General features: G+C 45.5%; 7 protein-coding genes, 3 long non-coding RNA genes and 1 pseudogene across 65 annotated transcripts in view; 7 read left to right on the forward strand and 4 right to left on the reverse strand.

The window, feature by feature from the left end:
* Window positions 1-2564: 2564 nt before the first annotated feature.
* LOC120702981 lies at window positions 2565-3821 on the reverse strand. Its single transcript, XR_005686642.1, has 2 exons — window positions 3164-3821; window positions 2565-2925 (listed from the first exon to the last, which is right to left on the reverse strand). It is a non-coding gene; the product is annotated as an uncharacterized LOC120702981 (long non-coding RNA).
* A 3820-nt stretch (window positions 3822-7641) lies between these two features.
* Window positions 7642-10413, forward strand: LOC120702982. The gene is made up of 2 exons (XR_005686643.1): window positions 7642-8211; window positions 10186-10413. It is a non-coding gene; the product is annotated as an uncharacterized LOC120702982 (long non-coding RNA).
* A 111-nt stretch (window positions 10414-10524) lies between these two features.
* On the forward strand, window positions 10525-12708 carry LOC120705034. Its single transcript, XM_039989574.1, has 6 exons — window positions 10525-10587; window positions 10665-10727; window positions 10817-10879; window positions 10974-11625; window positions 11715-11888; window positions 12284-12708. The coding sequence occupies exons 1-5, from the start codon at window positions 10525-10527 to the stop codon at window positions 11750-11752; spliced, it is 879 nt and encodes a 292-aa protein (XP_039845508.1). The 3' UTR covers window positions 11753-11888; window positions 12284-12708.
* Window positions 12709-14009: 1301 nt separating this feature from the next.
* On the forward strand, window positions 14010-15090 carry LOC120701862 (putative ubiquitin-like-specific protease 1B). Its single transcript, XM_039985671.1, has 5 exons — window positions 14010-14093; window positions 14171-14302; window positions 14394-14494; window positions 14592-14769; window positions 14861-15090. Exons 1-5 carry the CDS (start codon window positions 14010-14012, stop codon window positions 14864-14866), a joined length of 501 nt encoding a protein of 166 aa, XP_039841605.1. The 3' UTR covers window positions 14867-15090.
* On the reverse strand, window positions 14918-22713 carry LOC120702983 (protein FAR1-RELATED SEQUENCE 5-like). 4 transcript variants are annotated; one of them, XM_039986973.1, is made up of 8 exons: window positions 20730-22713; window positions 19006-19067; window positions 18583-18689; window positions 18430-18493; window positions 18052-18239; window positions 17827-17973; window positions 17651-17731; window positions 14918-17544 (listed from the first exon to the last, which is right to left on the reverse strand). In XM_039986973.1, the coding sequence occupies exons 4-8, from the start codon at window positions 18446-18448 to the stop codon at window positions 16294-16296; spliced, it is 1686 nt and encodes a 561-aa protein (XP_039842907.1). In that variant the 5' UTR covers window positions 18449-18493; window positions 18583-18689; window positions 19006-19067; window positions 20730-22713; the 3' UTR covers window positions 14918-16293. The 4 variants fall into 4 exon arrangements, with proteins under 4 accessions (XP_039842907.1, XP_039842909.1, XP_039842908.1 ...); XM_039986975.1 differs by lacking the exon at window positions 18583-18689; XM_039986974.1 differs by having other exon boundaries at window positions 18430-18689.
* LOC120702985 lies at window positions 16838-19005 on the forward strand. The gene is made up of 3 exons (XR_005686644.1): window positions 16838-16893; window positions 17678-17746; window positions 18915-19005. It is a non-coding gene; the product is annotated as an uncharacterized LOC120702985 (long non-coding RNA).
* Window positions 22714-25636: 2923 nt separating the features above from the next.
* On the reverse strand, window positions 25637-27360 carry LOC120702986 (U-box domain-containing protein 21-like). The gene has a single exon (XM_039986976.1). The coding sequence runs from the start codon at window positions 27188-27190 to the stop codon at window positions 25829-25831; it is 1362 nt and encodes a 453-aa protein (XP_039842910.1). The 5' UTR covers window positions 27191-27360; the 3' UTR covers window positions 25637-25828.
* Window positions 27361-31557: 4197 nt separating this feature from the next.
* LOC120701863 (serine/arginine repetitive matrix protein 1-like) lies at window positions 31558-32816 on the reverse strand. The gene is made up of 2 exons (XM_039985672.1): window positions 32540-32816; window positions 31558-31967 (listed from the first exon to the last, which is right to left on the reverse strand). The coding sequence occupies exons 1-2, from the start codon at window positions 32814-32816 to the stop codon at window positions 31558-31560; spliced, it is 687 nt and encodes a 228-aa protein (XP_039841606.1).
* An 11103-nt stretch (window positions 32817-43919) lies between these two features.
* Window positions 43920-48423, forward strand: LOC120701864 (annotated as a pseudogene).
* An 11418-nt stretch (window positions 48424-59841) lies between these two features.
* On the forward strand, window positions 59842-65346 carry LOC120702987 (vegetative cell wall protein gp1-like). 11 transcript variants are annotated; one of them, XM_039986980.1, is made up of 6 exons: window positions 59844-60610; window positions 61883-61932; window positions 62172-62306; window positions 63354-63451; window positions 64844-64986; window positions 65156-65346. In XM_039986980.1, the coding sequence occupies exons 1-6, from the start codon at window positions 59874-59876 to the stop codon at window positions 65241-65243; spliced, it is 1251 nt and encodes a 416-aa protein (XP_039842914.1). In that variant the 5' UTR covers window positions 59844-59873; the 3' UTR covers window positions 65244-65346. The 11 variants fall into 11 exon arrangements, 8 of the variants coding, with proteins under 8 accessions (XP_039842919.1, XP_039842914.1, XP_039842913.1 ...); XR_005686645.1 differs by adding an exon at window positions 63091-63233 and having other exon boundaries at window positions 59845-60610; window positions 62127-62306; window positions 64844-65346; XR_005686646.1 differs by adding an exon at window positions 63091-63233 and having other exon boundaries at window positions 59845-60610; window positions 62127-62306; window positions 63366-63451; window positions 64844-65346.
* A 602-nt stretch (window positions 65347-65948) lies between these two features.
* The window catches only part of LOC120702989, a 10258-nt gene continuing 7674 nt past the window's right edge, over window positions 65949-68532 (forward strand). For 22 of the 43 annotated variants that reach the window (XR_005686669.1, XR_005686674.1, XR_005686690.1 and 19 more), the window contains exons 1-2: window positions 65949-68376; window positions 68458-68532. The exon at window positions 68458-68532 is cut by the window's right edge and continues 12 nt beyond it. The gene's annotated coding sequence lies outside the window, so the exon portion shown is untranslated. The remainder of the gene's footprint in view (window positions 68377-68457) is intronic. The other 21 variants (XR_005686682.1, XR_005686659.1, XR_005686665.1 and 18 more) reach the window with 21 other exon arrangements.

Raw genomic sequence — 68532 nt, forward strand, 5'->3', positions numbered from 1 at the left:
GTTATTTCTTATAATTACTACTAAAATTAATTATAAAATATGTGCTAATATTGAGATGGCATATGGCATGAGACTAAAAACGTGTGCATAGTGGGAACCAAGTAGTGTCCAATTAATGCTTTATATTCCTGAGAATCTCAAGGAAACATTTTGATATAATGCGACCCGGTGAATTTTGAAATTGTTGTTTGTAGTTCGATGGGCTTTTCATATATATATATATAACCGGCCCGGACCATTACCCGCACCGACCCCAGCAAGCCCACCTTCATTCGCGCGAGCAGGAGACGCGAGAGGCGCGGAGCGCCGCGAGCGGCGACTGCGAGACGGGCCGTTTTCGGGCGCGGAGGCTGTGTACACGCAGATCCACGGCCGGGCGGAGGCCACGCGCGCAGATCCGCGGGGCAGCAGTGCGGGCGTGGAGGTCGATGACGCGCTGGGTCAGCAGGGCAGCGGCGCGTCGGTGCGTGGGGCCGGCGAGGGCAGTGGGCGGGACAAGCGGGGCGGCGGTGAGTCGGCCTTCCTGGGAGCGGCGGCGCAGCCTCACTGGGAGCAGCAGCAGGTGGCCGCGCAGAGCGACAGCATTGTGGAGCGACCGCATGAGTATGCAGTAGGTAGGCGACAGCGCAGCCTGCTTGGGAAGCGAACAACTTGCGGCATCGGGACATTCTAACAGCAAAGGCGACGTGGGCCGCCACCGGCGAGCCGAGAGCAGCGGCGTCCAGCCGCACGGGAGCAGCAATCGCGGTGTCATCTGAACTTCTCACTCCGTAATGGCGTAATTAACTTAATTGATACGGCAGATTGAACTTGTCACACAGAAATTGAGGTAATTCCACCACCTAATCTAATTTTTCTCTCCATGATTTGCTCCGATTTCATAGGAGTACACAGAAATACTGATTTACACAGTAATTGCTGGAGCTATCATGCTAGGAATCAGGCCTCTGCTCCACCCATGTCTCTGATTTTGCTGCGATTTGTAGGATGTCTCTCTACCCCCAACTGATTTTGTTGTATTTTGATCGATCTCGTGGATGACAGGAGTTTAGGGGCTTTCTCCGTGGCAAGCAGATTTGGGGATCCAAATTACTGAAATCTTTCAATGGAATTTGGGAAGAATTTGGAAAAAAAATACTGAAGGACGCGACATCTTCGATCAGTAGTTCAGTAATACTACTGTGCTTGAAATACCAAATTACTGAACTAAAAAAATCAACAGACGACTAGATTAACTATTCGATTTAGATTATCAATCTCAGTAATAGAAAAAAATTGCACAAGCTCGGCAGTTTTAGTTTTAGTAATTTTAGTTACCGAGCTCTATTCAATAGTATGTAGTTCGTTCTTTGATCCAGTAGTTCAGCAGTGTACAGTAATTAGCCTTTTCAAACTATGCTTAGCTCAGCTCAGCTGGATTACTGGATTGCTAACTATTTATTACCGCATCTCTTGATTACTGAATCCAAAGCATACTGATGCTTTATGTTGTTTTTCGCTCCATGTTGTTTTTTTTTTTGCACCAAAAATGTATTACTGATGCTCTCTTGTAATATTGGCACCACAAATTGTCAGAAAATGCATTTGTTCAATAGTTCATGAGGCCAAATTTGATTTACTGGATGCAAATACATTGAAGCATGATGGGTGCAAAAAGCAATGGTTTGTGCTAGAACAGCGAGGGATGGACGGCCTAACTTTTTATGTGGATTGTGCTTCAGCATAACCACAAGCTCGTCCCTGCAACGCGCATGGCGAAATGTATACGGGCGCACAAGGCGAAAGACCCAGCAAAGTTAGAGCGGAGCTGTGAAGACGCGAATGCTAGGGGATTGCCACTGATTTTGCTGTGATTGGGCTCTCGTACCGAAAAATTTCACAGCCCCCTTCATTTTGATAAGTAATTTTGACCAATCTCAAGGAGCTCAGAAGTTCAGGGCGCTGTTTTTTAATTCGTGTGTGTTTCAAGTGATCAAGTTCAGTAATCTGCCCTGCTCTAAAATCTCAGATGCCTTGTGTTATTCCAATAATACATGGTTCTTTGGTAGTTGCATTTCTGAAAATAAAGAATGCCGATAATTACTGAGCATGTATAGATGTGTGCTTGAGATGTGCGCAGTGTTGCTATACATCTGCTTTGGTACTTGCAACTGAAAAAACTGGATCCAAGTAATTGCAAAAGCATGTATGCCAATAATTTTACTGGAATACTTAAATTACTGATGTACCATGGCTAGTTGTTTGGATGAAATAAAAAAGTACATTGCTCATGATCTCTTGTAATACTGGATTACTGGTTACATTGGTCATAACATGTTCCTAAAATTACTAGTTGGATTACTGGATTTCTAAAATGAACCACCCAAAACCTAAAAAATACAGGAAGAAAATGCAAGTAATGCTAATAATTTTGAATCCATCCAATGCACAGAAAAGTTCTAAATAACTGGATCTCAGAATTACTGAATCCATCAAATGAAGAAAAAACTATAGGTGAGAAGTCCCAAGTCACCAAAAAAATTGAGGGAAAAAAATACTAGATGTACATAAAAGAAAGTATTGAATAACTGGATCTCCCAATTATTGAATGTCAGCACGTACATGGCGTGTTACTAGAAAAACCTGAGAAATTACTGGAAAAAGTACATAATGCCGAATAGTACATGTACATAATTACTGGATTACTGAATCCAAGGATATACATATAGTTGGGCGGTGACTATGCATATGTACACATATTAGTTATGATTAACTATCTCATGCAACCTCCAAAAATAAAAAAAGCCTTAAAAAACACATAAAGTATCTTTCTCTTCACTTGGAACCCCTCTCCTTTGTGAAATTCAGTACTATCGCTGTCGTATGCATAAGACGATGAGTCGGAAAGGGGTGTTATTGCCACATAAACCTACCACCGGTAAAACTCTGAAAAAGATCATTGAGAAAAATAGAGTGAGACCAGCAAGATACTGAATTACTGGGTTACTGCTTTACTGAGAATAACTTAAATGCTACTACATAGTACTACTCTACTAGGTTACAGAGAATTACTAGAAAAATATGCAAGTATCGCTGGGGTATTGAGGGATCAAAATATACAGTAATCGCAGAGAAAAATGGGCATGTGATTTTGGATATTGAACATTACTCCTGCAGTTCTCACCTCAATTTGTCAGCGCCGTTGCTTGTTTAATGACTAGCTTGACGGGTTTAGCGTGTCTCCATTTCCAATATACCCCGAAAAAACCTAGAACATATATATAGGTAAAAAAATGTGCAGATGATTCAGTAATTAGCATATTCAAACTATGTTGAGTATCTGGCTCTAGATGATTTAGGAATTAGCCTATTCAAACTATGTTGAGTTACTGAATATAAAATTGCACGAGCTTAGTAGTTTTTTTAGTTTCAGTAGTTTTAGTTACTGAGCTCTATTTCAATCTCATGCAGCTCAATAGTCTAGTATTTCATTACTAAACTACTAGACTACCTACTCGGTTCATATCATCAGTGCTCAAAAGAGTCGAAAAAAATACTGGTCTAACTACTAAACTAACAAATTACTGATACTACATGCCTAACTACTCAATACTGAGGTACGTAGTAGCAGGGGTTTTAGTAATAGAGAATTACTGAAAATACTACAAAATAGGATGGAGGAAATACTAAGATGGAATTACTCTGTTACTGAGGTGTGTAGTAGCAGGGGATTTTACTAATATAGAATTACTGAAATACTAACAAAGATGACATACTGAATGTGCGGGATTTAGTTCATTCTCATCGACCATCAAACAATGGCCAAGGAACTTGCAAAAAGAAAAAGATCGACCATCAAACAATGGCCAAGGAACTTGCAAAAAGAAAAAGAGCCATGAAGGAAATAGATTACTTGGAAAAAGAACTAAATCTGAATGCAACAGATTGGCTACTGAATTATATAAACAATATTACTGAATATGATTACTGAACAATGTTAATTACTGAAATGAATAGAATTTAAATTTAGCTAGACTACCACCACGTTATGCGTGAAAGCACATATAGGATCCTATGAGAAAATACGTAAAATCCATTTTCTACATGCCCCCATATTACTGAAACTAAATATGTTCAAATAAATTACTGAACTAAGTTGTTCAAGCAAATCTATGAACCGCATGCTGACGACATCACAAAACGCATAGAAAAAAATTTGGAGGATTAGTAAAAAGACGCAGAGAGGTTGTGGAGGTGTGAGAGCCGCACCTTCATTTTCCCAGCGGCGCTCCTTCATCTGGACCAGCACAACTATGTGATACTAAATCCTAAAAAAAAAGAACTAGCCTAGCTAGCCAAAATATTCAGTAATCACCGATAAACATGGACATGTGATTTTGGATATTAAACATTACTCCTGTTGTTCTCACCTCAATTTGTTTGCGCTGTTGCTTGCTTATTGACTAGCTTGGTGGAATCAACATGTATCCATTTTCAATATATATATATATATATATATATATATATATATATATATATATATATATATATCGGGTCAAAAGGGCACACGATTCAGTAATTAGACTATTCAACTATGTTGCGCATCTAGCTGATTCATGAGATGATTGAGCTCAGTAATTTTTTTAGTTTCAGTAGTGTTAGTTACTAAGCTCTATTTCAATCTCATGTAGTTCGATAGTCTAGTATTTCATTACTGAACTACTAAACTACCTACTGGGTTTAAACTAAGCGACAAAAAAGAATAATTGTGCTTGCAATAACAAATTACTGAAACTGAAATAAAAATACTTACAAAACTACTATACTAACTACTCAGTTTAGTCATCAGCGCTCAGTAATCGAAAGAATATACTCGACTAACTACTCAATTTAGAGCATCAATATTCAGTAATTGCCAAAAAAAAATGTTCGTTCAATTTTGGATATTAAGCATGGCTCCCAGTATTCTCACATCAATTTATCGATATCGTTGCTTATTTAAAGATCAGCTCGTTGCTTGTAGAAAGACCAGCTCGATGGGATCGGCTTATCTCCATTTCCAGCATACCAACCGTAGAACACACATATCAATCAAAAACTTGCAGATACATGAACACAAAAAATCTGGATCATCGAGGGGATTGCAAAAAGGAAATTATGCTCACTGGGAGTATCACGCGTAGGCTCAGAATGCATCTTCCATATACTGCTCGTTGGAGTCACACAGGAAAGGGAGGCTAGGCACGTAGGGAAGCTAGGGAGCCTATAGCTATGCATCAGCCCGTAGCCCCGTACCTGCAGTCTGCAGCTCGAAGTCGCAGCAGCGGCCACTGCTCAAGGGCTCGATGTGGGGATGGGGGAGGACGGCGGGCGTCAAGCAGCCTCTGGACGCCGCCGCTCGCGGCCGCTGGGGGCACAACGCAAGGCCCCAGCAGGGTGTGCGCGGGGACCTCGCACATCACGAGTCTCCAAGTTAGTTGTACTAGTTACGTGTAGAATTGTGTGGCAAGCAGTCCAAGTGGAAGGAATTTATTAGATAATTTTGAGAGGGGAGACGCAGTCCAAGTCGTCCACGAAGACGAAGCCAATATAATGTAGGCCATCCGGCCTACGACCGCAATCTTTGTACTTTGTACTACAAATTGACATGAGGGCATATATAACCAGCAAAAGTCAATAAGTCATCAACTATGCTTCTTATTAGGGGAAAAATGCTACTAGTAGTGTACTACTCCCTCCGTTCCAAATTATAAGACATTCCAACAATTTTGGAGAGTCAAAGTATTTATGTTTGACCAAATTTATATAATAGAATAATAATATTTATTATATAAACTAAGTACTATTAGATTTTTTATTATTTATATTTCCATAGTACATTAATTTGATATCATAAATTTTTATATTTCTCTTTGTAATTTTGGTCAAACTTGAGATTGCTTTGACTCTCCAAGATGTCTTATAATTTGTCGCCATTGTAGTTTATTCTCCCTCTAGAAACGGTGCTAGCTCTTAATTACGTCCGCCTCTTCATTGATAGAGTATCTAAAACAGATTATTTCTTGACACCGACGACACATTCGTACGTTATGGGAAAATAATAGTGTGTTCGGAAGTGATGTTTCGCCTGCTTCCTTGGCTATTTCCATCCGTTTTCTTGGGCAACTTTCTGCATGCAACATTTTTCACGGCAAGAGACCGGCCTGCCGGCAACAATTTTCATGTACAATACGTAGACCACGACTACTAGCGTATACGCAGGACTAGGGGTGGTAATGGGCCATGGCCCTAGTAGTTTCTTCATAGCCCAATATAGCTCTTAAATTTTTTAGCTCAAAATTATATAAGAATAAAGCCCAACCTTTTTAGAACCTGACCTTTATATTCTCTAGCCCAAAATCTATGGCCCTACGCAGGATTTTTACTAACCGATCCTACAGTTGATTTGGACCAACTAGTGCATTATATTCCCGGCCTCTGCGACTTGAAGCTATTTATTTGATGGACCCATATGCATCAGGCTTACTAGTTAGTACATTACAGCTTGAAAACCGCGTGGACGACGACGATCGCGGAGAGTCGACGAGGGCATGCAACTCTTTTGCCATGACTGGTCGCACACGTAAGAAGAACTCGATCGATCTTGTGTATGCTTGCATGCGCGTGGAAGTTTCCAAATTAGGAGTAAACTTCTTGCTTCAGTCCACCATGAGCTTAACAAGCCAAAGATCAAACAACGAGACGTAACTCGATCGATATCGATAGCCTATATATAGCTCCTGCATTGCCAGGGATAGCATGCCACACAAGCCAAAGTTTAATTCACAAGCTGCTAGATACAGCTTCAGCTACTTAGCTAGTGATATAACGGCCAAATACTAACTGTGTGAACCAGTCTAGAGAGAGAGAGAGAGAGTCCATGACGAGATCGTCACAGGTTGCCGTCCCATTGCTCCTGCTGCTCGTGGTTGCCTGTCATCCGGCCGCCGCCGCGAGGCCGCTGCTGGCCGACGGCGGCGGCCGCTGGGTCGAGCAGCAGGCCGCCCCGGCCAGCGCCTCCGGCTCGGTCATCGCGCTGCCGCCCGCCGTCTGGAGGCTGTGGCACAAGCTGCCGCCACTGCAGATGAAGCCGGCGGGAGCCTCGTGTAGCGGTAGTACGTGGGACCCAAACAACGGCTGCACTCCACCAACGAAGCCATGAATAAGGTGGCCACCCGTCGCGAGGGGAAAATGCGCGCGCTGCGTGTGGAGGAATGAATAAGGTGGCCACCCGTCGCGAGGGGAAAATGCGCGCGCTGCGTGTGGAGGAATGTTTAAGTTCAGCAAGAAGGAGATGATGCCGTTATTATAGTAGAACCTAGAAAGATAGCTACACGTACTTAACTTGATATTCAATTATTTTTATTATATTTCTTTTTGTAAAACTGTATTTATTTTCTCTTTTTTTGCGAGGGTATTTCTTTTCTCTTGATATAGGTACAGTCGTTTGTTCTTTAATTTCCTTATTGTAGTCAAAGCACGCGTATGTTCCCTTAGTTGTAATAGGATCTGATTGTTCGCAAATGCATTTAATTGTAGAAACATGTAAGTTACATTGTATTATGTAATTTAATAAGGAAGCTGACGTGAAGACAATAGCTTTATCTTTAAATTTTGATTTTTGCTAAATATCTGTCGACAGATATTTTTGGAAAAATCTGTCGAATTCTCGTGCGTGTGATTTGTGCTTTGAGATATGTGCTCTCTCTGTCTCGTTTGTCAGTCGTCAATGGTTTTGTGGTGTTAACGGGTTCGTCGCGCCTCACCCGAAACCCGTGAGCCATGGAAATTTTTGGAAATCGCGCCCTTTTTTTTCTCGCCGCACCACCGACTGCTCAGCTTCTCTGGTTCACTTATTTTATCCTCTTTTCTCGAATCTGCAGAGATTAGCCTCTCACTCCCCTCTATCTCTCCCCCTCACGAAGTTGAAGCAGACGAGGCGAATCTGCGGAGAGGAGGAGGCTGACCGGCACACGCGCCATGCCGGATGCGGCGCCAGCCCGTTGTCCTCCTCACCGGCGAATCGACAGAGGGGAGGAGGCTGACCGGCGGCGACGCGCCTTGCGAGATGCGGCACCGGCCCGTCGTCCTCCTCACCCATACTTCCCCACCCCGCGGCTCTCATCACCACCGCCGGCGCCGCTCCAGCACAGCTCCCCCACTCCGTGCGCCCCTTCCTCCGTCAGATCTGAGGTGGGCTTGTATTGGAGTTTTGTGTGCTTTGTGTTCTTCGTGAATGAATTGGGTGTGATTTGGTTGGCTTGTCTTGTGTGCTAGAAGTCTCATATTGTCATCTCATGCGGTAGGTCGTCAGAAATTTTTTGGTGCTATGTCGTCATGCTTTTGGGGTGGAGATGTGCCTGCTCTATTTTGGATCCTACCTACTTGTTCGTCATGCTTTGCTTGTTAGTTGATCCATATTATTATCGATGTTGCAGTTATATCAGTTAGTGGATCCTGGCTTCATTATTTGTCGTGATTTGGTAGAAGTGGCGGATTACTTTCTCCAGTGGTTTCTGGCTTAGATGTGGAGTTGATTGACTTGTCCATTAACTTGAGATTTATTAGCTATGTGACATGATTCGATCTGTGGATAATATACATACTGTGGATGTCAAATGGAGGAGAGAGGGTGTTTGCCCCTGTAATTTGGGTGCATTCTTTTCCTTTTTCACAGGTTTTGTCCATGTATGTGTCACGTTTCCCAGCAGTTAATGAATCATCTAGTCTCTATTTCCCTTTGGTACAGTTTGCGTGCTAATACAAATGAATCTTCTAGTACTTATTGAATAGATTTGACAACTGCTGGGAAACTGATCAGAGGTTCCCATGAGTGACTGTACTTTAGCTAGTTGGATAGAGAATCCATCAATTAGCTTATATTCTTTTGTTACGACTTTACTAGGGAACATGCAGACAATGTAATTTGCTAACTATATGTATTCTGTCAATTATAGACATGCTTCTCAGTTTCGTATATTTTATAGTTTATATTCTTGCTCCTTTTCATGACTTGATTTTTGGATTATAAGTTGCATGGGCGTCTCTCCAGTTTCTTTTGATGCATGTCTAGCATGCAGAATTTGCTAATTCACTACATATATGTATATGTGTTTTGATCTTTGTCAAGTATCCAGTTCTGATGTTTACATCTGGTTTTAGTTGGTTGTTCCTTGTTTTACGGTTCTGGTATGAGATATCAGATAACTGTTTCCAAATCTGATTCAGTGTTTGTGCGGGGGGTTTGGTGACTTTCAACTCGGTTCACAGGCTGATCCGTCGCTTTAATCTCTCATCTCTGTAAATTCCAACCTAGATACCGTCGGTTCAGTACCTATCTTTGCAGTTGTTAACTTGTGCACCTCTGATGTTAACTTGTGATAGGCTAGTAGGCTCAAATTTTGTACGTGTGCTCGGTTATTTGAGACCGGTTTTTGCTATTTCTCTGAGGTTTTTAGAACAGATAACCAGTGATTTGTATTTTAGACTTTCTACTAGAGTGTAGACACTTTGTTTCGTTTGGTTTTTATCTATGAAAGATGGTGTCTGGTTCTCTAGTACTAGTAGCCTAAATCCCTGCATAAACTATATTGTTATCGCTTGATAGTTCAGTAACTGTATTGGTTTGGATCTTTATAAACTGTATTTCAGTAGCTTTTTTCTAGGCTATGTGTGACATGATGTTGGTCCATCGGCTCATCTATCTGTCATACCACTGTCGAATTCAGCCTTTTGGTTAATAAGAATACTTTCTTTTGTTTCATGACCCACTCAGTTATCCACCGCTGCATTATCAATTATATGATTTTCTACAAACAATGCTATTATATAACACTTTTTGGTTTTTTGCAATGCTTTTTGGTTAATATTTATTGTTTATCCCAATTTGCTCTGGAATCAGCATTTTTTTCAGTCATCTTTATGTCTTAAAAATCACATGCATGTGCTCTCAATGCTTCTTCATAAGTTTGCCTTTTGACACTTCTTTTTTTGTTCGATGGCTGCTTGTGTCACTAAATGTTCTTTTTTTCCTTCATATTAGCTCATTTTAACCATGCACTCAATGCTCTCAGTTTTGTAATTATTTTGTCTGTATTGACAAAGCTAGAAAACTTGCACAAGTTTTTTTGTGTTACAGGTTTTATTGTGTTACACCTTTGCACACAGGTGCTTCTAGACAATTTAAACTTCAAGATTACCACGAAGAAACATGAAGTCACCTTCAAGCTGTTCAAGACCAAGTAGTTTTGTGTAGTAGGAGTTGTGCTGCTATGTAATTAATTTGTTTTTTGTAAATACATTTATATTTTGTATCTTTGAATTGGTCGCCTTTTATGTAATAATGAACATATTGGGTATTTTGGTTGAGCTCTAATATATTAGCTTGTTATAATTGGTCTCCTTTTATATTTTGTATGTATATCTAATTTATTTATATTCTATATCCTAATTATTTTTTTGATTGTATGTATAACTAATATTTCTTGTTGCTTTAATTTGTTTTAGATGCCTACAATGATGGGCAGTGAGAACAGCCATTTTGTTGATTATTGTTATGATGAAATGATTGTAAGTTACAAAAATGTTTCCCTTTTTAATTAATGCAATTTAATATCTTGCTTTGATGTGGCTTCTTTTATAATTAGGGTCATGGAAATATTGAGGATTGTGAGCTTGATGAAGCTGTCTTTGAGTTCTACAAGAAAGAGGTATTTTTGTTTGTGGTAGTTTTATGTATATGCCTATACTTGACATATCTACATTTGTGGAATTTTTTTGTTTTGCTTTATTATTGCAGAAAATCAAGCAACTAAAGAGCAAGCTTACACCAGCTGAGTTGAATGTTATTGTGAATGATAAGGTGTGTATATATATATATATTACTTTTAATTTTTAGCACCATTACTTACTGTTTTATATCTATATGTAATATATATATTTTAAATTTATTGCAGAAAAGTCTTGGTATAAACAAGCATGAAGTAAAACATGGTTTCAGTCGTGTATCAGCAAAGTATTTCAGTGAAGTCATTGAGGCATTAACCCCTGATCAGAGAAAGGTGATATCTAATTATGGCTTTGGTAGTTTACTCATGTATGAGAAATGTGTGATTCCAACAAAATTTATCAACTGGCTCGCTCATCAAATTGATGTCCGCACATCTGAGATAGTTATGAATGGTAAATTCATACATTTCAACAAGGTGTCAGTCCACAAAGTGCTTGGCGCTTCTATTGGTGGTGATCTTTTGATTGTTGATTGTGAGGCTGGCGAAGCTTTTGTTTTATCCAAGTTCAATCTGACCAAGCTACCACCTGTCAGTTTTTTTGGTGACAAGATAAAGAATAATGAATCATTGCCTGATGATGATATGTTTATTTGTTTCATGATGGTTGCCTTATCATGCTTCCTCTGCCCTGATCCTAGCGTGTATCCAAGCACCAAATATATGATTGCATTCAAGGATTTAAGTCGTTTCCAAAATATTGATTGGTCGTTATACATATATGAATGGTTGATTGGAGCAGTTCGAAAATTCTGCTTTGGTTGTTGGGAAGTCTTTGAGATCTATCCATACTTTTGGTGGTTGCTCATATGTCCTTGCTGTAGTATTACCATGTATTTTATTTGTCTCTTATTTTTAATATTTATTAATTCATATAGTATTTTTACTTGCTTATTCTTTCTTTTCAAGGTCTTATATCTAGACTGCCTCAATTTTGGTACTTTTGATGTCACTCGAATGACTCCAAGAATCTTGGTATGGAAAGGTTCAATGATCAAGCATTATTCTGATTTAGATGAGTTAAATGCGTACCAATATGGCAAAAGATGTTTTCGGGATATTATTGATACTTTGTATTGTGAGGTAAGTATTATCCTGTATTTGTTTGTATGTTAGAGATATACGGTTTTAGGCTTATGTAGAAATAATCATTTTCATGCCCTGGATCTATGTCTTGCATAATCTGATGCAATTCTGGATCTATGTTTTCGGGATATTATTGATTTTTGCGCATTCATACTGTTGTCTATTCTTATATACAAGATCAAACATCATATTAATGCAATTAGTGGCTGAAAATGCTTTATGTGCAAACTAGGAACTAAGTTTTAGTTTTAGCTATCCCCCTTTGTAATTTTGCCTGTGAAAAATAGGGGACCGAAATCAGAATTGGATTTGTTCTGGTAGATTAATACTTGTAAGCACAAGAAATCTTTATTTATGTTTTTAATTATTATTTTTTTCTCCTCTTTTTGTAGACAAATGATGTTGATTATAATGCTTCCGAGCACACTTCGTACACCCCATCGGCTTCTGGTTTCAGATCAAGACTTGAGTGTTTGTTTGGTAGAATGTTGAATACAAAGGTATTGAATTTTTTTCATTTTTTATAATGAATATCACCACCACCTCCTGAGATTATAATTAATATTTTTTACAAGTTTGTATGTCTTTTTAATAGCAAATTGATGGAATTTGCGGTATATTTGATGCTGATTGTACTAAGATCCCAAGGAAGCAACAGAAACATTCGGAAAAGTTGATATTTCAGATGCTTAATTTGTTTGCTGAGTTCATTCAAAATCCAAGTAACAAAGCTAATGATAACACTAAAGAAAAGTTTGCCACCACAAGTGTTGTTAATCCTTTACAATGTAAGCATGTTCAAAATCCAATTGTTGTTAATCCATTTTTTAACACGGTAATATTTTTAATGATGTTTTCTTTTTGTAAAGGTGCAAACATTAAGACTCGTTGTAATGCCAATGATACTTCTGCATCAAAGCCTGCTGCTATTGATGCAATTTTTGGTGTTTTGAATTGTCCTACACCAGGTAAGCTATAGTTTTTGTTAGGTTTTTTATTATTCAATTTCTCAGCACATGCTGTATTTGTTAAAAATATTGCACCTGTTTTCTGTTGCGTCATGTATAGGTTTTGTTTTATCCACACCTGGACTTATTACGAAGTGGAATTTGGACATGAATGATGTTTCATCTGCTCATGGTATGAATTTTGTTATGCCCTCTTTTCCAAGTTTTTATATTCATGCTACTCCTCATCTGGTGTTTTTGTTTTTCAGATTGCCATATCTTGGAAAAGCTTAAACCATTGCCCCACCCAAAGAAGATGGCCGGTAAATCTCTTCTCTTTGACCTTGACCCATGTGGAAACGACGTGGACACAGCTGTTCATGTTAACAAATGTCGCAAAGAGGTTTGTATTCCTGCTGCTATTTGATTTATATGAGTTGCGCTATAAACTGTCAAATGTATTGATTCTGTATGACGGTGTCTTATTTTTTCTTCAGAAAGTACCAGATATAGTTATTCTTAAAGAGAATAATTTTCAAGATAAGATTAGGAAAATGTGCACTATAAATGATGAACTATATAACAAGGAATTCACCTCTTCTAAAGGGACAATCCCACGCGCAAGTAAATGCAATGCAGCAGACAAAACTAATATTGACAACAAGGGCTCTTCTATGTCTTTTGTGGATGACAATGATATTTGTCCAATTGATGTTGATGCATCTGTTGCTGGTGATGGAATGACTAACAAAAGTGTAAGATTTCCTATAACTGCACAAGAAAGGAAGAATTACATAGTTATTTGTAAGCTTGCATCAAGTTCCCAATATGCAAAGTAAGTTCTTCTATATCTTTACATTTTTATTTATATTCTTTGTTGTAAGCTGAATTTTGTTTTATTTGTGTTCAAGGTGTGTTATTGTTGATATTGGGGGCTGCAACTTAAAATTTTTCTCTCTTGGTGACTCCATGGCCCTGGATCATAAAGTATGCACCTTTTGTGGTGAACTGCATTTGCCGGAAATTCTTTTTGGATGAATGTCCTACTATTTCTTTGAAGCACTATTTCTTTTCCTGTGTCTCTGTAAGTATTTTGATACTGCTATTTTTTTGGAAGCTTAACAATTGAAGTATATTATTCATTATTTTTTTGTGCCACCAGATTGTATTCATGAGCGACTCTGATGACTATTCATACATAGAATGGTGCTTCAATGGAGCTGCTGCTGTGCTCCCTTTGCCTCTGTGTGAACTGGTAATTTGTATCTCCTTAAATAATGTTCCTATAGCACACCCATGAATATTTATGCCAATTTTTTTTTCTGTTTGCAGCTCTTCTTTCCAGTGTTATATTGTGAGCATTGGTTCTTATTTGTTGTTGATTTGAAGCAAAAAATGTTTCTATTTCTTGATTCTTATTTCTCCAAGGATGATGATTATTCAGTTCTCACAAGAAGGAAACTTGTAAGTTTATGACTATGTATTTGATTTGAATTTCGAGCTGATGTAATAAACTTGTTATTATATTTGATGTTGTATGATATTGTTTGTTTAGATACCCAGGTTTTGTCATGCATGGGATATGTTTGTTGGTTCTAATGTTGATTTTCAACATTTCAAGATTGCGTACCCTGGTGTTCCCAAACAGAGCAATACGTATGTTTATGTTCTTATGTTTTTTATCTTCATTGATTTCTATGACATTTTTCAAAATCTTGTAGTTTGAAATTTGCTCGTGATGTACTATTTGTAGAGTTGATTGTGGAGTGTTTGTTATCAAATTTATGGAGATATGGCATTTTGGAGCTGATCTACGCAAGGACTTCTCAGCTGAAGATATACCCAATATCCGGATTCAAATTGTCAACGATCTTCTAATGAGTGAGCACAACAAGGCTGATATAGTGGTTGTTACTAATTTTCATGGTCAGGTAAGTATTTTTGTCATTTTTTATTTGCTTTTGGTTAGTCAGTTAGATAGAAATGTATTTGATGTGTTTCTTATCTTTGACTTTTTTGTAGGTTTGACTCTCCACACATCAGGAAGCAGCCCACAAAGCTGTCGGCTAGCATTTCTTACACAAATAACACATTGTATTTTTGTGACCAAAAAATACCGCTGTCTTGTTATTAGTTGATATAGTGTCCTAGACAAAAAAACTTACGAACTTTGGGCTCGAAACCATTGTAAAAGCTTACATATTACATACATAGCAATCTAGTACAATCTATGAGAAATTCATCGATAACTATGAATTTATCAGCTCCGCCATATTTTTTTGTAGCTTCATCCTGTTTCTTCTGCAACTGTATTTGCCTTGTTTGTGTTGCTTTTTTTTATTTTGCTGTTGCTGCACCTGCTTTACCTTTGGCTTGAGTTATTGTTGTACATGTTGTTGTATTGTGCCCTAAACCGTTGCATTTTTGGCAGTTATATTTCTTCTTTCCACTCCTCATTTGCTCTGATATTGGCTTTTTTCTTTTGTTTGATTTTGATGGTCTCCCTTTTGTTGCAGCAATATCTGGATCTTTCAATATTATGATTGAGTTTGTCTGTGGGTTGTTGATATTTGTTGAACCATTTGATTGTTCCTTTGCCTCTGGTTGTTTTTCTGAATCCATATTCTTTAATTCCTTTATGATTATGTCTATCTCTTTGCTGAGGTAGCTGTATCTTTCTTCTGTTTTTGATCCCTCTGAGTTCATTTCCGCTGCCATGAGTGAAAGATTATTGTATCTGAGAGCAGTAGCCTCTATAGGTAAGTTTATTGGTCTGTTGCAGAACATCTTTTGCTCCTTCTTTCTCCATCTATCTATAATATACTTCTCTGGTATCTTGCTGATGTCATTATTTACCATTACTTTCAGGATGTGGCAACATAACATACCATCTTTTTGGAACTTTGCACAGATACAAGAGAAGTCTTGATTTTGTTGATCCGCAGCCACTATGTATGTTCTACTTCTGAACTCTTTGAATGGATGATCTGGTGTTGTGTAAACTTTGTAGAGCTTGCCTTTCTCCAACTCATCTGCTTGTAGTTTAGTCGCACACCTAAGTTGCCATTGGAATTTCTTGAATATTTTCAAGTTATAAGCTTCCTGTGCTTGTTGTTCTATGCAATAGTTTGACCACAACTTAGATTTTTTCTTGATGTTTGTCTCATGATCAGCTTGTCTCTCATTGTCATATATTGTCTCTTGAATTCTTTCATACTCTTTTAGGAAGCTTGTAATGCTGTATTGAGGACCGACATTTCTCTTGTATCTTGCATTTGTACCTTCACTTCTTGATGTTGTATTTATGAATGGATAGAATTCCTGCTTGAACCATACCGGTGCCCATGTCTCTCTAGTGTTGTATATATCCTGGAAATACTTTATGTGTTGTATCTCATGCTTTTGTATCATTTGTTGCCATAGTGTCTCAAATTCTTCTTTTGTCAATGAGTTGTCTATAATGTCTTTGAATTCCTCTCTAAGATTTTCTTTATATGGCGCCTACCACATTTCAATTCAGCCTTGTACTTGATGTGAAACACACAACTTCTGTGACTGGCGTTCGGAAAAATCTGTGCTATTGCTGACCTCATTGCCCCATCTTGATCTGTCATGATTGAGATGGGTTCTTTGCCACCAACTGCTTCCAGGAATGTTTGGAAAAGCCATTTGAATGTGTTAGTGGTCTCATCAGAAATTAGTGCACAACCAAAGATACAAGTGAGTCCATGGCCCGTGATACCAGCAAAGGGCGCAAACGGCATGCGATATTTGTTTGTCAGGTATGTGGTGTCAAAACTCACACAATCCCCAAAATTTTGATAGTATCTGATTGATCTTGGGTCTGTCCAAAATATGCACTTAACCTTGTGGGTTGAATCCACTAAAAACCTGAAATAGAAACTTGGATCTTCCTCTTTTTTCTTTGTCAAGTACATGAGCGCTTGCATCATGTCATTCTGATTTGTCTCTCTACTAATTTTACCTCTGTAATTTGTGATGTCTTTGTCTCTGTAGGGTGTTGCCCCAAGACTGCCACGAAGAAATGATAAAAGGTACATCATTTTTTTGGTTGGTATATTGCATTCATGTAGTGTCCTTATCATCTTCTTTTCCTGGTCTGTCATATTTTTATGTGCTCTAAAATACTTTGCCCCTGGACTCATTGGATGATTGTGCTCTAGCTGCAGCCTTGTAACTCTCCATATGCCTTTTCTTTCTGATATTACCATACAACACTTGCAGTTTGTCTTCACTAGCACATTTGTATCTCTTTCTGCAATTATCTCTTCCTCTTGTGTGTTGCCCTCTTTTGATGTGTCTTGCATTCCTTGTCTGTTGCATTTGTAGGTGATTCTTATGATCTCTTTGTTTCTTTTCCTGCTTTGTGTCCGTGCATGATGAGCTATCACTACTGCAAATCCAGCCAAATAACCATAGTAATTGAAGAATTTATGACCTTCACTTGATGGACTAAATTCCATCCCCTCATGCGGAACATATTGACTATCTATTTCTGAAACTTTCTCCTGACTTGATGCTATTCTTTCATTTTCCAAGAAGTTTTCAACATCTTCCTCTTCAAGCTGTTCTGTTTGCTGATCTTGAGAAGTATTTTTGTTTGTATTGTTCACAACATCTTCTTGTTCTTGTTCTTGTTCATCTTCTTCTTCTCTTTCTCCATGTATTTGCTGCCGCATGCCTTCCTGTAAGTTGATTGTAATATTTATATCATCTTTTTGTATTCTAGTATGGACTAAATTGAATAAGTCAACAGTTCTGTCATTTGATTCAAAATACATAAGACCATACCTCACTATGTTCTATACGCTTGAATAGGTCGATGTACCAGTGTTCCTCAAGTTCTTCCTCGGTAGGATCCAAATTTTCAATCTGCACAAAGTTCAGGTTATTATCCCCCATCTATTTTTAAGCTCTTTCTCTATGTTTTAAAGTTTCTCACAACAGCAGAAAGTAGTTTTCGTTACCTCACTGTTGCAGTTCAATGTGCTTGCCTCTTTGTTGCTTGTGTTGTCACACTCGTTTGATGGCACATTCGATTTGGCAAATGTGTTGCCATATGTATAATCAGTTGTTTCTTCACCTATCCTACTTGCTGTAATCACCATGTTGTTCTGCCCAACAGTACTCCCACTTAGTGTGCTGTCAAACTGTGAACATAAGTACTAATTTAAGAAATGATAATAATTTACCTCAAAATAATATGGCTCTGTTAGCATTCTTGTAAAGCTGTCTATAGGTGCATCCATGAGATATGTTGATTGTTCATCATTTATACTAGACATGTTTTGTGTTGTCATCATTTGACGAAGCATTTGACTACAACTCATTTGAGAACTATCAAAAGTTGAATCAGCCACCTGCATGAAATTACTTTCACCTACAAATAAATTACAATCTTTAGTACAACGGAATATAACAAGGTTTTTCAACTATGTAACAAATTCACAAGACTATTGAAATTAATTCAGACGACAAAGCTATATATCCATAACTGTTAGCATATCAAACCAAATTTATAGAAACAAGAATTCATCTTTGTTGAGGTCCCAAAATCTATTTTTTTGTACCTGCATCATAATTTTGCATTTGAGTACAGTTTGTCTCCAGACCTGCATATGTTGCTTCAGTTTCCTATAACCAATGGTTTTTATGTCAGTTCCAGGTATTTCAAATGTGTCGCAAAATCCCAAAGATACTAATGCAGCAGTAGTTTAAAGTACCTGTTGAATCTGTCTTCCTTCAGTAGATATGTTTTCCTGATCATAATCTGTTTCTCTTTGGATTATGTTTTCCTGTAATTTGTCATGTCTATCCTTTTTTGTAGGTTCTGTCATGAAGCATATATGTAATGCACTTGCATGTATATTATGAGATTCCAATAAAACTAGATATACACATGCAGCATCAAAATCAAAATCTTTTTCATTTACTAGCTCTTATTATAGTGTTTTTGTTCTTTTACTTTTACTGCAATTAATCCCTGTTCCAAGTTTATTTATGTAATATAAAACAACCTATGCAATTTTTCACAAAGTTCAATGTGTTCATGCAGGGAACCCTAGATTAGTAAATTTTTGGGGAACTTGAGACTGATCAGAGGTTGCAAAGGAGAATTACAAAGGAGGTAGGGAGGGATTTTGTACCTTATCTGCAATCTTCTTTCTGGATTTGCTTGCTTGCCTTCTCTGCCTCCATTGTTGTGCCCCTGCGTGGAGTTTTTGCGTTGAAGGGGTTAGCCCCGTGCTCTGTTTGTTTTCTTTCTTCTGATGCAAGAAAACTTCCTTTATAAGCTTTGTTGGGTTGTTGTTGGGCTGTTCTAGGCTTTTTATATATTTCTTTTGCTGAAATATTTCTGATTGTGATCTTTAACAGTCAATATGGGCTGTTGTGGGCTTTTTGTGTGCTTTTTTATGAAAACATTCTGATTGGGCTTTTTCTTTATTTTATTTTTTATTTGATTCTTCTTGTACCATATTATTTTCACGAAGAAAATGAGAGACTATAGTTTATTTGATGATTTGATTCTTCTTGTACAATCCTTACCGGGTTATGGGTTGTTTGTGCAATCCGTTAGTTTGTGTTGTCTGTTAAGAAAATCTGAAAGATTTTTTTGTCTAAATCTGTCAGTTTTTATCTGCCTACGTGTCAGTATATGATAGGTTGAAAATTTGACAGATTTTGACCGACAAAATCTGTCGCCAGATAACTAAACAGACCCTTAAATTTTTTCCTGACAATAGTTATCAATGTGAAAAATGTCTCTCTCCACCTCCACATATCACAAGGAGAGGGATTCTCGTATAGATCAATGAATCTAATTAACGCATCAGACTAATTATCTTTGTTAATGTGATTTCACAATAATTCATTACTAATTTAAGGTCTTTTTAGCATATACACTAATCCACATAATAAACTCCAAAAACAAGACATACTAGAAATTACGATAAAAGATAAGGCAAAACACCGATGAGCATAAACTTTGTAAGGCAACAACTGTAGCCATCAGATCAAATTTGCTTCTGAATTACCAAATTCTATAATCTAAAATAAAATAACCTCCTAATTATCTATTACTTACCTTTGCTATTATGAAAAATAATATAATATTAATCCCTTAATCTCAACGAAATTATCCGTTTATTTTTTAAAAAACAGTCTAAAGGAACCCCTAAGTTAGCATCTAGTTTATCCACCTCAATCATTATGAGAGGAAAAAATCAAAACAACCCCGTACAAGCTTATACCTAAACTAATAACTGCTTCTGCCATTATTAACATGTGAAAAGACCAATTGAAAGTATACATGCATGATGCTTGCCTCCATTCAGACCACCTATACATACATACTCCCTCTGTCCTGAAATGTATGTCATTCAAGAGTTTTTAAAACAGATTATAATTGTGTAGAAAAGACTCTCCTGCCCCTAATTATTAAGTATTGAAAATGTGCTAATTAAACTAGCATATCTTTTCTCATGCACCTCCCTCACATGTACCTCTCCCTACATGGTTGCATGCACATCTTTCTATTAGGAAAGACCCAAAAACGATGCACAATTAAGATGGTTGGGTTCACTCTCAACCTAGAATGACATACATTTGAGGACAAATTTTAAACTTTAGAATGACATACATTTCAGGACGGAGGGAGTATATATCTATCAACAATTTACATGTTTTTAGCAAACATGAAAACGTTTTCATAATGATTCATGTACCAATAATCACAATAACAGTTTATGTTAAAAATAGGATTACTATGCGAAAAATAATTATATAAGATGTTGATTTGGATATATTTGTTATACGTTGACTTAAGCTGTACGAGACGTATCTACATGGTTTTTTTAGAAAGAATATTTACCATACTCATACACCACATCATTGGTAGATATTCAACCTCGGAATTTGAAATTGGCATTCACGAGCTCCGAACGCATGTTGCTTGGAACTCATACACCCCATCCCCACCATGCCTTCTCTCCGCCCCTGGCCACATGCCTGACTCCATCCTTGCAGTCCATAGCATAGCATGGGTAGAAATATAATCTTCCTCGCGGCCGGGATAAAGTATTGTTCAACCTGGGATAAATACTAAAAAGTATTATGTCAGAATATGAATGAATAAAAAGAAGAGAGTAAAGATAAGGATGCATGGGATGCAAAGTGGACAATGGCAGATGTTGAAGTGCTTCGGCGTCAAGTCGCCTGTTGGGTCGTTGATTAGAGATAGTCTCCGAACAGATGCGTACTACTCCAGCTGGAGATCCGGTCCCATTGAAGCAGCCAAAGGATGAAGACGACTCTCCATATACTCATCAATGACAGCTAGTACGAGAGTCAGCCAAAGTATTCTGGTAGTACGAGAGTCAGCAATGGCCAGTGGGACGATCAGCTCGTGTTTGCGCACTGAAGGGGGCCACCACAGGCGACAGCATCTGATTCCAAAATGTATTCGAGTTTGCATGCATCGATCCTTGCAGTGGTTTTAATTGGTTCCTAATGGCGGCTCTTAGTTTGGTCCATTAATTACTTCTTAATAATCAGTTCCCATGCATGGTGTGCTCGCTAAAGAAAATTCGATGAGACAACAGGATATACTACTGCCGCTAGTTATGAAGTTATATATACTACGTCTTTATTGATTCTACTTTACCGCTGGAGCTTCCGCGAAATAACCATTCAGGCCTTTCCACTTGAGAGTATGGCCTCTATGTCTAGGACTCTAGGTGCTACTTTATCTCACATTTTTAAACCAATAATTTATTTATAGGTAATGACTTTATTAACGCCGGTCGTACGTTTGCTCTACTGCACAGCAGCTTAAATTGGCGCACTCCGACTCACGGAAAGTACACGTGCAAACGATTTTGAAACTTAAAAAATTGTAGTTTCTAAACTATACATCAAATTCAAATTCCGATTGCACAATTATATCTCTTTCGATGAGACCTTCAAAACAAGACCCCACTTCAATATGTTTTGACAATATTTTCGAAGACACATAAATTGCTTTATGTACAATGAAAAAATGACAAAATAAATTAGTTAAAATGCTAAACCAATTTGCTAAAGTTGCCTAGTATTGATCCATGCAATCAACATTCACCTACCTAACAAAGTTGTTTACCCTTATCCACTAATAACACCAAACAATCTATCTTTACAACATTATAACATTAATACCCACTTAACTGAACTCAAGCATGCGAAGCAATATTATGTAAATCCATAAGCAATTTTTGCAAACATCATAAGCAAATTAGAATACGTGAAAAGGTATTTTTTCTCAAAAAAGAATATATCATTAAAACATAGTGGTGTGAGATCTTTTTTTGAAGCTTTTATTAAAACAAACACAACTGTGCAATCAGATTTTGATTTTCGATGCTCGATTTTGAAACTATAATATTTTTATCTTCAAAATTATGTGCATACATGTACTTTTTTCTTCTCTCCTTGTCTCTCACATGCATGCGTACACCCATTATCGGGGCGGCCGTACGGCTGGTCTACTTTACGGCCGGCTGTAAATTAGCAGTGTCCTTATTTATATGATAAAGATCTTACTATTACTAATTAGAAACTCATTTCAAGCCTCTATGTGAAGCCACCTAGGATCCTAAGTGAACACTCTAAAAAAAAGAAAAATTCTAGAAATTTCTCACAAAAATTATAAACATTCAGCCATCGATCCAGCAACTCTCTAATCTAATTATAATAGTCATTGGATCTATTATATTTTCTACTAAATTACCCAGCTCTGCCATTATAAAAACAGACTAAAGTAACCCCTTAAATATGTATCTAAATTACCCACCTCTGCCATTATCAAAAAAATCTAAAGTGATAATCTTCGTGTAAATTACCTACCTATGCCATTATAAAAAATAATGAAAATAACCCCCTAAATTTCATATAAATTATCCAATTGTGTTATTTTTAAAAGTTAAAGTAACCCCTAAATCTAATAGTTATAATAAAATATTAAAGTTCACCATTATAAAATTATAAATTATTTTTTTATCATTATTAATATATTATTTATGTTGTTGTTTATATAAAATACTACCACGATAGGTGTTATCATATATTCATGTACGATGGAAGAGATAGAAATATCAATTCACAAATAAATGGTTCAATTAAATATATATCAAACATAAATAGAGGTGTGATGCAAGATAAAATTTATTGCAACTAGATAATAATAATAATAATAATAAATATATTTTAGAGCATGTGTTAGAATATTTAGTAGATAAATGAGGCCGTGAGATAGATTTATTATTATTAGCTATAAACCTTATGTTAGTTCTAATTAGCCCGTGTGGAAGCAAGGTTGATAGGCTAGTGCACTACTAATTGGAGGCTTCTTTTGAGTCTCGATATTAATCTTCACGAGGATGTGTGCTAATAAAAACAAACAAAAATTGAAAAGTTAACACATGAAAGGAAAACAACTGCATTATGTAGACCCAATCATTGTTGACAAAAGAAAAATGAAATTGATCTAACTTGCTTCTAAATGAAGTTTGGAATCTAAAAATGCACTCAGAGAGTTCGGGAACTTAGATGAGCGGTTCGCTCATGCATCTTACTCCTAGCTGACATGTGCATTCAGCCAAAATTGTTAGAAGTACACGCATGCCGCATGCCCTGCACACACCCAGTGTTAGCGACGACAAATAATGAAGAACAGAGAGGCATCTGCTGGAGAAAGCATGTACCTGAGCTCCAGGAAGCCTCAAGTTCCCATGAATCATACATATATAAGATGGAAGGGTATGCCAAGTTTCAAGATCCGCGTTGAGACATGAGATGGACGTGCACGAGAGTGTGATGTGCACGTCCTTGTCGTGTCTGCATGTCGTCCATGGCCGTGCTCCATCATCCGGCGGAGATGGAGATGGCTAGCTGAACCAGTCAGCACACTGAGCACTAGCTAGCTAACTCGCAAAAGCTCCAAACAGACCTGCATCTTGGCTCTTGCATTGCTTGCCGGTCTAGACGTCGTCCAAACTAATTAATACGTAACCATCTCTGAATCAACCATCAACTAGCTTAGTCAAGTCTTGAGCGCCAACCTATTATCTTCCACCGTTTTACACGGCACAAATCTTCCCATCGGAGTGAGAAAACGAAGACATGACCAAAACGGTTCGTCTCTAATTCATCAAGATTTTCACACGAAGCGTGACGATCTGTAAATAAAAAAAAATGCTAGAGTTTCATGCGATGGCGACCCCAAAATCTCCCCGGGCCGGTTCCAAATGGTATCAGCTGGCCGCCGGTGATCGTGCCGCCACCCAGCAAGCACTACTGACGGCAACCGGTGGTAAAAGATAAGTGGCGTCGCTCGTGATCCGATGGCGAGAGGTCAGCGTTGCCGGTCCATTGTGTTTGCATTGGTTGCCAGAAAGGTATGCGCTCTGGCTCTGCTACCGGTCTACCGATGGTATCATACTGTCGGTGTCGTGACGGACCGGGTCTCTGGCCTCACCTCCGTACCCATCCATCTGGCTAATCTTCGGAGTTGAACGTCGTCGCGTTCAAGTGTTCAACAAAAATTTGGACGGAATTGAATGAGTTAACTTCGGATGGGCGGAGATTGAACGCTCTTGCCGTCGACGACGGACGACGGCGACTCGAGAGCGGCGGATCCGTGACGACGGACTGCACGGATCATCGACGGCGACGACTCGTCGACCATCTCCATTTTCGTCCTTACCTTTTGCTTGTTCCTTCAACCTTTGCTGGGGTAAACAATTGAGGCTGGCCTTCAGTCTCCTGCCACGGCTTCTTTGCTGCATGCGTGATCAATTCAGCTTTGTCCGTGATCCATGTGTTCCCTTCCCGTGCTTCTCAGCCATCTGTTTTCCAAAACGTAGCAGCAATCGTTGAATGAATTCACGACCAAAATTAAGCAAAAAGATTGAGCTAGCTTTACACATACAAAAGTTTGAAAGCCGAAAAGGAGGGTGGTTCTGTTCTGTGTGGGAGCGTGTGCTTGCTTGGCCAATGGAATAAGAGCACATGGCTGGCATTTGCAGCCGGGGATCAAGAACGGGGTGGTTGGGTCGTTTCTTTCATTTGTTTATGAAGAAGAAAGCGAGCAGGTTTATCAAACCCAACCCAACACGCGGAAACACAACTGTACTAGCTCTACGTGTTTGGTGTGTTTCTGAAGCATGGCTCTCTCTCGATCAAATGAATTGAAGTATGAACTGTCTGAACAATGGACAGCAGCAACAGCAGGAAGAAGGCATGGTTTTTTTTTGAGCTGAATGATGATGGCTTCTGAGTCAAATTATTGTGCTCTCTTGCTTATCGCCTTATAGTGCCTAACTTTCTTGATTCAGATTCAGATCAGACTAGAATGTTGGAGCACTACTGAAATAACTTCGAAAGGCCAAAGGATGCTAGCCCAGTTGGTTAGTCACTCCGGCGGCACCCCTCAGGTCCTGAGTTCGACTCCCTGTGAGAGCAAATTTCAGACTGAAGGTAAAAAAATCTCCTCGTTGGCCCCGTGTGCCAAAGCACTGGTTGTGAGACGGCCCAGGTCAGCCTGAGGACCCTTACATGGCCCAGTCGGTAGTTCCCAGGGGTTACGTCTCCCAGTGTCAGGGTGGAGCCAGAGTTCGGGGATTTTCTCGGTCGGGGAAGCCGAGGCTTCTTTTTAAGTTAATACCGGTGGGGCGGTCTTTCCCCACCCGGCCGAGTTTTTAAATAACTTCGAAAGCAGTAAGAAGTGCACAAAGATGTGTCAAGAACAAAATGTAATGTTAAAGTTTTCCTGTGTGTTCATCTCTTTGTATATGAATGTGCAATTACAGTGTCAAAAAATTTCCTAAGACTAATCATCCTGTATGAGTATCTGTTATCCACACATCTGATCTAAGTGTCGAATCAATCTTCACAAAAATGAGAAGGAAATGCTAGAATTTCCTCTCCCTAGGCTGATCAAAATGGCCTCTTGAGCCCCTTGAAGTCGACGGTCTCGATGCACTCGATGCTGCCCCTGGAGCCGTTGAGCATCTTGAGCAGCTCGCTGGCGCGCTCCTTGGTGACGCCGCCGCATCCGACCTGGAGCAGCAGCAGCAGCTTCTGGAACGCGCCGACGCGCAGCGCCTCGGCGCGGCACGCGGCGGCGCCGGCGTCGCCCGCGCGGCAGAGGCGCCAGAGCGCGGAGACGGCGAACTCCGTGGCCATGTCGGAGACGCGGAACATCTTCTTGACGAGGACTGGCACGGCCAGCGCGTGCGCGCGCGCGGCCGCGAGCCCGGCGTCGGCGCCCAGGACGGCGTCGAGCGCGGCCAGCGCCTTCTCGCTCGTGCCCTTGTCGGCGTCGACGAGGAGCTCCACGAGGGCCGGCACCGCGCCGACCTCCGCGAGGCGGGCCGCCGCGCGGTCGGAGGCGGCGGCGAGGTAGTAGGCCGTGACGAGAGCGGCCTTGGTGGCCGGCGCGGAGACGGGGCTCCGGACGAGGCGGACGAGCGCGTCGCACATCCCCGGGGTCCGCGCCACGGCCTCGAGGGTGCGCCCGTCGGCCGACGACGCGAGCTCGCGGAGCACGACGGCGGCGCTGGCCCGCGCCGCGAGCTCCCCGCCGTGGGTCATCACGGAGGCGAGCGACTTGAGCGAGGCCGGCGAGGCAATGCAGCGGCGCGCCTCGTCGTCGAGCGGGAAGAACGCGGTCGCGGCGGCCAGGATCTCGCCCAGCGCAGCGCCCTCGGCTGCAGCGCCGGCGCCCTCGACGCGCTCCCCCGCGAGCCGCCCGAACGCCGTCGCCAGCGCGCGCGCGGCGCCCGCCGCTGCCAGGCAGCGGCGGTTGCGGTCGCTCTCCTTGGCGAGCGCCCTCGCCCTGGCGGAGGCCGCCCCGCACGCGGCCACGTCCCCGCGGCCCGCGGCGCGCGACACGGCGGCCACCGCGTCGGCGGCGTCGGCGTCGGCGAGCGGCACCTTGGGGGTGGGCACCCGCTGGACCCCGCTGGCGCGGTTGGCGACGCACCAGTCCTGGATCATCCGGCGCGTGGCGTGGTTGGGGACCAGGTCGGCGAGCCGCAGCGGGCGGCCGGTGACGGGGCACCGCGCGCCCCCGCGCGCCAGCCAGCCCTCCACGCTCTCCCGGTCGTAGGTGATCCCCGTGGGCGCCGTGACGGGGTCCCGCATCAGGTCCAGCGAGATCGGGCACACGAAGTGCGCCGGCACCGCCACCTCCTCCTCGGCCGCCTGCTGCTGTTGCTTGCTGCCCCGCCTCAGCAGCGGGATCTCCGGCACCAGCCTAGACGCGGCTCTCGTCGCGCGAGACATCGGCAGAACCATTGATTGATTGTCTCTCGTAAAACCGTTCGTCCCTAATAATAAACGAATCCGTGCGCCGCGAGGCTAGCTGTTGAACCGGCTGAAGGGAGTCCTTGAGCTGACTGTTGGGAAGGGAGCAAGAGAGGGGAAGAGAGGGAGAGTGTTTGTGTGGGTGATGGCAAAAATGGGGAGGGGAGGTGCTATATAGGTTGCGGGGTGGGGACTGGGGACGACGACGGAGCAGGTTCACGTTACGTGGGCGCGGGGCGTGTGGCTGATGGATGCCCAGCGAAGAATGGAATTTGTTTTCGCAAGGGGGAGGGGCTGGGTCGCGGGGTTTGAACGCTGACCGTTGACCGTTCCGGGTTGAATTGAACGAGGTGGGGAGCGGCGCGGACGACGGCGACCCCGCGTTGGTTGGCTCGCTGGCGTCGCGTACGGGCCGCGGGTTGTGGGGGAGACGCTGCGTGCTGGGATTCCCTCGGAGTCGTGTTCCTCCTTTCTCACGTTTCGGCTTTCCGGCGCAGCTTTTTTTTGGGTGTTTCTTTCGGCCTCCTGCAGGGTCTGCGTCCGAGGCGCCGGAAAGAATTGGGATCTGCAATATGGACGGAGCGTGGTATACAGTGCTGGAATGTAGTGATGACTGGTTCAGCAACTTGAGAGATTTTAAGAAGTCAGTTCCCGTGAACAGATGGTTCACTGGCAGTTTTTTTTTTTTGAGATTCCCTGCAAGATAATTGGCATAAATATGGATGTAAGAGATTCTTTGATGCTAGCAACAAGGAGCTACGTAAGGGTTTGGTTATCCTCATTTGTCTCTGCTGCTATGTACTTACAATTGCACTTCTTTCTCCGCAAGTTTTAATTTGTCGTGCATTTTTTTTTTGCAAGTTTCTTTTGCAATCAGACTTGTTCTAATCACGTCCACTTCAGATCACATATATATATTGGCAATAATATAGAATTATATATCTTCATCTTCATGCGAAGGTTTAGTAGTACCATTTGCATATTCTTGGCATTGCAAAAATTGAAAGAGAACAGAATATCTTCCTAGGTACCTAGAAATCATGGGAAAAAATGTGGTTGGTACTAATTAATTAACGTCATTGCATACTTCTACTTCGTCTTTCACCGGCAAAAACGCAAAGTAATCAAGCATAATTAGTCTTCATCAGCTTGTGAGGAAGTAGAAGAAGTGGTTGATCATCTTCCTATCTTTTTTTTCTTCTTTCTCCTCCTTTTCTTCTTCCTCTTCTTCATCCATAGCTATGAGATGGGGGCGGGGAGGAAAGGCTCCATGGGATACATGGGGTAGGGGAGGCTCCAGCCCTCCTGGCTCCTACCTCATGCTTGATCCGCCCCTGAGTAGAAACTACTTACCAGTTACCACTAGCTTCTCTTAGAACTGAAACCTTGTATGTATGCAAAGCTACATCATTTTCACGAAGAGTTTAAGTTGAGATTCATGGTGGATAGTGGAGCTCAGCGCCATAATAGAGGACTAGACCATGAGATAGACATGTCCACGTCGGAATGTTCCAATTTTTACCCTTTTCATTTTTCTCATTTTAAATTTTTTACAAAGCATTTGTACAGAAAAAATGTTTCATAGAAAAAAAATGAAAACAATTACTTCCAAAATTTCACTAAAAAAATTCTTAACTTAACTTTTTGCCGACTCACTACTACAAAAAGAGCTATAGGCATCGGTTGAAAAGAGCCTTAGGTACCGGTTCTATAACCGATACCCGAAAGCCGAGACCAATGGAGTCTGCCTTTGGCATCGGGTAAATCATCCGGTGCCTATGACCTTTTTAGTACCGGTTGGAATATCAACCGGTACCCAGAGCCGCTACGACGTTTGCTTGCATCCTCCCCCGTTCCCCGCATCCTCTCTCTATTCCCCTAGCATGCTCCACTAGTGATACCAGCGATTCATTCGAAAGAATCAAACACAAAATATTGAATTGACGAACACACAATACTCATAGATTCCACAAATTATTCAAAAAATTGTTCACAAGATAGATGCAATCCATACAACATGCATCTCTATTTCAGAAATCAGAAAAGTAAGAAAAAAAGAAAAAATCTCCCACGATGGCAGCGGCGGCCAGCTGCCCATGCGTCTGCACCCCACGGCCGGCTCCCGCGGTGGCGGCCCTCACGCCGCACCCCACGGCCGGCTCCCGGCTAGCTTCTGCGCCCTCCGGGGGCATTCTGTAGAAGGGCTACCTGCACAGACAAGAACCAAGAACAAGATTCGCATCCAAGAACAAGAAGAAGAGGCCGCAAGAGAATCTTGCAGGCGATGCAGCGGTCGAGCGGAAGAACCAATGCAAGAACTAACCGAGAGGTCGATGGGTCTCACCGGATCGATCGATGTGCGGAGCGGGTTCTTGCAGCCTCGAGCTCCTGCAGCCGTGCGGCCCTCGCGCTCCCCCACGGCGGCGGCGGCCGGCTCCTGCTGCCGTGCGGCCCTCGCGCTCCACCACGACGGCGGTGGCGCCGGCCTGCTCCCGCAGTGGCAGCGGCGGCGAGGCCGCGCTCCGCCCCGCGCCTGCTGTGCGTGCCTCTGCGCCGCCCGCGAGGCAAGAAACGATAAGGTAGAGAGAGATGAGAGGTAGAGAAATGAGAGGTAGAGAGATAGGACTAGATGAGAAGAGCCGGTATGGTTTAAATATATCGAGAAGGCAAGGGCCTACCTTGTTTTGGTACCGGTGCATTCATTCACCCGGTGCCAATGACAGCAAAATGGGCACCGGGCGATGTCATAAACCGGTACTTTTGTCGCCTTCTTCATTTAGTACCGGTTTGTGGCACGACCCTGTGCCCATGTTGAAGCATTGGGACCGGGTCATGCCACGACCCGGTACCCAATGTCTAGTGCCGGGCTGGTACAGACCACGAGTACCGGCTGCTGTTACAGCCGGTGCTGATGCCTCACATTAGCACCGGTTGAAACAACAACTGGTATTTTTGGCTAGAATTTTTGGCCTGTTTTCTAAGTAGTGACTCACTCTTTGAAGATACTCATAAGGATAGAATCTACATACGTGCATTTATAGGGATAGTGTGCGTGTGTTGTGAGTACTGAGCTGTAGTGAGTAATAAAAAAAGACATTTGATAAACAAATAAAGCAAGTCATTTGATAAACAAATAAAGCATTAGCTTGGACATGCCGACTAATTGGCCGCTTCTGCCGTTCCTGTTCCTACGTCAAAAGTAGAAGGAAATGCCAGGTAAAAAGAAAAAAATAAAAAGTTGTTGCAAGCTTAGGCGTAAGAGAGATGCTACCGATTTGACCAAGTATTAGCATTGGGCGTGCCGACTAATATCTATACTTTGACTGCGGCGACGGGTGTGGTCGGTGCGACCGCATTGGATCGACCGATCGAGCACGCAGGTTGGTCATGTTCCTTTTGTGCCACAATTAATCCGAGAGCCAGCTGACACGAGCCGGAGTGCCCGACGAATATTCCTTGGTTAACAAAGTTGCTGGCCGACTCTTCGTCCAAGCTGGAGCCAAACCACGGACAGCTTTAGAAATTTGGAGCAGTGCTTACGTCTTGCTCGATCCAGTTTTGTTCAAACTTTTCTTACTTTATTATTTCCTTGGCCTAGTCCAAGAAAGTTCTTTTTTTTTTCTTCGCCTTCTCTCTTCGACCCTTTTGGACTGCTGCCTTGTGCGTGTGAGCACGTGGCATCTTTTGGTTGGTCCGTCCATGTACAAAACAAAAGAAGCATGTTTTTTTAGACTATATGCTCGTGCGTTGCAACGAACAAAATTAATATAAATATTAAATACGTATAATTGCTCGTGCGTTAATTTATAAAGATCTACACGATCAAGTCGTGGACGGCGCCTATGAGATAGACTAAGATCCACTTATCAATGACACAAGATATAATAAAATAAACTAATAAATTAGATCGAAACCTTACTGAATTTAGAAATAGATATATATATATAGATAAGGTGGAACTCCATTAGAAACTTGACCATTTTGATGACAAATCAATACAAGTACTCCGGACTAAGGTCGCAAAATAGGGGGGGATTCCCTCTATGCCATTGGGAAATAGAGGTGATCCCCTATGTGCCATTGAGAATTAGCTCATTCCTTCTATACCATCAGTTACAATTTTTCATCCCCTCCATGCCATTACCGTTAAGTTTCCTTAACAGATCCGTTAAAGGGTGGGGATAAGACAAGAATACCCCTCCGTTCCATCGCCAGTTTTTTCCCTCAGCCTCCCTCTTTTTTTGTGGCGCCATTAAATTACCAACTGACAAGCATTCGGAAACCCAATGCTGAATCTACAAGTGACCGTAAGTTTCAAAACTTACAGTCGACCCACACTCGCCCCTTTCTTCCTTCCTCTAGATAGGATATCCCTTTCCCCTTCTTCTTTCCCTTCCCCCAACCCCTTCCTCTGCTCCATGGCAGCTGAGCGGCGCGGATGGGCGGAGGTAGCGCAGCGGGCCGGCAGCGAGGAGGGGAGGCGCGGCGGGCAAGCGGCGGGGAGGCACGGTGTGGCGCGGCGGGGCAGGTGGCGGGGAGCGCGGGCCAGTGGCGTGGGGGAGGGGAGCCGCGGCGGTGCTGGTGGCGGGGGGAGGGGAGCCGCAGCGGCGGCGATGGCGAGTGGTGGTGTGGCGCGGCAAGGCCAGTGGCATGGGGGAGGGGAGCCGCGGCGGCGGGAGACGTGGGGAGCGGCGCGACGGGGCCGATGGCGGGAGGAAGGGGAGCCGCGGCGGCAGCGGGAGGTGCGGTGGGGGCCGGTTGCGAGAGGCTGCGAGATCCCGGGTGCGTGGGTTTTTTATTAATTTTTTATGCAAAAAATTTCTAAAAACTTTTTTACCCCGAATTTTTTCGTTTTGGAAGCAAAAGTTTTTTCTTCATATTTTTTCTCAAAACTTTCTCTTTCAAATTTTTTTCTCATCAAATTTCTCTTCAAAATTTCTCCAAAATTTTTTTATCAAAAAAGACAAAAGAATTAAACTGTCGGAAGATCGACCGTACGGAGCACTCCCGTAGGGTCGACCGTAAACTAGCTTCGCCCGCTACTTTTATTCAGGGAGGGACTGGCGTTGCAACAAGATTGCAAAAAGAGTTGCATGCAATTAACATCCGAGAAGTGAACCTAATAACAAGAAACGTCGCCACGTAAGAAGCAGAGAGATGCTGTGTCTAACGCGGACATGACATCAACTCTTGGGGCGAGCTCGTGGCGACGTGACATGAACTTCGAAACGCGTGATCTACAGGGATGAACAGAAACTTCTCGAGTTCGATGCGAGCGCGTAGTTGCTAGCTTCGAGAGATGCCGCGCGCCTAGGAGGTGCGTGGTGGCGGAGCGCAGACCCCGCAGCGCGTGGCGGGCGTGCCGGGAGGTCTCGCCGCTGTGGCGTTCCCAGCGCCGCCACCGCGGCTCGTCCCCGAGGCCCAGGAGCGCGTCGTCGAGGCCGAAGGCGTGGCTGGCCCTGCGGTGGAGCTCGCGGCGGGCGCGACGCCCTGGTGGAAGGAGCCTCGTGGAGGTCGCCGGCGTTGATCGCGCCGCCCATCTCAAGGATGCGCAGCACGCGGGCGCACGTGGCGAGCTGTTCGGCACCGTCCCCGCCAGGTCCCTCCAGTCCTCCATTTCTCGCCCCCTGGCTCCCTGTCTCTGTTGCAAGCGCGAGGGAGGGAGGCACGCGGGGCCCGCGCGAGCGAGGGAGGCGCGAAGCTCCTTCCCCTCCGGCACCGGCACGCCCTCGCCCAGCGAGATTAGGGTTCGGCGGCAGGGGGTCTCCGGCTCTCCGCGGGATTGACATCGGGATGGGGAGGGGGTGGGGGCGCTCGGGGAAAAAATTGGCGATGGAACGGAGGGGTATTCCCGTGCCGTTTAACGGATCTGTTAGCTAGAAGAGTTAACGGCAATGCAATGGTATAGAGGGGATAGAAAATTATAAACGATGGCACAAAAAAGATGAGCTATTTTCACTGCCACATAAAGAATCACCTATATTTTCTAATGGCATAGAGGGAATTAATTTAAAATGGGGCACTGGGAGGCTAGGAGCCACGAGGATCGGCCAGAAGAGATAAGACACATAGTGGCGGCCGGCGGGCTGACCCGGGACCTGAGTGGTTTATCGTAGCTAGCTCTATTGTCGCCGGAAAGATGAGTGGTGAGGGGCGGAGTCAAGTAGAAATTTGTGGGTGTGGTCACACCCATAAAAATTTCATAATCCCTTATTACTTCTAGATTTTTACTATATTTGCTTCACTATTATGCATATATTATATTATGAAGCACCGCATCCCTCTCTATTTTTCTCTAGCGCCGCCGCTAGTGATGACTGATGATAGAGGGCGGCCATGGGGGAGGGGCGCATCATGCGGGGGAACTAGAGTTTCAGTAAAGGCGCTGCTAGTTTCCTGTCGTGTGGACTGCTCTGCACCGTGCAGCAGTGATCGACACATTATTAGCGTGCGCTTCTCAACCAAGACAGAATTTGTGTCAGGCTTCACTAATGCACAAATGGATAGATAGCTTCCTCTCCACCTCCAACTCGTTAAGTTCAATAAAAAAAATCCAACTCGAGAGCGTTTTCCACAGCAAGGATGGTCGCGACGATCGCCGGCAAAGATGATCCCCAGATGCATAGCCAATACATCCACAAGTGCCTTCCTTTTAGAATCACCACATCCATCCATGCAACCTCTCTTTACTGTCATCGACTCATCGTTACGGCGGCATCCGGTACGCCTCTGCGAGATCACAAAGCACCCAGCCGCTACGCGACGACACGGCCAACAAAGCTGCCGCCGCTCGACCGAATCAACACGGCCACTTGGATACGCGCGGCGGCGCGGACACACACGGCTTGCCCGGACGCATCCATCAACGTCGGCGCCGTCGGCCACACGACGCAGGCACGCAGCATATATCTTCCAAACCGGAATAAACGCCGTGACAGCAGCATGCGTGCAGTGCAGGGTCCGGTCCAGCGCCCGCCACCCGGGTTAGATCTCGTCGGAGATGCGTAGTGCTGCTTGTGACGGAACCGCCAAATTAAAACTCTAATTAAGCGTAATGGCCGTCACTTGAACACATCAGGCTCATTAGCTTAACGGCTTAATTTGGCGATCCTTTCCCAACCCACGTCCCGATCGAAACATCACCGATAGTCCCACGCGAAGGTGGGCGCAGATGGTACAAGCACGACACATATTTGAATATACAACAAATATACATAGAACTTGACCTTAAGTTTTACAAACCAAGTTTGAATAAATACATAATTCACAAACTTTTCAATACTGAAATCCTGGTTCGTCTAGAGGAACGGGACCTACAGCTACCAAAAGTGAGCCCTAAAGAGATCCCTAACTAAACGTCCGGCTCCACGACCACCCATCCCTCTGCATCCCGGCGGATGAACTTGGCGCAGCAGGGACAGAAGTCTGTGTCTGCGTTTCCTGAAATAATGTTGGCAACAAACCCTGAGTATTCTAATACTCAGCAAGGCTTACCCGACCAGTGGGTATAACTTAGCCCACATAGCTAAACATGCAAGGCTTTTGGCTGGTGGTTCTTTTGCAGAAACCAGGCAACTAAAATAATTCCTTACTTTCATTATTTTAGCCTCAGATTCTATATAAACTAACTCTTATCTAATATTTGCAAAGACCTACTATAGAAATCATGGTGATGCAAGCAAAATAAAACAATGGCTCCATATTTTATATAAACATACCTAACTCACATTCTACATTTTTGCTACGGTGTGACAAAGAGACCAAGGCCCTCATAACCGCGAGACACGGCGAATCGATCCGATTTAACCTTGCAAGGTGGACCTAACCAACACGGCACGTATTTGCCCCGTCGGACTATACATACCAACAATTCCCCTCCCCGCCTCGAACTACAGGAACCAGCCCAACGACATATGGTCAGTCGAGCTCAACGTGAGACCACCAAAAGTAAACACATGCATCCCAATTCTCCGCGACTACTCGACTCGCCCCAGGAGTTGGGTGCGGGTTCCTGTACTTTCGAAGCAAGGCAGTACTCGGCTTACCGGTTTCGACTACCTCCTACTCCCGGCATGCGGTTAGTACAGTTCAATCCCCGATCAGCACTGCCACGTCCACCGGTCCTTAATCGACACAGACGGGGCTAAGACACCCAGGAACCCTGTCCTGCTGCCATACCTATCCATCATCCCCGCCCGGTCTCACATTTCCATGTTCGTTTCGAAACCAATCTCACATACTGAATTATATAAAGATAATAACGTATCTCGCGAGTAACCGGAAATTACTCGACTCCTAACATCATACATCTCGCGAGTGCAGGAGACCACTCGTCTTCTACCGGTAACATTAAGCTTAGCACAACTATCGTCCTATACATGCTAGTATAACTCCGGGAATCCTATGAATCATGCAACTAGGGTTCCAAACAATTCCTGAACTTAATGCACAAGTAGTAGAAACATACATAGGTGTCTTAATTTAAAATACTAGGATGTGCACCGGGGCTTGCCTTGCGCCTGCTGCTCAACACTGGGGCCAGACGGGCCTTGGGCCGGGTGCTCACACCTCTCCTCTTGGGCTTGCGTCGTTTGCTCTTGTGGTGCCGCGATCACCTCAAAGACGGCTCCCTCAGATGCGGATGCTACACGTATGCATATGAATTAAATGAGTGCAGCCCAAGAATGTAACTAGTTTACTTTAACTGAAATACCCTGCGGACTGTCCGCGCCCGAGTGGCGGACTGTCCGCCGCACTATCCTACCAACCCAACAGAGGCAACAACGTCTCTGGAACTTTTTCCCATTTTACCTGCGGACTGTCCGGCCACCCCTGGCGGACCGTCCGCAGATCAAGTACTCAACCCACCAGAGACGAAAACGTCTCTGGACAATTTCCTAGACTCTACTGCGGACTGTCCGCGCCCAAGTGGCGGACCGTCCGCAGTTCACCCCTGCGAACCCCCAGAGACGACATCGTCTCTGGAACAAATTCAAGCATCAACGGCGGACCGTCCGCTCCCCTATAGCGGACTGTCCGCAGTCAACCTTGCAAAAACAACCAGAGGCAACATCGTCTCTGGACAAAAACTAACCTGACCGGCGGACCGTCCGCGCCTCCCAGGCGGACCGTCCGCGATAACTAATTTCTGACCTTCGCCCTAGGCGGCAGCAAGGGCGGCGGCGACGACGGAGGCCGTGCTCCGGCGCCGGCGACACGTCATGGAAGGGGAAAAAGGCTGTGAAGCATAAGGGACTCACCACGAATCCATTCCCGCGGTCGGTTCGAGTGGAGGACGACCGGATCGGCGGATCGGCGGTGGAGCAAGCTTCAAGCACCCCCAATGGTGTCCGGCGGTGGTGGAAAGATTCCGGCCGGGGATAAGCCGGTTTAGGGGTTTGGGAAGGTGGAGGAGGTGACGAGGAAGGTTCCTGCGCGAGGAATCGAGGTCTGGTGGACGGAGGAGGGAGATCGAAGCAAGGGGCGACGATGGCGCGGGAGCTCGAGCTCCGCTCGGCTCTGCAAGAGAAGAGGAAGAAGAGAGGATTGACGAGTGGGTCCCAAGCCCATCCAGATAAATATCTGGGCGACGCCTCGCGGACTGTCCGCCGTCACCTCGCGGACTGTCCGCGTGGTGGTTGTTACACTGCTACTACATGTGGAGGCGTCTGACCTGACGACTGGGGATGAGCTTCTCATCAGTGGCCGTGTAGTGGCGGTCGCTTTGTGACCTGTGATCGCGACGGGTCGGATGGAAGGCACTGTCGCCACGGAAACTAAAGGGAAATTTTAACCTTTTTTTTTCAATTTAAGGACTGATAAGTGTAGCTCCGTTGGTTGGCTTCCGAGGTGCGCAAGCCAATAATCCACCCGTGTTTAATGGCGCAGTTGGACGCGGTGTCTTACCTTCACTCAGGCCAATTTTAATGAAAGTATCATACGAGTGTTATGAGCATTACATTTGCTAATATGGTAGAGTATCACGAAGAGAGATGAGAAGGTGTCATGGAATGTAAAAGAAGTGTCATCACCATGACACTCTTTCGGATCGGTTAACTAGTTCACAATTCTTTCAAAGAAAAAAAATCAATTTTGATGCTCAGTAAATCAGCACTGCAACAGTACCAAAATTGCAACAACACCAGAAGAATGTCAGGGGCAGTACATGTACAAATGAGCTTGGAGCTCCAACTTGCAACACGAGCGTCCTTGCACTCCGCACGTGGGAACAGAGACGGCATTGGCGGCCAGATCAGACTCGTAGCACACAGACCTAGTAGCCCAATACTACTCTAGAAGCATGTTTTTTTGGTGGACCAGTAGCACACCAGTAGCACAGATGCCATAGCTGCATTTAGCGGGCAGAAACTAAAACGACGCTTATTTATAGCACAAATCAGTAAATGGGGTACCAGGGGCAGGGAGAGCATATACCTTGATCACTCTTGAATCTGCAAGTGCCCGTAGACTTGATTTTCGGTCTCCGGCGAATGGACAGCCACATTGGGGGGATGTGCTTCATGCCGCGCCGTGATCCAGCACTACTAATCATCAGTGTCCTTTTGAGATGACTTGGACTTAGAACTGTCCAAACCTGGGAGCACACAGCCACACACCCATGGAGAAACAACCAATGAACCACACGTTCTGGTCCTTGGATGTAACCGATGTGGGGGGGCATGGGACAGAATCTGGTTCCCCTCATCCGGCCAGGATAAATCTTCAAGCTTATGGGTGTTCTGAATGCACTTCATTGGCAAGTAAGTGTACTTGGGGTAAACCAGATGCTATCAGTAGCTGAATATATTGTGAGGTTATGACCAATTTCCAGCGCATACTTTCACAGAAAAGATCCGGACAAGAATAGTACAAAATTGTGATTTCGGTGTTGCACTTGATGATTTTGGGGCTCATGATTCAAGTGTATGCCATTTAGAGAGTTGCATACTTACGTGCACGTATGAAATTCCCACTGTAAAAAACATCACAGCCATCGGAACCCGCTAGGCATACACGGGCAAAGCTCATTTAACCACCATTGGTTATTGGTTAACCATCCAAGTCAGGATATGGTGAAATTTGTCTAGAGAAACTTAAACCAGTTTCTTCCACGGGTTCCTAGGAGCTAAAAAGACATGGCACATCAACATAAATTAATCTGATGAGCGCCTCACAGGGACGGGAGAAGATGACAGCACCGTGCATAAACAGGTCATTTCTAATTCTGAGGAACAATGGTGGTCAACCCTGGATGATGAGTGATTGACAACGTGATGTGAATTTGATGTCTCTTGGCTTGTGATGTGTAGGCACATGATTCGACGTGGCGGTCGACGGATGCGGTGAAGGTCAAGCGACAAGTTCGTGCCGATGGATCAAGGGTGGTGAAGGACGAACGTGAGTAGGATTGGACTGAGGGACTCGAGGAGTCCGGACGAAGTCATGGGCGGCCCGCGTGGTGCATGAAAGAGTAAGAGTACATGGAGCGCGAGATGGTGATGAAGACGACGTCAATCAAGTCAAGCAGAAAGACGATGGCAAGCTCGAGTAGGATGCCCATGCGCCCGGAGCGCAAAAGACTTGAAGGCGTTGAAGCTTGGCGAAGGCCGGACACGCGTCGACATCAAAACTGGCAGGATTACCGGTTTGGATCTCAAAACCAGGCAGAGGCAAGTTTCCCGGTTTGGGCCTCAAAATCGAGGGCGCGTCAGGTCTGGCCGTATGGCGGAGGTGGAGGGCACGTGTGATGCCATCGCGAAGCTTGCGTCAAGACGAAACAAAGTGGTGAAGGCGTGTCCGTCCGATGGTTTTACAAAAATCTGGACCGTTTTGCCCCTGTGTGGGTGTGTATCGTAGTTATTAGCTTAGGAGCATTTTAGTCATTCGCCGAGATACCTTATATTTAGAGAGCCATGGGTAGTTGGTATATCTCTCTTCCCCTCCTCTTATTTTTATTTTTTCTTATAATTTTTGTGTTAGAATTTGTTGGAGATTTTGTTGTGAGTGGAGGCCCTAATCTCCTTTTGTCCTACGGGCGTCAAGATATTTTTGTATTCATCCACATGTTCTTTGCGTTTTTCTTTTTCTGCTATTTTCGGGGGTATTTTTGTGTGATTTTCGATTCGTGATCTATACTCGATCTTTTCGAAAATTTATTTTTGAATCTGTTAATCCTTGAAGTTGCGAATCTATGGCCGAAGTCGTCTCGATCCATTGAGTTTTGAGGGAGATCTTTTGAATTGAAGTTTCGGATCTTTTGGTGTTCTTCCCCTCTTTCTTTCTCTGTTCTTTGGTGAGTAGAGGCTTTTGCGCGCGAGGAAGCGCTCACGCAGTAGCGCGCTCTGCAAGTCGTGGCGCGGCGTGCAGCTGCGCGCGAGCAAGGCGTGGCGGCGGCGGCGCAGTCGAGCGGCGGCGCGCGCAGCGGCCAGCGGCAGCTTCAAACGGCGGTAGCGACGCAGCGTTCGAGAGCAGCAGTGCTGCAGCGCACGCAGGCCAAGCAGCTCGTGGGCCCGAAGCAGGGCAGGCGGCCCAGCGTGGGAGCGGCCAGTGCTCGTGGCCCAGGCCGGCACGCACAGCAGCGACAGGCACCAGCAGCAGGGGCACACGGCCCAAGGCCTGCAAGACCAACCCAGCGTGCGAGCAAATGCACTGGAGCACTGTGAGCTTATTTTACTCTTCTTCCATTAATCTTTGCTTTGCTAATGTTAATTGCTAGTAGAACTAGTTAATCACTAATCCCGTTAATTTAATTGATCTACATGTGTTAGCATGCTTAGCTAGTTTTTAGCTCTTGTGCTTGATAATCTTTGTCCTTACATGCTTAATTAAGAGAGCTCTTTTATAGTGCCTAGCTCAATTTTTTTTGTGAGTCTTTTAATTGTTCTTTGGATAAGTTTTGCTTCCGCTTATTTTTGAGATCTGCAAATTGCTGAATCATCACTTGCTTGGTCAAGTGAAGTTTTGTTGATAGCTTTGCTCAAGTGAATCGCTATATACTTTGGCTTCAGCTTTGTGTTTTGCATTGCTCGGATAAATTGTGTTTCGCTTGTTTCCGATTTGAGTAAAGTTTTCCTAATCGTTTCTAGGATAAGCATGTCACCAGTTGACTCGAGTTATCTTGGCGATTAGAAGTGAGGGCTTCTAGGCAGTGGATTGGCGTCTACTTTTTTGCTGAGTTTTTGAAGATATTTCCCCCTCTCGTCGCCTCTGGTTGCCTGTTTCGATCCCACAAATTCGCTATTATTTTCATTTGCCTATTAGGAGAAAGATGTTGGCCAGTGCAATGTACCTAACACAAGCAGGAAAGATCACTCTGTTAAATTCGCTGCCTACCTCTTTGACAATTTTATTCCTTTGCACTTTCAAGATGCATGCCACAGTGATAAAACAGAGGAAGTATACCTATGGAAGGGCTCTGACATTAACAGCCGAAAGCCACCAAAACTGCTTGTCCGCTTGTCCAATGGTTTGCACGTCAAAAAAAAAGGGGATTGGGGTGCTATGAATTTAACTACCCAATATGAAGCCGTACTGCGCAAAAAAATTGCTCAAGTTCTTCAATAGGTCTGATTTCCCTTAGGTTAAACTGGTATGATAAAAATTAAAATTACTATGCTGGTAATAAACTCCCTAATCATCAGAAAAAGGCAACTTCTGCTTGAGAGATATTCTTAAGTTACTGAACATTTTCAAAGGCTCGTGTAAGGATCATCGGGGTGTCCGACCCTAGAGGGGGAGGGGGTGAATAGGGTCGCTAATCGCTTTCTATCATAGGGCTCAGTCTTTTTGCATGAGATAAACCTAACACGTCCTACACATGCTAGTTATGATTAAGATTTATCTATGCTACTCACTACTTACCCCTAAAAGACTCGCAACCTATAGCCAATTCTAAACAAACTAACTAGGAAAGTAAAGGCACGCAAGATAGAGTAAATGCGGAAATGTAATACGGTAAGTAAAGAGGTAAGGGAGAGAATATGCAAACTCCCGTGAAGACACCAAGACACACGATTTAACGTGGTTCGGTTAGGACACCAAGTCCCTCCCTACATCCACGGCCACTTGTCCAACACGAACAAGTGTGATGCCGAGTCTCTCCGCTTGATCACCGTCTTGCGTTCGCCACAAAGGCTCCCGGCAAGCAAAGGCTAAGTGACCCCAAGTCACCAAGACAAGGCCACCGCCACCGTCTCTCTCGAAGCGTCACCCACAGCATCATCTTCACTATCAGAGCTTCTCACCAAGAGGGGTCTCCTTTCCCGCACAAAGTGTCGTTGCCTCTCCACACCAAGTCGGAGGGTCACACGACGAGTACACAAGATGCTTGCCGCAGCAAGGCTTCTCTCAAGGGAGCTCTCGCAAGAACTAATCCCTATTACAAGCACTAAGCACTCTCACAAGTGTGCTTAAGCCTCTATGATGTACAATGATGCTCTATGGTGGTTGGAGGTGTTCTTCAAGTGTAGTAGGCTTCAGCAACTCCAGCACACCCAAATGAGGCGTGAGGTGGCATATATATAGCCCAACACTTCAAACTAGTCGTTGGGAAAAGGCTGACGAAATCCCTTACCGCCGGTTGATCCGACGCTCAGTTTATGTCATCACCGGTTTAACCGGTGAGTGTATTTTCCCAGCAACTTAGCCGTTACTGCTCCAACGGCTACTTGATCAATTGCACCGACGCTCTTGAAATCATCGTCGGTTTAACCGGTGAGTGCAAGCTCAGAAACCCCCCGAAAAATGGAGTCTCTGGACAACTGCACCGACGCTCACTTTGCCTTGATCGTCGGTTTAACCGGTGCCTGTAAAACTTCTGCTGTCTCTTCGGCCTCCAAGTCCATTACACCGGTGAGTGTAAAACACCCAACGTCGGTTAATCCGGTGCCAAGTTTATTGCACCGATGAGTGCAATTTGCTCATCATCGGTTTAACCGGTGATAGCAAATTGTCTTCGTCTTAATCTTTTCGGAACCACCGTAGGGACGGCCCTTCGGGCCTAGCTACGCCTATCTTGTCTTTGTCATCACTTGAACCTAAAAGCCTGAGAATGGTCATCTTAACAATCATATTAGTCTAAGTATTGTGTGTGTCATCAATCGCCAAAACATTATATTGAAATATGGCATGAGAGGCCATTTTCGCTACAGGTTGGCTTAGGTAACTTCTACTGTACTCTTTTGGCATGATATTTGGTAAGGCTGCATCCCTACTCACCAACATCCAGAGTTGTACTCCTTATTATGTTATAGTCACGATAGACACACAAGCAGGTCAAGCACCTGAATCATTTGCATTCAGTGTTCCAAATCCCACTTTCAGAATAGGCTTTTGACAAATAACTAAAGGTGCAGGACATGATTGACAATTTGCTGTTAAAAAGAAATTAGAGAGAAAAAGAAAACTAGAGTGGCAAGAGCACCCTCCAACTAGTCATGCCTAACAATATATGGTCCGGCGAAAGACGAAAATACCACTACACTATTACTACTATACACACCCACACAAGGACAAAACGGACCAGATTTTTGTAAAAGCCATGGACCGACACGCTGCCTTCATGACTTCGCTTCATCTCAATGCAAGTTTCACGATGGTGCCACGTGCCCTCTGTCTGGACCTTCATCATGTCAAGTCTGCCCCGGTTTTGAGGCCCAAACCGGTCAAACCTGTCTCTCCCGGTTTTGAGGTCAAATCGGTTAAACTCTCTCTCACACCGCCGCACGACATGACTGACTCCCCGATTTTGAGGTCAAACCGGTCAAACCACCGATATCGACACGTGTTCGACCTCCCGCCGAGTCTTGACGCCTTTGAGTCGTTCGCGCGTGCCCGCCGCACAGGCCGCCTACTTGACTCGCCTCGCCCTCGCCGACTTGGCCGACGCCGTTTTTATCACCATGTACTGTTGCTCTTCTGTGCACCATGTGGAACGCCCATGACTCTGCCTGGCCTCCTCGAGTCCCTCGGTCCAAGTCTACATGCATTCACCCTTCACCCTTCACCCTTCAACGCCCATGACGAAGCTGGCATCTTCCAAGGTGCGTCAGCTCTCGTGGTGACGGGGTTTCTTCACCAGAAATTGCAGAAGCACTGGCCGGCAGGGAGGGGCTTGCTCTTGCGCGAGATATGGGGATGCAGAGGATTACGATCGCATCTGATTGTGTGAATGTGGTGCGCAGCATACAGGGGCAGGCATGGGCTTGTATGGCCACATTGTCCGGGAGATTAAGGCGGAGATGACGAGCTTCACAAAGGCAAATTTTGTTCACGAAGGCAGGAACTCAAATGGCGACGTCCACAGAATAGCAAGAAGCTCGATATGTAATGATGTAGGGCGATATGTATGGTTCATTGATCCTCCGGATGGAGTTTGTACCAGCTATAGTGCTACTTGATAATAAAGCTGGTGCAGTCCCTAAAAAAAAAGCAGCCGGACCAACGCCCAAGAATGATCCGTTGACATTTCAGCTTCGCGCACGCATCGTGTTCTCGCTCTTTAATCTCCCGCGAGCGCGCGCCCGCCTACGCTGGTAGGTGCTCCCCCGCCCGCGTCGCCACTCCCCCACATGCTGCCGGCTCCAGCACGTCAAGCCACCGGACACGGCGGCGCGTACTGGGCAGATATAATACAAGCCAAGCGTAGCCGCGCCCCAGCCCGGCCGGATGCCAACCGCGCCAGGCAGCGTCCTCCCAGTCCAAGGCTCCCCGCTGTCCGGCCATGGCGATGGCGTCATCCACTCCAACGCCGCGTCGGAGGCACACGGCGGCGGCGGCGAACACGGTTGGGGAGTGGGCGGCGGTGTCCGCCGCGGACGAGTGGCGGGTGGAGGAGGAGGTCGGGAAGCACCAGCTGATGCGGCGCACGGGGCTGCCGGCGCGCGACCTTCGCGCGCTCGGCCCGCCGCTGTCGCACCCGTCCGCCAGCATCCTGGGCCGGGACCGCGCCGTCGTCGTCTGCCTGGACCGCGTACGCGCCGTCGTCACCGCCTCTGAGGTGCTCGTCCCCGGCCCACGGGACCCCGCCGTCGCGCAGCTAGTCCGCGACCTCCTCGCGCGCCTTGGCGGTGGCTCCGCCCACACTCCCACTGCCTCGCCGGCGCCACCGCAGGTCACTGTCCGTCTCCTCCGTCCCTGCTCGCCTCTCATCTCCGACGACGGTTGCTTTCTTGAACCGTTTGCTTACGCAAGCAAGAAATGTTCTCGGAGGTACTCCTAGGACGGGAGCGCGACGCCGCCGAGTGGCAAGGACGGGCAAGAGTTGGGAGGCGGCAAGGTTCTGCCGTTTGAACTGAGGGCGCTGGAGGTGTGCCTCGAGTTCGCGTGCAAGTCCCGGGAGCAAGAGGTACCCTACCATATGCTGCCAGGTTATCGATGTGCTATTTACTCTCCCTTAACATGAGACGCCATCTTAACATGACGGCCTTAATAAGAACCATGTGCCGTGTTACCGAGTGTGATTAGCTGGAATTCTCCATCCTGATTTTTTTCAGAAAGAGGAGAATCAAAACGCTACCAAATGAAAGATGTTTCTCTCCAGAAATAGGAGAAGACCTACTACATAATTACGGATTCAGAAATAGACACAAAAACGTTTTCAGTATTCTCTTTATTTATTTATTTTTGTGGAAAGAATCCTCAGAAACAGAAAGAACCCAAAAGTGGTTTAAACCTAAAGTGAAAACAAATTGGAGGCATGAAAGGAGTTAAGCTGGTTTTCTTCTTGTTAGATCGATGACGAAGTAAGCTGTTTATGGATTTGAATTCAGTTTTGCAAAACAATTCGGTCACAAGCGAAATTACTAATATTAGGCGGCCTGTTCGGATGACAAGAACTGGCTGGGCTCTCCAACTACCTCCAGCCCAGCCATCCCCAGCCAGCCAAACAGGCCGAGGAAATTTCATTCCAAATTCCCACGAAACTGATTTTTCTGAAGTTCTATAAAATTTCAAGTAATTTTGAGGGATATACAATATTCAGAAATTTCATTCCAAATTCCTGTTGAAGCTGATTTGAGATCTCTAAAATTTTAAATTATGTTGGGGATTTGAGTATTTTATTGATATGCTTAATTGTTATGAATCCTTATGTGGGGAGTTGAAATGAGCTTCATTTGTGTAAGGTCTTCAGTTTCATTCTTAAAGAAACGGGGTTTGAATTTTGTCATTTTTGTTTCGTTCCTCTCATCAGACTTCCACGTTGGAGAAAGAGGCATACCCAGCTCTGGATGAACTGAGCTCCAAAATCAGCACTCTCAATCTTGAGCGTGTAAGGCAAATAAAGAGTCGATTAGTTGCTATTTCTGGGCGAGTTCAAAAGGTAAAGCTGCCCGGGAACTGTGTTATTACATTGCTGCTAGACTGATCGTTCAATATCATTCAACGAAAGCATTGCGAGAATCTGTGAACATTTTCTTTGTTTGTATGTGCTACATGATGTACAGTTTTGGATAATACTGAAGTATGTATACCCGTACGTGCCGTTCCACTTTTTCCTGTCAGGTTAGGGAGGAGCTAGAACGCTTGCTAGATGACGACTTGGACATGGCAGCCATGCATCTGTCTGAGAAGCTCGCCTATCAGGCAGCTGGCCATTCATCGAGACGTGATATCGAGGATGAAGCAAGCGCATCAGACGAAGAGAGGTACCGAATGTCGATCACCCAACAGAAAAAAAGAAAAGAAAAAAAAAACTAGCATCTAGTGTGTTAGAGTACAAACGGACAGTGACCTGCGAATGGGTCCAACTCCACCCCTTACCCAACCCAACCCAATGCTTATGGAAATCAAATGACGAACCACCCGTCCCAAAAGCTCAATTAAATAACCCAATCCACCCCATTTGATGCTTAAACCCATGGGTTGACTAACCTACTAATAACTAAAACCCTCCAACTCACATTTAGCTCTCTCTCTCTCACACACACAATGTGGGGTCCACGTGTAGGTCTAACCACACTTCTTTGCGCGGAGTAACTGACACCGCTCAATGTGGGGCCCACATGTAGGTCTAACCACACTTATTTGCGCGGAGTAATTGCCAGTTATACTGAGTCATCTCCAATAAATTTCAGTCAGTTTCGAACTTTCGATAAATTTTATAGTGTGAATGCAGGGTTTTATTTCTGGGGTCCGGCTCTTGACGTGGGACCCACGTATAGTTTTAGTCACACAGCTTTGCACGGAGTAGCTGCCAGTCATACTAAGTCATTTTTATTAAATTTCAATCAATTTTGATAAAATTTTATAGTGTGAATGTGAAGTTTTATTTTTAGGGCACGGCTCAAAATACGGGCCCACATTTTTATATAGTCATACTGTTTTGCATAAAATATCTGTGTTTATATAGAACCCGCTCCGTCTCGCCCCATTACCTAATACAATACATTTTTAACCCATCCAAACACACTTCACATTAAAACCCAACTCATAAAACCTATTTCAACCCACCCATTAGCAGGGTGACCTAAAAAAACCAAAATAACCTCTCGCGAGCCATTGTTCGATGGACGCACATTCATCTGGGGACTTTTGTTTTTCATCATCTTCGCATGGTACATGCGTGCATAACTACACGTAGGCGTACGTGTCCAAATGCGCAGGGACGACGACGACGACAGCATCGAAGAACACGGAGGATCATCCAGGGACGGCAACGACCACGGCACCTCGTCCACACTTGGCTTCACGCCGAGAATCGACGAGCTGGAGATCTTACTGGAATCCTACTTCGTGCAGGTCGATGGCACTCTGAACAAGCTCTCCACTGTACGCTCTCTCGTCTCTCTCCTCTCCTTTGCACGGCATCTTATTGGCCGACACTAATGCATCGCCGGCCATTCGCCATTGACGAGCAAAGCTGCTTGTATTGCATTGGGTGCCGGAATCTGTACGGGTCGGATTGAAGCTGCGTGAGTACGTGGAGGACACGGAGGACTACATCAACATCATGCTGGACGACAAGCAGAACCAGCTGCTGCAGATGGGGGTCATGCTGTCCACGGGCACGCTGGTGATCACCTGCGGCATCCTGGTCACCGGGGTGCTGGCCATGAACATTCACATCCCGCTCTACAAGGCCCCGACCATCGTGTTCTGGCAGGCCGCCGGCGGCGTCGGCGGCGGCGTCGTCGCGCTCTACCTCATGGCGCTGCTCTGGTACAGAAGGACCGGGATACAGAAGGCCCGGCGGAGTCCAACAGCGCGAGGCAATCGCTTTTTTGCCTCGCGCTGGACACTGTGCCTCGACGAGCGCCGCTCCAACAGCAGAGGCAGCGGGCGAAGCATTTTGCTTCGCGAGGAGAGAGGAGAGCCAAAAATGAATGGCCTCTCTGCTCCTATGCATTTCTCCGCGCCCCAAGGGTGAGCGCGAGCGGCGCGGGCGCGGGCCGACTGGCCGCGGCGGCGGGCAAGCTCGGGGGCAGACGCGGGCCACGGGCACGACCGGCGCCCCCCTGCTTCACCTGCTCCGCGCGAGCGGCGGGCACGCCGGCAGGAGCGTCGTGCGGCGAGACAAGCAGCGGCGAGCTTCGATGGCAGCGGCGAGCTTCGATGGCGGCGGCGAGCAGGCGAGGGCGGCGTCCCCTTCTCGGCCTCCCCTGCTCCCCTGCTCGGGAGCGGCGCGGCTCGGCCTCCCCTGCCGCGGCAGGATGGGGAGGAGGCGGCCTCCCGACGGCGGACGGCGAGCAGGAGGAGGGCGGGTTCTTGCGCCAAGAGGTGCTCCACTCTGGGTCTTGGGGCGGCGGCCGCGGCGAAGGCGAAGGCGGCGTACGACGCGCCGCGCGCGCCGGTGCGTGGCGTCTCCGACGAGCGGGACGACAGGGTGAGGGCCGTGCCCTCGTCGCCCCCCTGCAACGATCCAGGCCAAGAACGGGGCGGGCTCCTGGCGGGATCTAGCCGGGGCGGGCCTGCGTAGCGGTGCGATGACGAGGAGGACGAGGGCTCCGCACGGCGATGGGCACGATGATGAGGAGGACGAGGAGCAGCAGGATGATGATGACGAGGAGGAGACGGGTCGAGCTCGAGGCAGCGGATCCGCGGAGGCACCACGCCGGATCGAGCTCGAGCCGGCCGAGCTCGACCTTGCGGCACGGATGGCGGCGGCGAGGTCGGCGGGGTCCTGATGGGCTTCCACTCCTCGCCCTCCCCTGCGCGGCCGGGGCGGAGCGGCCGATTCGAGCTCCGCCGCCACCGAATCGAGCTCCGCTGGCGGATGGGCTGGCCTTCCTCCTCCCCCGCGCGGCCTCCCTCTGCTCCTGCGACGGCGGCAGAGCTCCCTCTCCTCCAGGGGGAGGCGCACCGTCGGACCGTCGGCGCGGACGGTCCGCCACCGGAGGGCCAAGACCGCCGGGGCTTCTGCGTCAGCTGTTGGAGACGGTAAAAAATGCGTGGGGAACGCATCCACTGTAGACGATGCAAACGGACGGATGCATGTCCCATTTTGCGTATTGTTGTTGAAGTCAGCCTGAGCCGCATCGGCAGGGTGAAGTGGACTCTCGGCCTATAGAAGCCCCCTAAGCGCCTCTCCCCTCCATCCCTCCCTATATTTTCTAGATGGTACAGTACTGCGCGCATGCTGTGTTTGAAGTTTCTGAAATCGTTTATTGTATTTTTCTCTTTTTAGAGTACTGGCAAGAAAATAGTTATCTTTTGTTTGTTTGAAACTCTCAACATACCGAGTTAGGTTTGTCTGTTTGTTTGAAACTCTGCACACGTGCCAAGGTGTTAGGCGTGCAGGTGTTCAATTACTGTAAAGTGCAAATTATTGCGTAAATTTCATCAAAGTACACACAACGGGGGTTGTAATAACTATCCTACTACTATCTAAAAAGAACGAAGTTGGGGTATGTCCGCTCGCTCGTGTGTCCGTCGTCGCGGTGTGTCCGCCCGTCGCCCGCACCGGATCCCCCTTTTTTAGAGTTCTAGGGCCACTCCCCCGTCAAACATTTGACAGAAACAGAACGTTTGCGTACATCATTCAAAGACAGACACCACCAAGAGACGAGATAACAAGAAGCAACTATAAGTTCAGCCCAGCAAAGCAACCATCACAAAGGGAAGCAGACACGCGCCTAAACGGCCAACGCCTGTTCCAATTCCTTCAGCTGCGAGGTCCAGGAGGTCATGTCCAGGGGCCTCCCGTCAGTGTTCACGCCCGAGGGAGCCCGCAGCTTCTTCACGCCGAGTCCATTGTTCGTCTTGGAGGTCTTCTTGCCAGGTCTTTCAGGTTGGAGATAAAGGACAGCAGTGTTTCCTTGGAGTCCGGGGGCACAGAATTAGCCAATTCTGAGCCATCCCAACTATCCTCCACAGTAGGAGCCTCAAGTCCACCCAACCTACATTCTGAAAACATAACTCATTTCTCAATTTTCAAAGACACCAGAGAGATGCAGAACTCATAATGTTAACAGCAGCAAATTTCTTGTTACTCAGCCACTTAGCACCAACATCTATGAAGGATTTTATATTCAGGTTTATAGCTTGCGAAACAGAGACCCAAAGAAGCTGAGCAACAACACAATCAAAAAACAGGTGTTGAGCAGTTTCATGCTCATTGCAGAAAAGGCAGGATTCCGTGTCCACCACTCCACCTTCTGCCTTTTTGCTAAGTTATCTCTAGTTAGGACTTTATTTTTAGAAAGGAGCCAGAGGAAAAAATGCACTTTGGTTGGGATTCTTAACTCCCAGATATTAGGGACAAAAGTAGGGATGACTCCTCTGAAACTAACAATCTTGTAAAGAGACTGAGAGGTATAAACTCCGTCAGATGTGAATTGCCAAATAAGGCTATCCTCATTATCAGAGAATTCAATTGTGGAGGCAATTTGAACTACCTCTAACCACATCCTACTGAGAGCAGGACCAACTGTTCTCCTAAAAGTACATTTGAGCTCATTGCCATCCCAAAGGTCAGCAATCGTGCTGGTTTTCTCATTCACAGTCACATACAAATCCCAAAATTGGATGGCTAGACTCGATTCCAGTCACATTAGACCGGAGGCGGATGAGGAGGAGATGACCCCGCGCGCTCTCGTCGGCGTCCCCTCGACGCCCGACGCAACGCCGCCGCCGTCCCCCTGCTACCCGTACCTCATCTCCACCCACCCACCTCTCCTTCCTACCCCGGCCTCGCTCATCCCCGTCTTCGTACCACTCGGCACCACGGTTCCCCTTCCTCCTCGTCCTCGGCGTCCCCAGCGACGCCGCGGCGAACCCAAGCCCTTGGTACTCCACCATGCCAGCTCCGGTACGGCACCAACAACCGGTGGAGCCAGCGACGCCTCGCCGGTTGCCGGCGTCTTGCCGGCTGACCCCGTCAAGGCAGGTGACTCTCGCCGAAAACCGAGGCCCCGCCGTCAGCTTCAGGCTCCAACAGGTGCATCTTTCTGCGATGTGGCCTTGCTGCATTTCCATCAGCTCGTCGTTCCTGCCACCCCAAGTGAGCCGGATTCGCCGGGATCCACCTTCTGGATCATTCCTGAGGTGGACTCCATCGTCCCCTCCACGATCCAGGTGGGGAATGCCATGAACTTTCGCTTCTCCAGGCCGCACTACCGCTTTGTGGTGGAACACCTTGGCCGCAGTCTATTCTCTACCCGGGCGGCTAACAAGAACCTCGCCTCCTTCACCGTCTCCCGTGGGCGATGCAAAGTTGGGGATGTTTTGCTGCTCCTCTTCCCCCCCCCCTTGACCTCTGCCATGGCTGCCGGCGAGCGCCACCGCCGCGAGCGGAAGGATGACATCACCGAAGAAATTCAAATTCCTGCAAATACGGGTTGGGCCGGCCGCTTTCGGCCCACATTCGATCAGCCTGAGTGCGGCCTGCTTGGCGAACTCACTCCGGCAGAAGGCAGCATTCACTCCTCCTCCTACCTCCAGACTGAGCCGCTGCTTCCCTCCTCTGGCAGTAACTGCGCCATAGACTCTGCTCCGAATCCGCAGGATATCTGGGATAACGGGTTGAACTCTGCCACTCACCTCATCCGGACTTTCAGCGGCGAGGGAGCGCATTCACCCCTCAGGTTTGAGCGATCAAATCCCGCGCCGAACGAACGTCCTGCTGTCCGCACGCCGAATGGATGTCACTCCGCTCAGAACATCAACGCCTCGCCGTCTGCCACCGGCTTTTCTCAGGCGTCCCATCCGGGTGCGGCGCGGCCATACCTCCGGGCGCTGCTCTCTTCCGTCCCCGCGCCTATAAAAATGGCAGATGGCAGCAGGATTCGTCGTGCTCGTTCTGTGCCTCCCTCCCACAACCAGTGCTTCCGGTGCCTTGCAACCGACCACCACGTCGAGGCGTGCAGGGACCCGGTCCGGTGCCGACAGTGCCTCCGCTACGGCCACCACAGCAGAGCGTGCTCGATGGCGGGGCAATCCGCGCTCTGGGCGCGGACCGCTAGGCGTGCGGCGATCACATCCAGCGATGACTCCCCTTCGCCACCTCGCCCCCGTGCGCCCGTGCCCCCCCGGTGCATTCCCATCTGGGGCCGCAGCGGGCTAGCACTCCCCGACTCTCGACCGACGGTCATCTGGCCCGGGAGCTCTCCATCCTTCCCCCAGCACCCACTCCCGGTCCCGTTCCCCTGCTGCTCTCGGGGAATAGCGCCGCTTTCCTTCTGTCAGGTTTTCCGATGTCGCCCATTCTCCTCGCATCCACCTTTCACCACCCCCGCCCCTGCTGTGCTTGGCGTGCCACCACCCCTTTCTTCCCAGCTCCTCCTGCCCTACCTACTGGCGATGATGCCACCGGCGGAGATGACTTTGTTGAGGTCCACATGCCCCCCCCCCCGTGGACATGGAGCCCTGCCGGCACCTCGCTTACGCCTTCGTCGAGCCTGAGTGCGCTGACCCAGGGCTCTTCATCCGCACTGCCCTGGAGTAGCGTGGCTGCAACCCTCCTGTCCGGCTGGCTGCCTCCTCCCATGGGTCCATGATGGTGGTGTTCTGGCACCCTTTCTTTCGTGAGAAGACGCTGCGTCGCGGTCCACTTCACCTTGATGGCCGCGTCCTGCGCCTGGTTCGCCATGAGGAGGTTGACTTCAGGTTTGTGTGTCGGTACCGCCGGCTGGCGGTGCTGGCCGCGACCAACTTCCCGCCTGAGCACTAGTGTAGTGAAAATGGCCTCTCATGCCATATTTCAATATAATGTTTTGGTGATTGATATAGACAACACAACACTTGGACTAATATGATTGTTAAGAAAACCATTCTCAGGCTTTTAGGTTCAAGTGATGACAAAGAGAAGATAGGCGTAGCTAGGCCCGTAGCGCCCTGAAACCTCTTCGGTCCAAAGGACAAGAATCGAAGAGACTGTGAAGAAATTCAATACACCGGTTGAACCGATGTTAAGGAAAAGACACACGCCGGTGTAATTGTCCAAAAGCTGGAAACTGAAGATACACTCATCGGATTAACCGACGTTGAAGAAAATGCATACGTCGGTGCATTGCCAAACGAAGACCGATGAAAATACATACACCGGTTGAACCGACGATGCATCGGTCAATTGCATCGGTTCAGTTGTCCAGAGAGGTGGTTTTTGGAGGAACGTGAAGAAGTTACAATCACCGGTTAAACCGACGCTAATTTTACATACACCGGTTGATTGCATCGGTTAAACCGGCGATACACCGGTTAATTGCTAACGGCTAGTTTTTCAAGTAGCAGTTTACATACACCGGTTGAACCGATGATGGCTTTTGGGGTACGTCGGATTAACCGGCGTTAAGCACATTTCTGGCAGCTTTTCTCCAACGGCTATATTTGCTTGTGCTGCCTATATATACCCCCAAGGCTGGGTCATTTGAGTGCGCTGGAGTTCAAGGAAGTATACAAGAGCTAAAGATCATCTCCAACCATCATAGAGCTTCATTGTACATCATATAGGCTTAAGCACACTTGTGAGAGTGCTTAGTGCTTGTTTAGGCTTAGTTCTTGAGAGAACTAGCTTGAGAGAAAGCCTTGCTGCGGCAAGCACCTTGTGTACTCGTCGTGTGACCCTCCGACTTGGTGTGGAGTGGCAACGACACTTTGTGCGGGGAAGGAGGCCCCTACTTGGTGTTAAAGCTCCAAGATAGTGAAGACGGTGCCATGGTGACGCTTTGAGATAGACGGTGGCGGTGACCTCATCTTTGTGACTTGGCGTCACTTAGCCTTTGCTTGTCGGGAGCCTTGGAGGCGTGGCAAGACGGTGATCAAGCGAAGAGACTCGGCATCCCACTTGTTCGTGTTGGACAAGTGGCCGTGGACGTAGGGAGGGACTTTGGTGTCCTAACCGAACCACGTTAAATCGTGTGTCTTGGTGTCTTCACGGGAGTTTGCATATCCTCTCCCTTACCGCTTTACTTACCGCATTACGTTTCCGCATTTACTCTTTCTTGCTTACCTTTACTTTCCTAGTTAGTTTGATTAGGATTGGCTATAGGTTGCAAGTCTTTTGGGGTAAGTAGAGGGTAGCATAGATAAACCTTAGTCATAACTAGCATGTGTAGGACGTGTTAGGTTTATCTTATGCAATTAGATTGAGCCCTAGGTTAAAAAGCGATTAGCGACCCTATTCACCCCCTCCCCCTCTAGGGTCGGACACCCCGGTGATCCTTACAACTAGACCAGGGAGCGCATCACTCGCGTATTCCAAGTCTACGGCCAGGTGTGCTGCGTCGACAAGGAGTGCTTGGAGATGGTGGGCGATCATCCACCTGACCACGACTATGGCGCCGACATTGCTGACTACTCGGCTGTCCGTGTGCTGCTACTCCTCGACAACGAATGCATCGTCAAGCCGTCCATGGTGGTGCGGAACCTTGATGGTGGGCTGGCGGGCATCGCCAAGGTATGCATTGTCAAGTTCTGGGCGCACCCCGACGGCGCTCCGCTCCCCACAATCACAACTTCTTCGACTGGGGTGACGACGGCGACGATGTACTCTCTGAACTTCTCTCTTCTCGACCGTCTTTCGTGGCTTTACAGGAAACTAAACTCCACTCCCTGAACTCCATGAAGCGAAGTTCCTTTCTCCCATAACGACTCTCAAACTGTGTTACTAGGGACTCGACAGGTGCATCGGGTGGGATGCTCACTGCATGGGATGCCTCTCTCTGCAGCTTGGAGACTGTCTCGGCTCTCCCGTACACTCTTTCGTCAGGCTTCATGCTTGTGTCTGATAACAGCTGGCTGATGCTCACCAATGTCTACGCTCCCACTCAGCGGGAGGACAGACCGTCCTTCTTCCACAAACTTGCCTCCGTTGCTGAATCCATCACAGGCCCGTGGATGGTTCTTGGTGATTTCAATCTTACGCGCTGCCCAGAAGATAAAAACACTTCCAACTTCAACACTTCTGAAGCCAACAATTTCAACGAGCTTATCAACGCGCTGGGCCTCATTGAAATCCCGCTTGTTGATCGCGCTTACACTTGGAGCAGCCGCCATGATGAACCGACTCTGGTGCGTCTGGACCGCTGCTTCGTGAACAGCGACTGGGATGCGGTGTTTCCAAACACCTACCTTAGCTCCCTCACACGCTACGCTTCCGATCACGTTCCCCTGCTGGCGACGGCTTCTACTCACATACCTCGCATTGTATGCTTTCGCTTTGAAAACTTGTGGTTGCACCACCGCCTCTTCCCTCCCATGATTCTTGCGGCGCTAAACCAACGTGCCGAAGGCCCCATTGCAAAATCCTTTGTTAAGCGTCTCAAGAACTGCCGAAGCACTTGTCGCGCCTGGTCCCGTCAACTCACCCCGATTGCTGTGCGCGTCAACGACACGAAAGTGTTGATCAATGCTCTTGACCTGCTCGAGGAGCAAAGATCGTTGCATGCTGCTGAAGCCACTCTCCGACGGTGCGCAATTCAAGGACTGCAAGATTTAAACTCTAAACAGTTGACCTTCTGGCGCCAGCGCTTCCACATGCGCCTTGCTCTTGAATGGGATGAAAACTCCCGCTTCTTTCATGCCGCTGCCTCTGGGCGCCACAGGAAGAACGCGATCGCTTGTCTTGAGGAAGACGACGTTGCTACCTGTGCGCATGACGCCAAGAGCACCATCCTTCACACCTTTTATTTGGATCTTGTTGGTCGTGCTAGAGAAACTGCTTGGCATTTCAATCTGAGGGAGCTCTACCACAACATGGCAATCTCCTCAGCTGCTCTCTCTGAACCCTTCTCTATGTCTGAAATCACACAGGCTGAAAGCATCTAGGCCCCAAATTCGAGTTTTGGTAATTAATGACAACGGTTTGTGGATTAACGATTTCATTTGAGATAATGAGTATAGGTTGATCCACGGATGAAAGAGATTTGGTTGTGAACGTGTGGAGTTTTGGAGATGATGAGCAAAGCTCGGGCTCAAGGCAAAGGTATAAAATAGGGGTTTTGTATTTTACCAGCCACAAGGTGTTTAGTGGATGAAAAGTAACCGGATTTGTTGGATAGATAGCCGTACTATCAAGAGGGGTTGAGTACTCGTGCTTGACGGATAGTTAGTGCCATTTCGCTCAAAATATCTAGGTGCATGCATGAGGGCTAACGACGTTTTGAAAAGATTTGAAAAAGAACAAGTTTGAGAGCTGACTGCACAACCGCGGACAGTCCGTTCCCTGGAGCGCGGACGGTTCGCACACGTACCATGCGCGGACGGTCCGCAGCTCTAACTCAAATTGTACCAGAGAGGGTGCTTTCTCTGGTAGAGGTTATGATCTGTGCGGCGGACGGTCCGTCCTTGGGGCGCTTACGGTCCGCTGGCTTTTTGACAGTTTGTACCAGAGACATTGTTGTCTCTGGTGGATTTCAAGGATGAATGGCGGACGGTCCGCACCTAGGGCGCGGACGGTCCGCACCTAGGGCACGGACGGTCCGCCGGCCTTTTTCAAATTGTACCAGAGACGATATTCGTCTCTGATGGTGTGGAACACATAACTGCGGACGGTCCGCCCATGGGGCGCGGACGGTCCGCCAGGGCTGTAACGGCTAGTTCTGACACGCATTAAATGCACTCTGACTCACTGGTTTATAACGGCGGACGGTCCGGTTTTTGAACCGCGGACGGTCCGCGACTTCGCAGAAAAGAGTGTAACGGCTAGTTTTGGAAGGGATGTCTATATATACCCAATGCATGGCCATTGGGTGCCTCTCTTGGCCATTTGGAAAGCATACTTGACATCATAGAGCTAAGGCATCCCTCTCACACACACTTGCTTAGAGATTGCATTCTTGAGAGTGTGAAGGCTTTCTAGTGCATTGCATCAATAGTCTGAGCTTTGTGGCACTAGGGAAACTTCAAGCAAGCGTCATCGACTTGTTACTCTTGGGAGTTGCCGCTCTCTAGACGGCTTGGAGAAGAGGATTTCGTGGAGCTCCTCCAAGGAGATTGTTGAGGAGCCCCGATTTCGGTTGTGAGAGGTCTTGTGCTCACCTCACCGGAGTGGTGAAGAGCAACTCTAGTATAATCGAGGTGTGGAGAGGTTCCTTGATTCAAGCCGGCTCAAGATCAAGAGGTTCTTGATAGATGAGCGGTTGATTCTTGGAATCCACCTCAATGTGGATTAGGGGTGACCGGCAAGTCATCGACACCACGGGATAAATTCTTGTGTCAAGTTTGGTTACTTCTCTTGCCCACTTTAATTCTTGTTTTTACTTTGAGCAATTTACTTTACTAGAGCTTGATTTGTATCTTGTCGCCCTAGATTGCAAACCCATCTAGAGATAGTAGTAGCATGACATAGGGTTTTCCTTTGTTACTAATTAAATTTCTCTAGTGTTATTGGTTTTAGATTTTAAACCGCCTATTCACCCCCCTCTAGTCGGTGTTCTTGATCCTACACAGGCGCTCTTTGCCATGGACACACATGCGAGTCCAGGCCCAGATGGTTTCGGCCCCTCCTTCTACAGACATTTTTGGCCGACCTTGAAAACTGACATAGCAAAGCTTTTCGATGCGTTCCACGCTGGCATCTTAGACTTGGACGGCCTGAATCGTGCTCTTCTTGTTCTGTTGCCAAAGAAGGAAGGTGTCCGTACGGCGGACGGTTTCAGGCCGATTTCCCTTCAAAATTGTCCAATGAAATTGTTCTCCAAAGTCTTGGTGAACTGTCTTAAACCCCACATTACGACTTTGGTGGATGCTGACCAAACCGGCTTTGTCCATGGGAGGAGCATTGCGGAAAATTTTGTTTACGCCGCTGACCTTCTCAGCTGTTGTTACAAGCGCAAAGCTCCGGCTGCCATACTCAAGCTCGACTTCAAGAAGGCGTTCGACTCGATCGAGTGGTCCAGCTTGGATGCAATTCTGCACATCCGGGGTTTTGATGCTAATTGGAGGAGCTGGATATCCAACATCCTCTCCACGGGCAAAACTGTCGTCCTGCTGAATGGCGTGCCACGACGCTGGATTACTTGCCGCCGTGGTCTGTGACAGGGCGATCCTCTCTCGCCATTTCTTTTCATCATAGTCGCCGACGTCCTGCAACGCCTAATTCGGCAGGCATCGATGAATGGAGATCTTTGCCACCCCATTGACAACTCCCTCCTGTGTCCTGTTCTGCAATACGCGAACGATACGCTGATCCTCTGCAAAGGCGACGTCCACTCCATGCTGTGCTGAAAACCATATTGGACAACTTCTCCCTCGCAACCGGGCTTACCATAACTTCCACAAATCCACCTTCGTTCCTATGAATGTGGATGATCAAACTGCTACTGCTATGGCAACTACTCTTGGTTGTGCACTGTCCACCGTCCCTCAAACATACCTGGGCCTACCTTTATCTCCTCACAAACTGCGGGCTTCCGACTTCCAACCTCTCCTAACTTCCTTTGATCGATACCTGGCTGGTTGGAAAGCTCGCCTCTTGAGCACTAGTGGTCGTATTGTTTTGGTTAATGCGGTGCTTGGGAGCCTCCCAATCTACTTCATGTCCTCAACCTTGCTCCCAAAAACCGCCAGGGAACTTCTCGACGCCAAGAGACGGGCGTTCTTCTGGATGGGGGAGGACAAATGCAATGGTGCAAATTGACTAATTGCATGGGAACGGGTGTGCCAAAGCCGCGCGGCCGGTGGTCTTGGGGTCAAAAACATGGAGGACGTTAATCACTGCATGCTGCTCAAATTCATACATAAACTCCATGAGCCCGATCCCCTCCCGTGGAAAAGGTGGTTCCTCTCACACCATGGTGCCGACCTCAGTGGTGAGTCGGATTCCTACCTCGCCAAACTGGTCTCGGCGGAGCTGCCACGGTATCGTGCTCTGACGAAAGTTCAGGTTGGCGATGGCGCCCATGCATCCTTCTGGCACGACAAATGGTTGCTGGATTCTTCTCTGGCCGACAGCTTTCCCGCCCTCTATTCGCACCACACCAATGACACTGCCAACGTGCAAGCTGTGCTTGCTAGTGGCCTCCGTGAGCAGCTGCGTCCTCGTCTCACGCATGCTGCTGCTACTGAATATGAGGTAATCACTGGTTGCCTCTCCCAACTCATCTTGCCTAGTGGTCGCAACGTCCGTTGGTTAGCTGACGCTACGCCTCAGCCTTTCACAACGCGAGGTGCCTACCACATTCTCCACGGCTCTGCTCAGACGTCTGATGTGGTCCGCATTTGGGACACTCGGCTACTTACGAAAGTCAAGTTCTTCGCTTGGCTGTTGCACCATGGTCGCCTGAACACGCGCGCTCACCTCTACCACAGAAACATCAGGAGCCAGGAGGAATCGTGGTGTGAGCACTGTCATGGCACTATGGAAACAGATGGCCACATCTTTTACGAGTGCAACAAGGCCCGTGCCATCTGGACCCGGCTCCAGTTCGCCGTCCATGAAACCACCTTGAGGAGGCCATGGGTTTTCGCGGCTGCTTCCCCACTACCTGATGCGGTTCGAACTGATGTGATGCTACTTATTCTCTGGCATATCTGGAAAGCCCGTAATGCCATGATCTTCGACCACCAAGACTCCTCTCCCTCCGACGTGCTCCGGCGCATCATCTCGTACATCGACGCGTGGAGCTGCTGATACAGGAAAATGACAGCTGAGTTACAAATTTGGCGCAATTGGATTGTAAACCATTAGCTCCCCCCTCTCCCTCCATCTCATGTATTCTTGCTCCTCGGTGCGCCGAGGTTATGCTTGTAACTGAACTCACAAGTTTCAATTGAATAGTAGGTGGGGATTCCCCCTGATAAGATTCAAAAAAAAAAAAATTGGATGGCTAGGCTGGAGTTCCCTAGCCAATTATCCTCCCAGAACTTAACTTTCTTGCCATCACCAATCTTCCACCTAAAACCTAGTTTAGCTGCCTTAGCAGCCCACATAAACCCTTTAAAGAAATGGGAGGCCCCAGCATCTTTGCTACTGAAAATGTTTGGCTTGCAGGTATTATATTTGAAGTCTAGGAGGGTTTTCCAGAGTTTACTATCTGTGCAACTATATCTTTTCAGCCAGGATCCTAGTAGGCAAAGGTTTAGTTCTCTCAAATTTGGGATCCCTAGCCCACCAAACTCCTTTGGCATGCTAATACTTTCCCAATTAGCTAAATGGTATTTATGATTTCCATCTGAATCATTCCAAAAACAGTTTGCTAAATGGGTGTTCAAGGCCTTGATAGCCCATTTAGGAAACTTTATAAAAGAAAGAAGATACACAGGAATACTTGCTAGGCAAGCTCAAGACCAATCTAGCACCATGAGAGAGGAGCTTCCCCTTCCAGCACCGGCTTCCCCTTCGCTCGAGCGGTTCCATCTTCCCCTCGCGCGCAGTTCCCACGACTCGACGGTTCCTCACCGCGCGCCCCTCCTGCTTGGCGTCCCCGCCTCGCCCCGACGCCGCCCTCGCCCTCCACGTCTCGCTCGCCGACGCCGCCGGGCCGCCATCCCGCTTTCGCGCCGGCCTCGCCTCCCCTTCTCACTCGCCGGCGCCGCCGCCGCGCCCTGTCCGCTCGGTCTCCCGGTCGCGCCCCCTCCCCCGCGCCCGTCCCCCTCGGTCTCCCGGCGCAGACCGCGCGAGGCGCGGTGCGAGAAGACCGTCGTCCCCTTCTCACTCGGGCCGTCCCCTTCTCACTCGCCGGCGCTGCCTCCGCGCCCATCCCGCTCACCGGGAAAGGAAGACCTAAGGGCGGGCGGCGCCGCCCTCTCCCTCCCCGTCGCGCTCCCGGTTGCGCCCCCTCCCCCGCGCCCATCCCCTCGGTCTCCCGGCGCAGATCTCCGGCGCACTCGACGACCTCGCCGCGCGACCGTCCTCCCGGCGCGGATCCACCACGCGCGGGGTGCGCGGTCGTCGTCCCTGAAGCCCGGCTGCCTTCCGTCGCGCCCGCCTCGCCCCCGCCTCGCGCGTGTGCCGGCACACGTCAAGATCGACCAGCAGCTGGGGCGACAACACCTCGGAGGGCATCATATCTGTGCCCAACGATCACGGGTTCAGAAGTGAGTTCTTTGCATTGTCATCCTCTTCCGTTTTGTCTGTTCGAGCGCTCAAATCTGTCAAACGTTGCTTGATTTTGCATACCTCCTTGGCCTGGTCAGGGAAATTAGCAAGTGACCGTGAGGCGTGAGCCCCTTGATCAGGAACAAATGACTAGGGTTAGATCAATAAATACCAACTAAAGCTGCCATGTTATCTTATCATGGATTGATCTGTTGAGGTTCGTGGCTGCAGTTTTCAATTTCTTTTATTGCTGTACAACTCAGCTAAGGCTAGCATTCCATACCTAATCTGGTTTCAATTCAGTAGAGTGTATGACACTAATTATTCGAAGCAATTCAAGAGCTTGTGCCTAATTGACAATGTTACATGCAATATTCTTTTGTTTTCTTGTCACTGCAAACTGTAAACAGAGTGTGCCTTAACTTAAAGATCTGTTGATCCTGCTAGCTTCAAAGCGAGGCCGTCAAAACTGGTGATGTTTGCTATGTTCCGATTCAGAATTTAGCACAAGCTGGTTCTGTATCAGTTATGACTTTTTAGGTCTCTTAGTATTGAAATGGACAACACTACCCATTTTAAGTAAACCTTATATAGTTAGGTTTTTCTGAGTATGCGGTGTGTACAGGGAATGTTAATTATTAGGCCTGGCCTGGTTATCAATGGCATGGATGTATTACATATCAACCTTTTGTGATTAACAGTTCAAACCATTTTAAGTGGTTTTTCTCAACATAGACAACTAACTACCTCATCCGTTTCTTGTTGGCTAGCATGTTTAGTGCCTAATATGTGTTTATTGATGACTATTATTAATCACGACGTCACAGCCACCGCTGCAAACATTCTAAAAATCACTCCTTTGTTTTTCCCTTTGTGGCTCCTATTATCCTAAAGTGTTTTAGAGTGAATTATTGACACACATGTTTTATGTTTGTGGTTATAGCAAAATTTCAGTATATTGGCTCGTGGCACATAAACCCTTCTTTTGTGGCTATAGTGTTTGAAAAAAATGAGCTATAGAAATTCTTATCATCTGATTGACTGCCTGTGCCTGGCCATGCTGTAGAATTGGATCTATTTGTTGTATAATTTCGTAGAACCAGATATTCTTACTGCACACTCATAGATTTGTGATGGTGCAGTGATGCTTTGTCCATGAGCCATTGCTTTTTCTAAGATATCTACTACTTTTTTGCATCTGATGTGTATAGTTTAGTTTAGTATATCTGAAGATACATGTATATGCTCACAAATAATATGGCGCTCAACAGATCGGAGTTTGTGCAGTGGCCTGTCGCTCTACTGTTCACCTCTGCACCAGGTAATTAATAGGACATGCTCAGCATGCTCCTTGAAGTGCATGTTAGAACTAGCATGCTACATAAAACTCTGCAGTAATCAATCAACTTTGTATTTATTCAGACTTGTTTTCTGATAGTCCCATGGTCTGTGCAAAATTCATCTTTACGAACTATTACCTGAGTTCCGATATTAATGTCGATGTACTTGAGCTAGGTTTCAAGTACTTTGATCTTTATCCGGCTTCTTTGTTCGGATCAGTCAGTAGCCAACATGTTGTCAAGAGAATTTATCTTCTACCTAAAAAGAACGAAGTTGGGGTATGTCCGCTCGCTCGTGTGTCCGTTGTCGCGGTGTGTCCGCCCGTCGCCCGCACCGGCTCCCCCTTCGCTCGAGGTGAGCCAAGTTTCAGTTGAGCATTTTTATTCTTAGACCACTGATTTCATTTGGGCCTCAGTTCTTCTTTGCCTTTTTGTGTTCCTTGTCATGATGACATTGCATTACCTGTCTTCTCTCTGAATTTAGTAGAGACAAACTTGCATTTTGTGTCATCTGCAGTTCTTCACCAATTCAAATTTTTTTATTTCTTTCCAGTATGGAAATGTGGATGGTCATAATGCAACCAGTCTGCTATATTGCTCATGCTTTAAACTTGCATTCCATTCAATACTTAAATAGCTTATCAGTTCAAGTTCATGTTTATGATATTTGTGCACCTACTGTTTATAGTTTTACAAACAGTTACACTAAGGTATTAAGAAGAATCGTGGGAGTTTAGAAAAATGGGATGATCAGAGCTTACTAACAAAGTCAAAGCTAGGGTCTTAAATAATAAACTTACATTCAGAAAACTAATTAGTGGACAAATTGAATTGTGATGGCTTTCTGATATTTTAATCACTGAATGGCCATTGCTTTTACTGATTGCTTTGGCATTTATTTCTGGTGTCTATATAATAAAGCTTTTGAACTCGCAATATATGGGACTGAGCGATAATCCAATTCAACAAACAACAACAACAACAACATAGCCTTTTTTCCCAAGCAAGTTGGGATAATCCAATTCAATGCACACAAAATTTTTCAGTTATTTAATGCGGGGGAGGAGACTCCTTAGGTTTTTGCAATAGTGTTCCATCAAAATAGAATGCTCATCAATGTATATACTGCTTGCCTGCAGATTGTTCACTGCAGACCTTCCAGTCTGTTTGTACAAAACTGAAAGCCTGAAATGTTGTCCATCAAGATATATACCTAGCATGTGTCATCAATTATGCCACTTTCATAAAAGCTCAAGGAATTGAATCTTGGTGGCACGTAGAGGTGCCATGAGCTTATTATACTTTTGTGTTTCCTTCTATTGCATTTCTGGCTAACTACCTAATGCATGTCTATAATCAAGCTATTTTTGTTTTGCAATCTGAATCAACTATGGTTTCTTAGATCTTATTGCAGTTTTCAAATGGGAGAAAAGTGTTTTCTTGAAAGCCATCATCTGCTGCAGCTACAAAAAAGCTTGGTGGAGCACACTCATGCAGGAGGTAAACTTTGACTTTGTGGATCTTAATAAATAGCCTATTTTTTATTGGACATTCTGCAAACGATCTGATTTTAGAGTTTCTTTTGGAAAAAATTGGACGACGGATTTCCTTGTCTGCGCTGTATTTCCTCTTTAGAATCATTTTTGTCATCCCTATGTTTTCATTCGAAATCCAACATAAATGTTGTAGTTGTAGTATGAGCTCTCAAAACAGAGGAAATTTTGTTCTGTAGGCGACATTTAATTGTGACTTACCGTATATATATGTACGATGTTGTGCCTTTTGCAAACTCTTTGCTTCTAATCCAGTTTTCAATCAGTGCGTACATTATGTATTCCTAATGAGCAAAATTCTTCCGTACGGTTGCGGGATTTAAAGATTTCCAGAGCTGGATTTCGGTACACCTTAAAAATCATTTCATGTCTCAAAGGCCAACCATTTCCCTGAATTTTGGCGCACACATCTGCAAGCAGGACAGATCTGTTCCATAAAAATTGTGAGCAATAGTTATATTTGACAGACACATTTGTATTCAAATAATATGTAAAAAAACAAGTTTTTCATTTCTTGTCACATTGGTATTCAATAGTCAAGATTGCCATAATTGGGAAATTGCTTGACGAATGTGTGCCGTGCCTAGCAAGAGCCCCATTTGGTTGACGAAAAGGTGCAAGAGCTCCTTTTAGTTGATGGTGCTGCCTTGGAGCTTGCTGTGCCTATCTAACTGTGCTGGTGGCACGTGTTGGAGATTGGTTCGTCATGAAAATTTTTTATCACCCGTAGCAACGCACGAGCATTCAACTAGTCATAAAGAATAAGCATGCCAATGGGGAGGAAATGGGCAACACATATCCATCCCATGCCCATTAGTAAGGCCTTGTTTGGTTCCAAATAAGTCACCTACTTATAAGTCAGGAGTGTTTGGTTGTTAAGTGATTTAAAAGGTGTGGGCCCCACGTGGAAAAGGGGGACTTGTAAGTTTTAAGTTGGGGTGGAGCTGCTTAAAACTTATAAGTTGAGGTGACTTATAAGTTAGAGTTGTTTGGCAAATTAAGTCACTTTTTTCACTTTTTAGATTATAAGTAGGTGACTTATTTGGAACCAAACATGGCCTAAGACCATCCCCAATAAGCATTAATGAGGCTACCACATACATAAGCAATTTGGTGACATGTCAAGAAAGTTAATGAAGAAAAAGATAGACATGATTTCTCATGCAATACACCATGTCTACCCAAGAACCAAGAAAGAGAGAGGAGTGATAGGGTGAGACAAGAAGAGAGAAGAGAGAGGACTGGATGAGATTTATTTTCTTCATTTGTCATAGACACTATGCATTGGGGAGGTAATGTCCATGGATAGTTTCTTACTCTCTTTTTTTTCAACCTATAGACACTATGGGTTGGGGATGGCCTAAATAACCTCGCTGATGATGTCTTGAAGTCCACCACGACGCCAGCGCAAAGATGCGGAGAGCCGGACACAGCGGCGATTGGCCGTGGCGACAACATCAAGGAGCATGCATGTAACATGAGGTAGATGTTGTGGCGGGAGTTTTTTTACAGGTGCTTTACTGTGTGAATCTAGTGTCCGGATTGGACGTTCGGGTGCTAGCAGTTCCGTTTTGATTTTTGATATGGCATGCACCTTGATTAATTTGGCCTTTGGTGCGGCTTTGATTTTGTTTTCTTTCGAGAATCGAAGACGGAGAAGAACTCAAGAACGGAGATCGAAGTGGACGGCGGGTGGCGATCCAGTGGGCATTAGCCTCACATACCCTTCGACTGCCTAAATTTACTCCCTCCATCCCTAATATATTCATTTTCGTTTCCTGATAAACAACTTTGACTAAATATATATAATATTAATATTTATGATACATAATTAGTATGTCAGGTGATTGCAAACTTCTTTGTTTACAATTGATGTCTTCATCCATCGAGTTGGAATCCAGCTGTGAGGCCAGCTTCTGTCTTTATCTTATGTTATCGGGTCGGATCCCATAATTTTTGTGTCTGTTACTATTCTTTTTTAATCCTGTGTTGTTCCCTTTCCCCTTCTCCTGAAACTAACTAGGTTGTTTCCTTCATTTTTCCTCTCCTCTAGAAATTCCATCTCACTTAAGCGAGAGGTGAGACGCGGAGTTTGGGATGCGATTTCGATTCTTTGACCGATTCAACCGCATGAGTCGTCTGCTTCATTGCCTGAATGTTGTTCTGAAGTGATTGTTCTTCTCAGTTTCTTTGATTTCTACAAATTCTGGTTCTCTTCGGTGTCTAGGCTTTGTGATGGTGCTAGATTTGGTGTGGGGGAGGGGGTTGGCTATGATGGCAAGATCAATTTATGAAATTGTTGATTTGGTAGTTCATGTTGGCTATTCATTGCACTACAACAACAACAACAACAACAACATAGCCTTTTTTCCCAAGCAAGTTGGGGTAGGCTAGAGATGAAACCCGAAAAAAATAAGTTCAAGGTTCCGGCACATTGATAGCTAGTCTCCAAGCGCTCCTATCCAAAGCTATCTCTTTAGAGATATTCCAATCCTTAAGGTCTCTCTTAACCGACTCATCTGGCTATTCATTGCACTATTCTGTATATTTGTTTCTCTGTGTCTTAAGTTCACATACGTTGCACTAAGGTTGCGATTTGATGCAGGCATTTTTTTTTGTTATTTTGAGCTTGTAAATTTGAAGTTCCCTTGATTGGTTATTCGCTTGTAGCAGTTGTTTTTTTTTTTGCATTCTTGTGAAATATTTGTAGAAGTGTAAATCTTAGCCATTTTTTTTTACGGATGTTGCTTAATGTAAGTCAGTTATTTCCTTATGATATATCTAATTTGAGTTGTTTCTAAATTAGGATATGGCAAAGATTTATATCTCCGAGTTTGTTTTGCTGCAACTTGGTATTTGGGGCATCAGGATCGTCTTTTGCTGTGTTCAATGTTAAAGGATTTTTATAATCGGTCTATCATTGTTGGTGTTATTCTTCAACGTGTTATAGGCCACAATAACTTTCACATTATTTCGGATGATATTGGATAGTTTGTATTTGTGGTATTCCAGAATTTGGCTGATGCTATAGTTCTTCATAATCGTAGGTTTAAGTGGTCAGAAGAACGTGTTGTGTGTACTCGTGTTGAGCATTTGGAGATAATCATGAATGTTAGTTCTGATGAAAGTTATGTAGTGAAGGAGTACTGTGTTTCTGCAAGTCTTATTATGTCTGATTTCTTTAGTAATTATAAAGGTACAATGATGTTGGATTGGTTTACAATGGAAATGGTTTTTTCTTATTGTTGTTGTATTCTGATTTTTAATTCTGTATGGAAGACTATAGGTACTACTTCTAATCTCAAATTTTTGTTCTATAAATTGTTGGGAAAATTGTGTTATGGCAATGGACTTGTCTACTGTTGAAGAGCTTTGTTGTAAATTTGGGCCTGTTGAATTTATAATCTAGGCTGATGCTAGAGTTTCTATTGAGAAGCATGTGGATCTGTGTTATTTGGTGAACCCAGTGTTACTGTTGCTTGTTCTTGAAGGCAATTATTGTATTGCAATCCTCCACAATGGGAATTTTTTGGGTGAATTGTAGTACTGCTTTTAACAGCCAACATTTATTGTATCATGGCCGTCATTTTGGCAACAATATCATTTTGATGCTATTTAATGGAGCAATTAGTTGTGATGGTTGCAGATAGTGATGATTCACAAATATTGCTTGATGATGATTTGCTTATACATGTTGTCGCTGAAAAGAGGAAGCAATGTCTCAGTAGTGCATTTGATGGTTCTTATGTTTCTGCAGATAATTTGATTCTTAATGAAAGTTGGTTTCTTAGATATGAACAAGTCTTTATGTTATGGATAGAAGCCTAATTTCCCTGAATGTACCCTTCTTGATCTCCAACGTGGTTATGTAGCCAATCCAGGAATGCTAATGTGAGTTTCTTTTTTTAATCAGTTGGACAATCTTTGTGATTTTGTTTCTCTCTAACAGTGATAATTTTAGATTTATTCATTAGTTAAATTCAAAGCTCTCCAAAACTGTTTGCGTCATGGTGATTTCTTTAGATTAGTACTTTATAATTTGTCTTGTTGCTTTGATTTCGATTTATGATTGTTTTATGAAATTCAATAAGGAAGAGTTAAATTTGTCCACCATGCGAAAAAGGATGTAAGCATTTTCCTTGTTTCTATTTCTATTTTTAAGGATACTAGTTTTTTGAATTAAGAATTTGTAGGTTGTATTAGTAGTTGAACTGAGGCTTCATGGATATGTGAGTTTTATTTCTTGTTGTACTAATTTGGACAGTGTTGTGTGATTTTGTTTTTATCTAGGTTCACTCATCGGCTAAATTCAAAGCTCCCCAAAATTATCTGTGTCATGGTGATTCCTTTAGATCAATACTTTGTAATTTGTCATATTATTTTTATTGTTATTAATGTATGTTTGAAAAAAATTGCAGAAGAGTAAGGTAGATTTGCCAAGTAGGGTGACAATTATGTGAGTTTTTTTTTGTCTCTATTTCTGGCTTGAAGGGGATTAATGCTGAATTTGAAATTTGTAGGTTTTGTAAGCAAGCCTTCATGTAAATTTTCCTAATCATGGTGAGAATTTTATTATTAGTAATATTCTTATTATATATGATTTGTTTTTGTAATTTTGTTTTCTCAGTCTTTGATATAGAACTTCAAAAGTATGTGAGAATTAGGAATAATGATTGTCAACCGAGAGATCAGAAAGGTATTGATGGTTTTACTTTTCATCAATGTTATTTTATAAGTTTGATTTAATTTTATTTTGTAGATTATAATTGCATTCCAAAATATAAAAGTTTTGCCAAAGAGTGGTCAATATCTCATCAAGCTTCAAATGGGAGACCTTAATGCAGCTTGACTGGTATTCATTCCAGTAAGAAGGTATATTTTTTTAGTCTAGGGCATGTTATAAGTGATTTGTTTTATGAGGATCTGGAATTTTATTTTGTTCTTTCTAAATAGTCTACTAAAGTGGTTAACGTCCCTGATTTCGAGGATGATGAAATGAAAGTTTTAAAATCCAAGGTGAAGCCGAAT

The sequence above is a fragment of the Panicum virgatum genome, chromosome 4K, assembly GCF_016808335.1.
Source record: "Panicum virgatum strain AP13 chromosome 4K, P.virgatum_v5, whole genome shotgun sequence".
Taxonomy (NCBI): Eukaryota; Viridiplantae; Streptophyta; class Magnoliopsida; order Poales; family Poaceae; genus Panicum; species Panicum virgatum.

What these genes read in the sequence shown, in the direction of transcription:
- LOC120705034 (XM_039989574.1), top strand. Translation starts at nt 10,525, where the DNA reads ATGCCTACAATGATGGGCAGTGAGAACAGCCATTTTGTTGATTATTGT. An exon ending in TTGAGTTCTACAAGAAAGAG is followed by an intron (nt 10,728 to 10,816) that starts GTATTTTTGTTT and finishes TTATTATTGCAG; the next exon opens with AAAATCAAGCAACTAAAGAG. An exon ending in GTTGCTCATATGTCCTTGCT is followed by an intron (nt 11,626 to 11,714) that starts GTAGTATTACCA and finishes TTTCTTTTCAAG; the next exon opens with GTCTTATATCTAGACTGCCT.
- LOC120701862 (XM_039985671.1), top strand. Translation starts at nt 14,010, where the DNA reads ATGAGCGACTCTGATGACTATTCATACATAGAATGGTGCTTCAATGGA. An exon ending in TTCTCACAAGAAGGAAACTT is followed by an intron (nt 14,303 to 14,393) that starts GTAAGTTTATGA and finishes TTGTTTGTTTAG; the next exon opens with ATACCCAGGTTTTGTCATGC. An exon ending in GTTCCCAAACAGAGCAATAC is followed by an intron (nt 14,495 to 14,591) that starts GTATGTTTATGT and finishes TACTATTTGTAG; the next exon opens with AGTTGATTGTGGAGTGTTTG.
- LOC120702983 (XM_039986972.1), bottom strand. Translation starts at nt 18,696, where the DNA reads ATGACAGAACCTACAAAAAAGGATAGACATGACAAATTACAGGAAAAC. An exon ending in AAGGAAGACAGATTCAACAG is followed by an intron (nt 18,494 to 18,582) that starts GTACTTTAAACT and finishes CATTGGTTATAG; the next exon opens with GAAACTGAAGCAACATATGC. An exon ending in CATTGAACTGCAACAGTGAG is followed by an intron (nt 17,732 to 17,826) that starts GTAACGAAAACT and finishes AACTTTGTGCAG; the next exon opens with ATTGAAAATTTGGATCCTAC.
- LOC120702986 (XM_039986976.1), bottom strand. Translation starts at nt 27,190, where the DNA reads ATGGTTCTGCCGATGTCTCGCGCGACGAGAGCCGCGTCTAGGCTGGTG.
- LOC120701863 (XM_039985672.1), bottom strand. Translation starts at nt 32,816, where the DNA reads ATGGAGGACTGGAGGGACCTGGCGGGGACGGTGCCGAACAGCTCGCCA. An exon ending in CGCCCGCCACGCGCTGCGGG is followed by an intron (nt 31,968 to 32,539) that starts GTCTGCGCTCCG and finishes GGGATCTCGCAG; the next exon opens with CCTCTCGCAACCGGCCCCCA.
- LOC120702987 (XM_039986978.1), top strand. Translation starts at nt 59,874, where the DNA reads ATGAGAGAGGAGCTTCCCCTTCCAGCACCGGCTTCCCCTTCGCTCGAG. An exon ending in CGGCTCCCCCTTCGCTCGAG is followed by an intron (nt 62,307 to 63,353) that starts GTGAGCCAAGTT and finishes ATGGTTTCTTAG; the next exon opens with ATCTTATTGCAGTTTTCAAA. An exon ending in GGAGCACACTCATGCAGGAG is followed by an intron (nt 63,452 to 64,843) that starts GTAAACTTTGAC and finishes TTCAACCTATAG; the next exon opens with ACACTATGGGTTGGGGATGG.